Source organism: Heterodontus francisci, chromosome 29 (assembly GCF_036365525.1).
Source record: "Heterodontus francisci isolate sHetFra1 chromosome 29, sHetFra1.hap1, whole genome shotgun sequence".
Lineage (NCBI taxonomy): Eukaryota > Metazoa > Chordata > Chondrichthyes > Heterodontiformes > Heterodontidae > Heterodontus > Heterodontus francisci.
In genome coordinates, this window is record NC_090399.1 from 19350451 (window position 1) to 19422539 (window position 72089).

A 72089-nucleotide genomic window follows, 5' to 3' on the forward strand; every position below is an offset into this window, starting at 1 on the left:
TAGAGTTGATGAGGGGGAGCCAGTGGATGTGGTTTATTTGGACTTTCAGAAGGCTTTTAACAAAGTCCCACATAAGAGATTAGCATGTAAAATTAAAGCGCATGGGATTGGGGGTAGTGTATTGCGATGGATTGAAACTTGGTTGGCAGACAGGAAACAAAGAGCAGGGATAAATGGGTCCTTTTCTGAATGGCAGGCAGTGACTAGTGGGGTACCGCAGGGATCGGTGCTAGGACCCCAGCTATTCACAATATATATTAATGATTTAGATGAGGGAACTAAATGTAATATCTCCACATTTGCAGATGACACAAAACTGGGTGGGAGGGTGAGTTGTGAGGAGGATGCAGAGAGGCTTCAGGGTGACTTGGACAAGTTGAGTGAGTGGGCTAATGCATGGCAGATGCAGTATAATGTGGATAAATGTGAGGTTATCCACTTTGGTAGCAAAAACAGGAAGGCAGATTATCTGAATGGCTATAAACTGAGAGGGGAATATGCAGCGAGACCTGGGTGTTCTCGTACACCAGTCGCTGAAGCTAAGCATGCAGGTGCAACAGGCGGTAAAAAAGGCAAATGGTATGTTGGCCTTCATAGCAAGAGGATTAGAGTTCAGGAGCAGGGATGTCTTGCTGCAATTATACAGGGCCTTGGTGAGGCCACACCTGGAATATTGTGTGCAGTTTTGGTCTCCTTATCTGAGGAAGGATGTTCTTGCTATAGAGGGAGTGCAGTGAAGGTTTGCCAGACTGATTCCTGGGATGGTGGGACTGATGTATGAGGAGAGATTGAGTCGGTTAGGATTATATTCGCTGGAGTTCAGAAGAGTGAGGGGGGATCTCATAGAAACCTATAAAATTCTAATAGGACTTGACAGGGTAGATGCAGGAAAGATGTTCCTGATGGTGGGGGAGTCCAGAACCAGGGGTCATAGTCTAAGGATACGGGGTAAACCTTTCAGGACTGAGATGAGGAGAAATGTCTTCACCCAGAGAGTGGTGAGCCTGTGGAATTCGCTACCACAGAAAGCAGTTGAGGCCAAAACTTTGTATGTTTTCAAAAAGGAGTTAGATATAGCTGTTGGGTCTAAAGGGATCAAAGGGTATGGGGCCAAAGCGGGAACAGGTTACTGAGTTGGATGATCAGCCATGATCACAATGAATGGCGGAGCAGGCTCAAAGGGCCGAATGGCCTACTCCTGATCCTATTTTCTATGTTTCTTGCCCCTGAAAGAAATTATTTCTGGCATTTCTTTTTTAAAAAAAAACATTTATTGTAAATTTCCACATCAAAAAAGACAAAACCCATTCTCCATAAAACATGGAGACAAATTGCAGTTATGAACAATGCTTCACGAACCTTTAGAATATTTAGCACCAATATATAACAGTCCGGCGCAGTGAACTCAGCTCCACGTCTCCCAAAGAGATTTAAAAATATAAAAGACACATCAACTCCAGCAAAAAAAAAAGAGAATCCCCAGCAAGTGTTCTTTAAAGAAGAATATTGTGCACAAATTGCTCACAAATTTATCACATCATTTGCACAAGAGGAAAATGATGTTGCAGACTTCCTGGCAACACTCCATCACCTTCCTCAGAATGTCTTGTTTTGAAAATGGCACTGGCCCTTTAAGAATGGCATCTTCCCCCATTACTCTCCTCTGTGGGGGGGTAGAAAGATAATGAGCACACACAACTATCATTCCTTTGATTGCTATCATGGCTTTTAAAAAAAATATTGTGTCTCCTTTTTGGTTTATTTGAACATTTAATGCTGATCCCACCACGCAGGTATTTAATATTTGGGAGCATGGTGGGGACAGCATGTGCTGGAAGGAGTTACTTGACCAGAGATCATAGAGTTAGTGAGAGGGATATTTATTAACTCAGATTCCCAGCTCCTCTGGTCTGTAGCTCGGATTGGAAAAAAAAACATTCGCAGAGTTTACACTTGTTTAAAATAGTCAGTTTAAATACTGGGCCAAAAGGGGAAGATGACATTTCTCCACATTGCCAAATAATTTTTTATTTTTTATATAAACATTTTAAAAATTGCTATCTTGCCCTTTGACCTCTTCCTCCAGGATAGGAGCCTGAACTCAAAGCATTTAGCCTCAAGATGGCTTCTCACCATTTAAAAAAAAACAGGCCTAAAAAAAAAAAATAGGCCTATGGTTGGCATGTCTTCAAAAAAAAAAAGACAAGGGAAGTGGGCAGGTTAGGAATGGCAGCTTGCACAATCAGGCCAAGTACATTTCTTATTTGCGAACAGGGGTCTAGTCCGGGCTAAGTAACTCCCTTCTGTAGAAGAGTCTCATTGCCCCAGCCTCCAGCAAACTCCACCGTATTCGAAAAACATTGGAGATGGAACGGGAAAAAGCAGCCGAGTTCGAGGCAGCCAGGATACATATGAGCAGAATTGGCAATGCCAAACCTAAATGTGGTTAAAAGAGGTTGATCATTCCTTAAGTTTATGAAACTGGGTCAGATCCCTCACTTCACACCCCCGTGTGTAAAACTCACTCCTGCTATAACATCCGAATGGGGTTGAGGTAGCTGAGTCATGCCCATCCCCCCCCTCCCCCCATTGGTCGTATCAGAGGATGGAATCCCAAAAACAAGATGGCTGCTCCCAGGACAAATCCCAACTCTTTAGGGAGTTGCCAACAGTCCAGGATTGCCCCGGAATCTCCAGGACTCTTCCGCAACCAACATCCTGGAGAAAAGTCATGGGGGGGGGGGGGGGTGCATGAAAAATTAAAACATTTTTCTCCCGCCCCTCATTTTCTTTAAAAATGAACATTCATTCTAAAAATATTGCAGGTGGGATTTTAAAAGGAAAAGCCTGTCGGACAGTCAAGCATCGTCCAGTCGGATGATTAGGAGTCATTTCGCTTTCCAATTGGCCACAGGAAGGCGGGGTTATCACCAAGAAGGACACGCGAGGTGACCAATGGCAGGAGGGGGGAAGGGAAGGACATGTGATAACCTTCAGGAATATGGCCAACCAGACTTGACAACCCTAGCAGTCTTAAAGCCTAAAATGTCATCACGGTTTTAAGGGGAGAGGGAGAGAGAGAGAGAGAGAGAGAGGAGGCTGCACAACATGACGGACACCAGTATCCAGACAGCCATCCTCCTCTCCACCCTTCAGGAATTTCACAACAATTCCCTACTTCATGAACAAACAGCCCAAGCAAAATGAGAGGTCAATAAATATATTCAAAATAATTCCCTCGTGTCAGAAGCACAGATCCCGTCAGTCCACATCCCAGACGCCACGGACTGGATTAAATAGTACACAGTAGGTCTCATTAAAACATATTAAAAAAAAATAGGATAGAAGGGAATAATTAACGGTTAGCGAGCTAAAGAGCTGAACCTGTGCAAATCTCTGGAGAACAGCAGGTGCCATTTATTAATACATACATCACGAGTGAGAGAGTCAGTCCCCAGGCTGGATCCCGATACACAATTCCGGGCTCCCAACTCTTCCTCTACCCCACTGCAACGGAGGCCTTGAAGCATTTTCACCCAAAGCCAGGGATTGCAGGGAATCCGATCGGATCGTTCACCAGAAAAGATGGATGCCGTCTCTCTCTCTCTTCCAATAATTCCTCTCAACGCGAAATTTAAAAAAAAAAGAGACACTGATCTTGTTCCCCAGTGAGAAATGTTCATTCATGTTTAGTGCCAGCCAAGAATTCCAGAAAGTCTTGAATGTTCCGTTCTCCAAGAGCATCGGGAAAATGTCAATTTGAAACTGGCTTAATGGCTGTCGATAACAACCGGTTTGTAGTCACACCACCTGAGAGAGAGAGAGAGAGAGAGAGAAAGGTGAGAGAGAGAAAAAAAAAAGACAGACACAGAAACAGAGCAGGAAAGCTCGAGACTGTGGAAACACACATTACGTTATCCAATGGCAAACTCTCAGCCAGCTCCGTCTTACCCAGGTATTGCTAGCTCAGACTCTGTTATTGAGAATTCCCAAAAAGGCCTCTGTTGGTAAGTAGGACCTGTTTGGGTGGGGCAGGGCGGAGTGGAGGTAATGTGTAAATGTGGCCCACTATTTTGGGCTGGGAGTGTGTGTGTGTGTGTGTGTGTGTGTGTGTGTGTGTGTGTGTGTGTGTGTAGCAGCCCACCACCACCCCTCTGACCAGCAGGGCAGGTGCATCTGCCAGCATCGGTCGGGACGTCAGCGAGTGGCCTGGCCGTTAGAAACTTGGCCCAGCCTGCCCGCCGTGGCTGCTTCAGGTGGACTCCCACTCAGGAATAGAAAAAAAAAAATGGATGCTGCACATGGGAATCATTTTTATACCTAGCAATCCCCATTAGTTATTCTTCATTCTTGCATTTGTATCTACTCTTTCATGACCTCATGATAACCCAAAACACTTTTCAGCGTTTATTCTTAAGTGTACCCATTGTTGTAATGTAGGAAACCGCGGCAGCCAATTTGCACGCAGCAAGCTCCCACAAACAATATCACCACCATGTTGGGTGAGGGATAAATATTGGCCGGGACACCGCGGGAGAACTCCCCTGCTCTTCTTTAAAATAGTTCTACGACATCTTTTACATCCAGCCGAGGAGGCAGACGGGGCTGTAGGGTTTTAATTGATCTGCCTGTCCATTGATCTGTGTTCACTGTGTTTGATTGCTTAAGCCAATGTGCGGAGCTTAAGAGTTAAAACTGAAACTAAGAGATAGAACTAGAATCTTCTACAGAAAACACACTGATTACTCTGAGAGAACATTGTACTGAGATCTTTCAAGAACTGATATTTTAAAGTGCTTTAAATGCAAGTCTGATATCTGCATTGCTCTGAAATAAATCAGATATACATACTATATCCAGCAACCTGGCATAAACATACCGGGGGGCCTTGGTTTAATTTCCCATCCGAGAGACGGCACCTCCAACAGTGCAGCATTCTCAGAGTGGGTTCAGGTCTCTGGAGCGGGACGTGAACCCACAACTTTCAGAATCAAGAGGGCCCACTGAGACACGACTGACACTCTTTACGGCCACAGCCTCCCTTCCTCTTTACCTGTTATCAGTCTGCAGGCCACCCAGTCTGATTGTCCCATCACGTCCCACAAAGAGTTGCAGCCCACTGTCTGAAACGCACAAAGAAAACAGAGGGGATCAATCTTCAGGCCTGGATGATGAGACGATCGGTTCAATTACAACAACAACTTGCACTTACAGAACACCTTTCACGCAGTAAATGTCCCAAGGTGCTTCGTACAAAGTTTGACACAGACGCATATAAAAGGGATATTTGGACAGACGACCAAAAGCTTGGTCAAAGAGGCAGGTTTTAGGGGGTGCGTTAAAAAGGAAGGGGGGGGGGGGGGCGTGGTGGGGGGAGAGACTGGCAGAGGAGGCGGAAGGTGTAGGGAGGGAATTCCAATGCTTAAGGCCTCGTCAACTGAAGGCACAGCCACCAACAGTGCAATGAAACTTGGAATACTGTGAACAATTTTAGTCTGCATGTTGGAAAAAAAAAGACACACACTGGAGGTGGTGCAAAAACAATTTACAAATGATACTGGAATGGAGTAGAAAGACTGATCAGATTAAGCCTGGGGCTCTTTTCCTCAGAGAAAAAAAAAGTCTTTAAAAGATAATGAAAGCATTTGGTAGGACAGAAAGAAAATGTTTCCACTTTTGAGGCAAGGCTAGAACTACGGGCCATAAAATCGATGAGAGTCCCTAATAAATCTAAAGAATTCAGGAGAAACCTCTTTACTCAATGGAGTGGTGAGAAAGTGGAGTGCTTGAGGTGAATAGTGTTGATGCATTCAAGGGGAGGCTGGACAAGCACATGCGGGAGAAAGGAACAGAAGGATGTGCTGATAGGGTGGGAGGAGTCTCGAACACCGACCTGGACCAGAAGGGCTGAATGGCCTGTCTTTGTAAAACCAGCATTGTGTCACGAGCCCGTTTCCTGACGGTTAGGTTAAAAATTGACCCCATTGGTTTGATGATGTAATTGGAGAGGGAGGGAGATGGGCGGATACATACGAACATATGAATTAGGAGCAGACGTAGGCCATTCGGCCCCTCGAACCTGCTCCGCCATTCAATAAGATCATGGCTGATCTGTTTGTGTCTCAAATTCCACAACCCCATGTACCCGCCCCCCCAATAGGCCAAGAATCTATCTACCTCCGCCTTAAAATACTCGGTGACCCCGCCTTCTGAGGTGGAGTGTTCCAAAAATTGTACAACCCTCAAAAAATTTCTCCTAGTTTGTCCTAAAAGGGTGACCCCTAATTTTAAAACAGCGCCCCCCCTAGTTCTGGACTCACCCACAAGAGGAAACATCCTTTCCACATCCACCTTGTCAAGACCATTCAGGATCTTATAAACTTCAATCAAGTCTCCCCTCACTCTTCTAAACTCCAGTGAAAACAAGCCCAGTCTGTCCAACCTTTCCTCATAAGACAACCCACTCATTCCAGGTATCAGTCTAGCATCAATCAGGGGGTGGGTGTGAAACAATGACTTCTCTGGTACACTGGGAGGGTATATTTCACCAGGTTTGCTGTACCGGTCTGATTATCTTCTGACCATTAAAATGAAATGGGTGAAACCCACACAGACTCCGAGGGAGCAATTCCAGTTGTGGCACACACTCCGAGCTGGATCTATTCGTCCCCCTTTGAAAGGCCCGGGAGGTCCGTGCTGCAAAATCCCACGTCATCCGACAGCAAAAAAAAAGTCAGGAAGTTATTGGGGGATTGGTGGGCAAGGTATCCCAGACACTGCACTGGAAGGACAGAGATTTCAGATCACACAGAGCCCGACGAGAAGCCCAAAGCACAACAAAGCTTACACAATTCGCATGCGCCTTCAAGGAGAGTGCTGAGTGTGTGGGCATACAAGAGGTGAAAGTTCAAAAAGGTCAGAGTTCAGGACACTGGCAAGGTAAGTCATAGTACTGGGCAAAGCCAGTACTGGGAATGTCAAAGGCCTGTCGACCATCAGAGGAAGGAAGGAGGCAGAGGGAGGTTGGGTTTAAACGGAATAAAGCAGGGAAAAAAAAAGTGCATTTCCAATGCACCCGAGGACATCCCAAAGTGCCTCGCAGCCTATCAATCTGCGCACAGCAAGATCCCACAGGCAGCATAGTGATAATGACCAGATCATGTTTTATGGGCTGAGGGATGAATATTGGAGCTGGGCAGGGGGAGGAATTCTGCTCTTAATCAGAATCGGAGACACGGAGAGGATGAACGGTTTTATCACAATAAAGTATACAGGGAGTGAAATTAGCCAGAAGGGACAGGGCATTGAGTTTCAGAGGAGAGACACAGCAAGGTTGACAAGCAGCATGAGCAGAGTGCTATTGAAAAGCTACTGAAACACAAGCCAAGGGGCCCATTCACGTCACTGTCAAGAGTTCTCAAACCCACTATTATATTTACACCCCACCTGATGGCTTTTGTACGGCATGGATGGGGGGGCGGGGGGGCGCCCACATAACTGCACCTGGCTCACCTCCCTCCACCTCCCCTCCCTCGGTGCCTCACCCTCAGTGTTGCTGGACTGGCTGAAGTCCTGACTCCGGATAATTTCCTCCACAATGTCATCTGCGTCCACCCTGGTATCGTCCACCTGCGTGGGTCTGCTCTCAGCCGCTTCTTTCTTCCGCCTAAAAGTAGCAGGAGTAAGAGTCAACATAAAACAAACAAACTCGCCACCTCTCCCCCTCAAAATCGACATTTCAGGAGGCAGGTTCACCCATATCTGAGCAGCTAGACAAATGCCTTTAACTGTCTTCCGGCCAATGAATTCCTCTCGGAATGGAGTCACGTCATAATTTACAAAACACAGGATTCGGCACAGCAGTGGGTCAGACACTGTCCTTTCCCCCTCCGCACTGACCCTCCCTCCGTTCTCCACTGCAGTGTCCTCAGATGTTTGTGCTTGAGGCCCTCGAGTGTAATTTGAGCCCACAAGCTTCTCGCTCAAAAAAGGCGGGAGCGCCGCCAACTGGCCCACAATGGAGACGTTATTGGCGAACCCCGACCGGAGAATCCCAAAGCAGCGGAGAGGCTTGGGATATTCCCGTCCAAACCACTCCAGCCTACCTTGACGATCGGTCCGAGCGCATCACGGGCCGGAAGGGCGGGCTGAGATCCTTGCCCCCTTCCCGGACGTCGGCCATGCTCCCGATCCCAGAGGACAAGCCGCTGCTGCTGCCGGATCCTTCCCGCCGGTGGGTCAGTTCGAAGCCGGAGATGGAGGGGGAGCACTCGGAGCTGTAGCCTGAGGGAGCAACAGGTAGAGTCGGGGGTTAGAGACAACACATCCTGCTCGAGCGGCACCCGCAGCTGGGGTGGGGGGAGGGGTGGGGGGAGGGTAGCCCTGACTCTACCTCCCCCTAATTTCACTCTCCATTAAGTCAGGGGTGGAAAACTGCCCAGTTAATTTAGTTTAAAATTAAACCCCTGCTACCTCACCCCCATGATCACACCCCCTCCCCACCAGGGGCTCAGTGGGAAAATGCACTTGCTGGTGTCAAAACGGGTTCGGAATGAGGAACGGAAGGAGGCCATTCAGCCCCTCCAGCCTGTTCCAGCTGATCTGGAGATCTAACTAACTCCATATACCAGTCTTTGCCCCATAACTCTTCATACCTTCAGTTAACAAAAGTCCATCAATCCCAGATTTAAAAATGAACAACTGATTTAGCATCAATGGGCACTTGCAGAAGACAGTTCCAAACTAACACCGCCTTTTGCGTTAGGAAACATTTCCACACTTCACTCCTGAAAGATCTGGCTCGAGTCCTACACTCCCCAACCTGCCAAAATAAATAGTTTCTCCCAAACTACCCCGTCAGATCCCGTCAAAATCTCAACAACTTTGATCAAAATCACCCTGATCCTTCTAAATCCCAGGGAACGCAACCCCAGTTTGTGTAATATCGCCTCGTAATTTAACCCTCAGAGTCCAGCTATCATTCTGGCAATTCTACGCTACACTCTCTCCAAGGCCAGTATAACCTTCCCAAGGCGTGGTGCCCAGAAGCTGTTGGAGCTCTAGCTGTGGTCTAACTGAATCATGAAGTGAGATGGTACAGCACGGGGCAAGTTCAATTCCCCTGTCTGCCCAGAGTTGGCCAATTCCAGTCTGTGCATTAACTAAGCAGCTGCACTGGCCTCAGCACCTTGGGTTTCTGGGCAGAGTTTGCCAGTTTAGAACATCAAGGATCCCATTCCTGATCACGATCCAATCACACTCCTGGAAGGCAGGTTTGTGGATACCAGGTGAAATCAGAATTTGAGGGGTGGGGAGCCGCCTCAGGCGCGATTCCCCACACAGTCCAACAGCCCACCTGATGTCCACTGTCTGGACTAGCTGAGGAACTCGGTGGAGGGGGGGGGGGGGGGGTGGCGTCTAGCACTAAGGTCTCTTTCCCGTAAGGCTAGGGAGCAAGCCTCCCCTCTAAACCACGGGGGTCTCTGTTCCCATAGAAACACTCAGTCACCTGAGATCTTTGACATCTGGCTGGAAGCACTGGAATTCCGGGAATGTCTTTTCCGGATTCGCTCCTCCTGAGTGGACAGCGTGTGGTCAGAGTCCTCGGATATCCCTGCCAGAAAGAACAACAAGCCCACAGGAAAAATAAAGATACATCACGATGGAAATGTTCCGAAGGAATAATTGTCCGAGCCAGCCTATTTTTAAAGGGCAGCCCTTCATATAAGTGTTTAGTGCAAGGGGATTGGAGTACAAGAATAAAACATCTTGCTGTAGTTGTTACAGGGTTTTGGTGAGACCACATCTGGAATACAGTGTGCAGTTTTGGTCTCCGTATCCAAGGAAGGACATAGCTGTACTGCCTCCAGTGCAAGTAAGGTTCATTAGATTGGTCCCTGGGATGAGAGGGCCGGCCTATGAGGAGAGACTGAGGGCGGCGCAGTGGTTAGCACCGCAGCCTCACAGCTCCAGCGACCTGGGTTCAATTCTGGGTACTGCCTGTATGGAGTTTGCAAGTTCTCCCTGTGTCTGCGTGGGTTTCCTCCGGGTGCTCCGGTTTCCTCCCACATGCCAAAAGACTTGCAGGTTGGTAGGTAAATTGGCCATTATAAATTGCCCCTAGTATAGGTAGGTGGTAGGGAAATATAGGGACAGGTGGGGATGTGGTAGGAATATGGGATCAGTGTAGGATTAGTATAAATGGGTGGTTAATGGTCGGCACAGACTCGGTGGGCTGAAGGGCCTGTTTCAGTGCTGTATCTCAATCATAAATCAAATCAAATCGGGCCTGTATACTCTGGAGTTCAGAGGAGAGATGATCTCATTGAAACTTACAAGATTCTGAAGGGGCTTGACAGGGTAGACACTGAGTTTGTTACCCTGGGCTGGGGAAACAAACACGGGGACAGAGTCTCAGGATAAAAAAAGGGGCTGATCATTTAGGACTGAGACGAGGAGAAATTAGTTCACTCAAATCCTGGGAATTCTCTACCCCAGAGGGTTGTGGATGCTCCATCGTTGAATAGATTTAAGGCTGAGATAGATTTTTGGTCTCGAACCGAATCAAGGGATGGCGAGCAGGCGGGAAAGTGGACTTGGAGCCCAAGATCAGCCACGATCGTACTGGATGGCAGAGCAGGCTTGAGGGGCCGAATGGTCACCTGCTCCTATCTCCGATCGAAAATGTGGCAGCCAAATTGTGCCCAGCACGTTCTCACAAATCAGCAAGGTGGTAATGACCAGGTAATATTTAAGTGGTGTTGGTTGTGAAATAATTATTTGCCCTAGTCCTTCGTCAAAAATAGTGGCCGTGGGATCTTTTGCATCCACTAGAGGGGATAGACGAGGCCTTGGTTTAATGTCTCGCCTCCAACAGTGCAGCACTCCCCTTGGTACCACACTGGCGTGTCAGCTGGGATTATATGCTCAAGTCTCTGCAGTGGGGTTTGAACCCATGACACCTGGTTCATGTGTCAGGGCACCATCTAACCTTATCCCGAATCAGGACTCGGAAAGGATTTCGTTGTGCGAAGGGTCTCTTGAGGGGTACCGGAAAGGGGATGGGACAGAGAGAGTGTGTTTCCCTTTACGGTTCATACCTGCAGACAGGAAGGACCTGCATCTCGACAGCCTGGAAACGCTGGGCCTGCTGCACTCTGACGTGGGGCTTCCCTTCCCATCATCCCCTTTGCAATCCAGCGCCAGCGAATTCTGACAGCCCAAGACCTCGATTGGCTTCGCTGTGGACGGTGGCCTGCGACGAGCAAGAAGAACGGGTTGAAAACATCCGCCAGCAAGTCAAAAAAGGCAACCAAATGGCCTCGCGCCAACATTAGGCCAGGAAAACAAGATGGCCGCCACATTTCAGGTAGTACCGCCTGGTCCTGGATTCCCATTATAAACTGAATAGTACAATTGAAAGAGGCTGTGCAGGAATAGAGACACCGGAGGGCTTGCACACACGAAGGCCATTTAAAAAAAAAACAAGATGGAATCCTTTGCTTTATCAATAGAAGCAGAATACAAAAGCAAGGAAGTTATGCTAATCCTTTATAAAACACTGTTTAGACTCCATGCAGCTGCAGTACAAAGTTCAACTGTGGGGAAGGCAGACACAAAACGAAAGGCCAGATGGAACATAGGAACAGGAGGAGGCGGCGGCCATTCAGCCCGTCTACTTGGACGGTGGCTGGTCCGAGGGGCTCCCTGGGGAAGGGAGGGAGGTAGAACAATCCAGCCAGGGGAAAACGTAACCCACACCGTCAGGGAGGGGCCGGGGAGGTGGGTTTGCTGTAATCCAATAAATCTAGTCCGGAGCCACTGCTCCCTGGCTATTTGATCAGAGATTGTAAGTGGGGGGAGGGGGGTGTGGGGGGGGGAAGCTAACATTGCTGCTTTTAAACCCACTGTAAAGCCATGCATCAGATTGTTCTGGAATGAATGACAAAAGGTGGGAAACGTGGGAAAAAAAACACTGCCGATTAGCAACGAGGGTTACAGCAGACGTGTTCAAATCAACAGGAACCTCGGACATTCTGAGGCAGCATCTCATGACGTGACCGACACCAGACACCCATTCAGGACTCCAGTAGCCATTTAACTGGGGACAGGGGAGGGGGGTGGGGGGCGCGTTGAGAAAAAGAGACACCTTGGAGGGCTCAGTTGGTAAAGGGAACCAGACACTGTGAATGAGCCTGGAACAAATAGGATCCATTTGGGGCCTGTGCAGAGTTGGTGGTTAGGGAAGGGGGAGATGGATCTCCTGGGATAGAGGGTGGGAAATTCCAGCTGGTGGAAATCACACTCTGTAGCATTGCCTCCTGACCCCCGTTGCAAGCGTCTGTTTCTGTCTGACTCATCCCAAAAGGTTGGCGCAATTAATAGTCACTTGGAGAGAGACGCCACAGCACAATCAACTCGGAGAGACACACACAGACACCGACAGGGAAGAAAAACAGCCGACATTCCCAAGGCCTTTACTCACGTCTTGAAGCAGGGATCGCCAGACAGAAGCTGCATACTGATGGATACCTGCGAGAGAGAGAGAGAGGGGGGGGGAAAGACAGAGAGAATCATCAGTGCATGGTCCAGGCCTGGCCAGTTTGGCAGCAGCCAGAAACTCCCTGCTGGTGGGAAACACAGGGATTCTGCTCAGCAGAATTTCAAAGAAGGGCTGAGGGAAACCTGCACTTGGGGACATTGCAATGTTCTGGTGAGCCTACTGGTTTAGCTGGAACACAGGAGCAGTAGACCACACGGCCCAATTGAGCCTGCTCCGCCATTCACCACAATCATGGCCGATCTTAGCATTCAACTCCACTTTCCCGCCCGATTCCCCTCCCTTCATGCTGGCCCCTCAATACTCATTACTTCACCCTCCACCCTCTTGGCCTTTCAGTGAGGCCTTTGCTGTCCAGTAAAAGGACAGAACCAGGATCATCCCGAGGAGCCACAAAGCTGGGGATTGTAAATAAACTAATCGGACAGAACCACTGTCCCAATACACGTTTCCTCTCTGGAAGGAAGGGAGGGACGCACAAGCCGACAGGGAGTTTCCCCTGGCGGAGGGAATACAGAACAGGGGGACGTGACTGTACAATTAGAGCTCGGCCACTCAGGGGTGATGTTGGGCAGCACAGAGGCAGAACACGTCACTATGTTCCCACACTGCACCCCGCCCCCTCCCCCACACAGCGAGTCCAGATTCGAGACAGGCTTGTTTGGCTGGACCACTGGTGTGGTCGTGAGCCAGCCCGGTTCCTTACCGCAGAGCCACGGCCTTATATTTTACCAGACAATAATCCGACAACCCTCTGTGGCTCAGTGGGGGAGGGGGTGCAGGAGGGGAGAGGGGGAAAAGAGGAGCTCTCTCACTTCACCGCAGAGTCGGAAGGTTGAGTTCAAGCTCCACTACAGGTCTGAGCAAAAAAACTCCTGCTGCAGTGCAGAGGGAGCCAGACCCCGGGGGAACTCCCCCCATCCCCCTCCAGGGAGCCAGACCCCGGGAGAACTCCCCTGTTCGCGGTCAAAAAAAGTCACAGGATCTTTTACAACCAGCTGCGAGCAGACATAGCCTCAGTCTAACATCTCATCAGAAACACTGCCCCTCCGACAGTGCGGCCCTCCCCCGGCGCCCCCTCGACAGCGTGGCCCTCCCCCGACACCCACTGGCAGCGTCAGCCTAGGCGGCGTGTCGGGAGTGGGATTTGAACCCACAGCCTCCTGCCTTTGAGGCAGAACGGCTACCCACAAATCTCATGGTCGACCAGGGGAGCGGAACGTCACGACGGTTCTCCTTTCCCCACTACGTACCTTCAGAATGGAGTTGTCCTGCCGGGTGTGCTTGGTGTCGTAGCCCTCCAGCAGGCAGCACCGAGTGGTGGAACCGGCCCCGGCAAACTCTGCCAGGTTCAGCTCAACGAAACCCAGCTGCAGGAGAGAAAGGTGACAGAAGACGGTTGAGCAACAAGCAATGTAATAGGGGCATGTGCACGGGAGCTGCACTGTCAGAGGCAGCCGTCCTGTTACAGGTGAGGAACGAATGCGATGGGGAGGATGGGGCATTAATCATGTAAAGTACAAGACTTGGAGTTGGGCAAGACAAACAAACAAAAAAGGCCAGCGGCTCTACCAAACCTGCCACCACCCCCCCTCTCCCCAAACAGGACATATGCACATGAGAAATAGGAGCAGGACAAGTCCATTCGGCCCCTTGAGCCTGCTCCATCATTCAATAAGATCATGGCTGATCTTCTACCTCAAACCTCTCTTCCCGTACTATCCCCCATATCCCTTAATACCCAAAATTCTATCGACCTCTGTCTTGAATCTGCTCAACGACTGTGCATTCACAACCCTCTGGGGTAGAGAATTCCAAAGATTCACAACCCTCAGAAGAAATTGCTCCTCATCTCAGTCCTAATGATCAACCCCGTACCCGGAGACTGTGCTCCTGCATTTTCGATTCCCCAGCCACGGGAAACAATCACAGGATTGTTACAGTGCAGAAGGCGGCCATTCGGCCCATCGTGTCTGCACCGGCTCTCCGAAAGAGCAATTCCCTCAGTTCCATTCCCCTGCCTTCTCCCCGTAACGCTGCACATTCTTCCTTTTCATATAACAGTCCAATTCCCTTTTGAATGCTTCAATTGAACCTGCCTCCACCACACACTCAGGCAGCGCATTCCAGACCTTAACCACTCGCTGCGCGAAATTTCTTCATCATTTTTGCTTCTTTTATCCATTACTTTACATCTGTGCCCTCTTGTTCTCGATCCTTTCACAAGTGGGAACAGCTCTCTCAGACCCCTCACGATTTTGAATCCCCTCTATCAAGTGTCTCAGTAGCTACACTATTGAGCCCTTAAAGAACTGTATGTTTCTATGAGATCACTGCTCAAATCATTCCAAACACCAGGAAATATAGGTCTAGTCTACTCAATCTCTCTTCATCGGACAATCCCCTCATCCCAGGAACCAGTCCAGTGAACCTTTGTTGCACTCCCTCTAGGAAAAGTAAATCCTGCCTTAAGTAAGGCGACCCGAAATTGCACACAGTGCCCCGGGTGTGGCCTCACCAATACCCAGTATCATGACTAGATACTTCCAACCCCTCCCCCTGCCAGCAGCGGAAAAAATAACTCGGAAAAGAAAACAAGGGCAGAAGAAATCGTGGAAGATTCCCCTCAGGCAAACTGGAACAAGTCCCGGAGATCACTCGGACCGTGCTGGTTGCTAAAGAAGCGCAAGAGTTCAAATGTTTCCACTGCACAGAGAGAGAGAGGAGAGCTGCCCGCGACTCTCAGTTAACCAAATCTGAAAGACGGCTCCTCTGACAGTGCAGCATTCCCTCACTACTGCACTAATCAGGAGGGGCAGACATTGGAAGCTCTGTTGGAGCAATGGGCAGGTTTTAAGTGCTGGGCATCACCGAGCCCACTGGCACGGATTTGCGTGGTGACAACCACTGGGATTCAATGTTAGGAAGCACTTGACACAAAGGATAGTGGAAATCTGGAACTCTCAGTTGTGTGAATGGGCGTCAAGTGAAAATTTCTAAATGGAGATTGATAGATTTTTTGCTACACCAGGGTATTAGGGAACCAAGATGGGTAGGCGGAGTTAAGATACAGATCAGCTGCGAGCTCATTTTTCTCTTATTCTTTCATGAGATGTGGGTGTCACTGGCAAGGCCAGCATTTGTTGCCCATCCCTAATTGCCCTGAACAACTGAATGATTTGCTACATGTTTTCAGGAGGGCAGTTAACAGTCAACCACGTTGCTGTGGGTCTGGAGTCACACGTAGGCCAGACCAAGTAAGGGTGGCAGATTTCCGTCCCTAAAGGGCATTAGTGAACCAGATGGGGGTTTTTTTTACAACAAATCGATGACAGTAATGTTGCCGTGAAACTGAGACGGGCTTTCAATCCCAGATTTTTATGTATTGAATTTATGAATTGAATTTAAATCCGTCCAGCTGCCAAGAGCCTGGGCCTCTGGATTACTAGTTCAGTGACCGTTACCATTACGCCACTGTCTCCCCTATCCAATTGAAAGATGGCACAGGATTGAGGGGCTGAATATCCTCCTCCTAAAAAAAAAACTCACCTCAAAGTCACTGGTTGAACACGCATGTGTGTTACAAATGAGGAACTCAGACAGGGACACTACAGGTGCCTGCAGGGCTCAGTCTGCAGATGCAGGCCAACATACCTCAACCTGGAAAACCAGTAAGCCTGACACAACCCCTCCATAATGTGCGCTGCAGGAATGGCCTCAATCACATCTGATAGATGACTGTTTTGGAATTAGGCTGTAGTTACGAACAATCCTTTGCTAATATTAAAATTTTAAAAATCACCAAGTACAAGAAAGCCTGAAGGACAAATTCAAAGGCTGAAAACACAATATTGGCAGTCCAATTCTAGCGAGAGGTTTTAAAAAAAAAGTGATTTTATACTTCACTATTGTTAGATTTTTTTTATTGAAAATAAATGGTACTTGGATTTTCAATAGACCAACCAGGCTGTTTATTCTTCCAATATTAACCCAATACGCACCAGGTCTTCTCGGTTTACACAGAGACTGTACCTCATCCAACTCCCCCAACCCTTTGAAAGAGACACTCTCCTCTTACTAGCACTCTTCCTCCATTCAAAACCAACAGTTCCCATACCCCTGCCAGACACCTTGTCCTTCTCCTCCACCATTCCCAGGTACTGGTATTCTCCCTTCCCAATTCCCCTCAGCTAATGAGGGAAAGCGCACTCCTCCCCACCCAGCCCAAAAGCACCACCACCTTCTTCCCTCCTTCTCCACTTGGGGTAGGAACCACCCCCTTTTCCCAACCACCTCTGGTCACGTCATGACCGACCACCACCCTCGGTGCCACCAACACCCGTGCAGGATCAGTGCGGGTCCCGACTAACTGACCCTGATGGGACCACCTGCCTGGAATCCCACAACTGGACAGCAACTCAGACCATGTCGGAAAAACCTCACTCACCTTCACAAATGTCTTCCCACCCTTCAGCTCCTAAAAAAAAAAAGAGAAAGCAGAAGGCAACAGGTCAGTGCTCAATCTCAGACTGTTAGGGGTGTCAAAGGTTAGCGTTCTGAAAGTGCTTCAGTGTTTGTTAAATATAATTTTGAGGAATTCATAGTGAAACTGAAGAGATTTTGCACGAGTTTCCACCCCCACCTCAAGAGGGACATTAAGACACAAAAGGACTTGTTTGACAACATTTACGGGTTGTCACATGATTCAAGTTAAAAATAGAACAGAAACTCTGGTAACAGGGGAAGATGTGCACAGTGAAGTGACAGGTCAGAAGGTGGACTGTGTGTCCGGCTTTACTTTTGAATAGGTTGGAGTTTAAAACAAAAAAATAAAACCGAAGGACAGAACCCCAGCTCAGTCCAGCCTGAGCCACCTCTTTAAAAAGAGAAAAAAAAAACACAAGGAAGAGAACTTCCAAGGAGAGAAGAGAATTCCCAACGAAGACGACCACAACCCAGCTCAGCTTTCCAGCACCTCTCTCAAAAGACTGTGTGTTGGTGGCTAAGTGATAACTTTGTTGTTCATGAAAGAAACCTGGTTAGTGTGTTTTATTCTGGGAAAAAGGGTACATGATTGACCATATCAGTAAGTTTAAATAAAGGTTTAAATTTAAATATATGTTGTAACCAGTGGAGAAGTGGAACGAGGACAATGCACTCCCCCCACCTCGGTTGTAACTTTAGCCATTTAAGCCCAGCTGAGTTGTGGATTCTCTACCTACAGAAGTCAGTGTAAGAGTTTCATTATCCGATCCCAGTGGCTGATCATTACAGATTCCAGTCAGCTCATCCTGGATCTGACTGGCTGTGTTTCTTAAATGAGATTGCACACAAAGCACAAAAGATATAGACGGACACACATTAATATAGCACCTGTCACCACCTCAGAACATCCCACACTGCTTTACAGTCAGTGCACCAGTTGTAATGTAAAAAAACAAAGAATTTGTGCACAGCAAGCTCCCAAACAGCAATGTAACAACAACCAGATAACCTGCTTTTTGTGGTGTTGCTTGAAAGATAAATATCGACCAAGGTATCGGGGAGAACTCCCCTTCATAATAGCGGCTGTGAGGTCTTTAACATGCACCGAGGGGGGCAGACAGAGCCTTGGCTTAATGTCTCACCCAACAGCACAGCACTCCTTCAGTACCGCACAGGCCGGGCATCAGTCCCGATTTCTGTGAAATCCCTGGAGTGGGATTTGAACCCAGAACCTTCTTGATTCAGAGGCGAGGTCTGTGCTACCCACCAAGTCACAGCTGATACCAGGAACACTGATTGCTACTGGGGTGGGGGGTGGGAGAGAAAACAGACAACCTGTAAACAAGGAGGAGGAAAAGAACCCCCACAAGCAACAACAACATGTAAAACAATGGTTCTCAAACTGAGCTCTGTGGACCCTGGGGATTCATATAAACTTTTCAGAAATCCACAACACAGGGCCAGCCTTACAGATGGACAACTGCCCAGGCCACCATGGTCAAGAATAAGTGAATGAGCAGAAGCTGGAAGCACACTCTGCTCCGTGCGACACCCCCACTCCATCATGTTCCCCCCCCACCCCAGGTGCTCTCTCCAGGTTCCTGACTGGAATAGACACAGGCGCTGCATGCTGATATCCATACATAACTACCCATTTTCTTCAAAGCAGAATGAAAACATTCTTTATGTGCAGCACTTTGATATTATAATTTAGATGGGGAGGGCGGCACTGGTTGTTAACCCATTTGCAAGAGGGCCCTTCAACAAAAAAAGGCTCACGAATCACCAGACGATAATAACATTGGAGAGCACTCAACAGGGACCAGGGAGGAGAGAGGGAGAGAGAGAACAAAAAAAAAAGAGAGGTGGAGATGCAAGAGGAAAATTAAAGCAGGGTGGAGGGGGTGGGGCAAACAAAAAGCACAGACAAAAAAAAGGAGACATGGGATGGATGAAGGGAAGGAGAGGGGAAGCCAGGTGAAGTGATTTTTGGGAGAGGGGCAGAGACACTGAAATGAATCACAATTCGCCAGGACAGAGATTTAAAAAAAAAGAAGAACTCGCAAACCTTGCGGACAGATACTCGGCAGACGCTGGGGTCAAGGACCCCCGTCACTGTGCTGGCAGTCATCTTGCACATGAACCGTGACTCCTTCCACCACTGCACGCAGTTTTCCTGCACCTCTTCCCTGGGGATGGTAAGGGAAAATTTAAAAAAATATTAGAAAGAGCACACTTAGAGGAAGGCAAGCGAGTTTCCCTGCATTACAACAGCGACGGTTGACGCCAAATAAAGGAAAGTTCATTCAAAGACTTTTCCTCCCAAACGTGCTGTGTCCTGGTGCCAGAGGTAAGTCTCAAAAAGAGAGAGAAAAAAAAAAATCATTTAAATGAGTAAGGCAGGGCGGGTTCCTCACCCTTCAGGCTCCCAGGAGGGTAGATCAAAGAAATCAGCAGCTCAAAACTCACCAGCCATGCTGATTCACCCGCTGTTCCTGGCCCAATACCAACAGTTACACAGGCACCACCTTCATTCTAACACATCAATGAGAAAAATACACAGATACATTTCTCGTTACATACAAATTCTTTGTGGGGAGACGATGGCATCGTGGTAACGTCACTGAGCAAGTAATTGAGGCCCAGGCTAACACCCTGTGGACAGGTTCAAACCCTACCACGGCTGCTGGCAGAGTTTAAATTCAATTCATTGATAGATTCAATTGATTAATAAAAAAAATTCTGGAATTGAAAGCATCTCTCAGTTTCACGGCACCACTACTATCATCGATTGTTGTAAAACCCCCATCTGGTTCACTAATGCCCTTTAGGGAAGGAAATCTGCCATCCTTACCTGGTCTGGCCTACACGTGACTCTTAACTGCCCTCTGAAATGGCCAGGCAAGACACTCAGTTCAAGGGCAATTCAGGGATGGGCAACAAATGCTGGCGTTGCCAGCGACACCCACATCCCACTAAAAAACTCAGTCGTTCAATGAAAGTCTTACAATCGCACACTCAATCTCGAAATGCACCATCCAGAACCCGAGGTTTGAATCCCAATCTATACTTTGCTCACTTGTCTCAGACGAGGGGGGGGGGGGGTAGATTTGGGGTTCAAACAGTGCCCCTGGCATCTCTGGGGGTGGGGGATTACATGTGGGCGAAGGAAAAGGAGAACGAACGTTGGCCAAGGAGTCAACTCTTGACCTCCCCCCATCCCAGTGAGTTCAGCTGGAAATTTTGAAAGCTCCCTCTTCCAGTCTGTCCAGGTTGCCTCAGCCCCAAGTTTTCCACACAGTGGGAGTGGAGGCTTCTCACTACTCCCAGAACTTTATCTCGGGGTCCCAGACTTGAACTCGTGTCCAGAGGCGAGCTCACAGCGGTCAATAAAAGGGGCTTGCACTCCACTAGCTCGACCTGGATTTATGGACCCTGGTTGCAGTTTCTCAAAAGGAGGTTTTTCCCAGGCTCCTGCCTCCTTTGTCTTCAACTGACTTGGAGGAACAGCTGAAAACTACTACTGTCTTTGAAGGTGGGGTGGGTTGGCAGAGTGGGTTCTGCCAGTCTCCCACCATAATGTCAGGGCCTCAATGCTGAAGAATGGGACCCTTGACGAAGGAGAGGGGCAACATCGATAAAATCAAGCATCATTCACCAAGAGGAATGAAAACACTAGTCTGTCCCCAGCTGTACGAGTGTTCAAATCCGGGCACCGCCCTTTAGGAAGGCCGCAAAGGCTTTGGAGATGGTACTGAAGGCATAACTGGGATGAAGGGCTCAGTGACATGGGGAGACTAGGGGTTGTTCTCCTTAGAGCAGAGAGAGAAGGTGAAGGAGAGGTTTGTTGGAAGGTGTTGAAAATCATGAAGGGTTTAGACCAATTCTCTTTATTGAACCAATTTCCAATGGCTGAAGGAATTGATAACCAAAAGGATACAGATTTAAGGTGATAGGAAAAAGAATCAAAGGTGACATGGAGAATTTTTTTTAACGTATTGCATTAGAATTTATATTGCACCCACTGTAGGGCAGTGGATACAGATTCAATAGTGGACCTCAAAAAAGGGAAATGGATAAATAAACGAAAGAGAAATAAAATTGCACGGGTATGGGGAAAAAAAAAAAAGAGGAGAGAGTGGACTACGTGGATTGCCCTTCCAAAGAGGCAGCACAGACACAATGGCCCAAATGGCCTCCTCCTGTGCTGTACTCATCTCGGATTCTATGAACAGAACATCTAAAAAGGATGAAGTTACATTTCAAATAGTGACCGCTGTCCCCATGACATCAAATATAAAACACCTGCCCAAATCCCACAGGAATCCGATCAATAGACACTCGCTGATTAAATGATGTACAATTAGAGAGAAAAAAAAGGGAGGCACAGACACACAGAATGTTTGGCTCACAAGAAAGGAATTTGTAACAAAATTAGCCGGAAGCTTCCGGAACCATTGCCAAGTGATGGAATTCAACCTTTCGGTTCGCGAGGTCTCAGTATGAAGGGAATGTGAAATGGGAAGAGGAGGAAAACAAACCAGTCAGTCAAACAAGACGAGGGCAATTTGAAGGAAAGATTTGGAAGAGTTTGGTAGCACAAAGAATTGGGAGCAGAGAGCAGGGATAGCCAGGGAATGACATACCCACCAACCCCCTTTCTCCCCCCACACCTCCAACATGAGCCATGTCACATCAGGAGGTTTCATCTTCAGGCTCCAACAAGGGGGAGGAGCAAAGTTGGGAGTTCAAAGGTCTAAAGCAACAGTCAACCTTTAGAAAGTTCATGGCACGATAGGTGGCCTTCTACACTAACAGTTAGTCTGGTCGCCATGTATGTCCAACTCCTCAGCTTCTTTCCAGTCAAATGTGGTGGTGGGGGAATGGGGGCAGGAATGTGGTTTGGGAAGGAGACAAAAATTCCCGTAAAAATGAAATTGATAAACCATAAACTCCAAGGAACATCACTCCCTGGAAAAGCACAATGCCTCATAATGTCTGACCCACTGCCTAAGCCAGTCCCAGAATGGGAAAAGACGACAGCGTCTGACCCATTGCCCCGCCCAGTCCCAGAGGGGGAAAGAGGACAGCTTAGGAATCAGTTTAGCTCCAAACCCCACTGTTCTGCTGATGGAGTGATATCATTGCAGTGAGAGAGAACAGAAACAAGATATTTAATCCCTCTCCCTGGCCACCGTCTCAGGCTGAACCAGACATCACTTGGCATCCGACCTGACCCCCTCACCCTACAGCTTTCAATCTCAGATCCTCTCCATCTACAGACTACCCTTAGCATAGCCCATCTCCTCCCTGCCTGAGCTCATCTGCTGCTGAAACCCTCATCCAACTCTTCATTAACCTCCAGGTTCATCTATGCCAATGCTCTCCTGACTGGCCTCGCAACCTCCATCCTTATAAACTCATCTAAAACTCGGTTGTCCTGTCCTAACTCACACCAAGTCCTGTTCACCCATCACCGATCTACTCACTGAACTAGGCCCCAAGTACCTCCATTAGGTTTCTCATCCTCCTGTTCAAATCCCTCCATGGCCTAGCCCCCTCCCAAATCACTCTAATCTCCCCAAGCCCTACAATCCTCAGCGATCACTGCATTCAACCAATTCTGGCCCCTAGCTCATCCCCAGATTCTTCCACCCTGGCACTGGCAGTCATGCCATCAGCTGCCTGGACTCTAACTCTGGAATTTAGTTTAGATACAGCACTGAAACAGGCCCTTCGGCCCACCGAGTCTGTGCTGACCATCAACCACCCATTTATACTAATCCTACACTAATCCCATATTCCTACCACATCCTCACCTGTCCCTATATTTCCCTACCACCTACCTACACTCGGGGCAATTTATAATGGCCAATTTACCTACCAACCTGCAAGTCTTTTGGCTTGTGGGAGGAAACCGGAGCACCCGGAGAAAACCCACGCAAACACAGGGAGAACTTGCAAACTCCACACAGGCAGTACCCAGAATTGAACCCGGGTCGCTGGAGCCGAGAGGCTGCGGTGCTAACCACTGCGCCACCCTTATTTATTCCCTAATCCTCTCTGCCCTTCTCTCCTTCGAGCCCACCTGGCCCACTACCTCCTGCTTTGCCTCAGTGTTAATGTCTGAAGCACCCCGAGTTGACGCCATTATATAAAATATAGGCTGCTTGAACGATTAAATACAGCCAGATTCCACAGATTTACATCACAACAGCTCACAACGTGAGCTGCTCACCTCCAAAGGTCACAAGACACCGCTGCTGCTCCTCAGGCAGTCGCTGAAACACTCTCACTGGGTCGAGCGAGTAACAGGGCCCGGAGCGCCCTCAACCTGTGCAAATTCTTCACAAGTTAATACTGTTTGCACAGCCCTCCCTTTGCTCTGCCTCTCCCAATGCTCAGCAATTTGCAGCATTCAGACAGACGTCACGCTGGCAGCAAATCAACTGCCCTGCAGACTCCTCCGGTGCCATTACAGCTCACTCAGGTCATCTGCATCAGTGTTGAAACAAAATACACCAAAGGAGGCAAGATTCAACCCTTATGTTTTCAGCTGCTTCAAGTGGAGAGACTGAGACACCCCACCTCTGACATCCCAAGGTGCTTTACAGTCAGTGAAATGCAGTCACTGTTGTAATGTAGCCAATCTGCACACAGCAAGCTCCCACAATGTGATAATCTAATTTTAGCAATAAAACCAAATAGGAAAAAGACACAGCAATGAATTCAACCTCAATGAAAATGCAGCTAAAAATCCAAATCAGAGACAGACAGACAGACCATTGAAACCATTTCCCCCAAACCCCAACGGTCACCCATTCTTCTCCCATCCCCCTCTTTAAATCTTTCTACGATGGCAGCTCCATCTCCTTGGGCCTCTTCTGTGAAGACAATGGGAGTGGTCGACGTGCAAAGTTCATGTCTGCGTTGCCACTAATCTCCATTTTTCGTACCAGTTTGATTTAGTATTGATCTACTGGGGAGACAAGGCTGCTAAAAACAATCCTGAACAAACCTCCACAGTGATAACATTCAAAAAAGGAACAATCAACGCCCCCCCCACACCCCAGAGAAAAAAAATTGGAACACCTCAGCTCCATTTTAAATCTTTCTCTCTCACCTCATGAGGAAAATAAACAACACGTTGGGGCCAAATCTTGCTGGGAAATTCATGGCAACTTCTTGCCATTATTAATGTGCAAATTGTCCAGTGAGGTCAGAGGGTGGAGAGATACGCAGCGAGTTACATATCTCCCAAACTTGGTCAATTTACACAGAACTGCTGCTTCCTCTGCGTGAAGAGTGTCTTGTGCTCGACCGTATTTTAAGAATTGCTGGAACCTAGAATACCAACTGTGACCGCACAACCTGGAACTCGCTGCCAACGAAGGTGGTGGAATGGGAGATGATCAATGATTTCAAAAAGGATAGTGAATGGGCACTTGAGGGAAATAAACTTGCAGTACCAAGGGGATAGAGCAGGGGACTGGGGCTGACTGGACCTGATGGGCCAAATGGCCTCTTTCTGTACCATAAGTGACTATGACTCTATAAATCGTAAAGGCATCTGCAACACTCAGTGGGTTAGAGACTCTAGCAAGCAGAAAGTACTGGGCAATGAAAGCCCTTTTATAATCACTAAAACTTCACTCTCAAGGGTTACCACTTTGTAATTGGGTAAGGGGTATCACTGTGGGAAATGGAGGCATCAAGAACTCTAGGACAGGTAGACAGAGGTTAGATACAGAGTAAAGCTCACTCCACGTTATCCCAAACACTCCCAGAACAAATATAACATGAGTCAGATACAGAGCAGGGAGCGAGCCTGACTTTTCAAATCCCATCACTTCATCCTTGTAATCTCTGAATAACTTGTTTATTCTCAGACCCAGAGGGGGGGGGGGGGGGGGAGAAAAGGAGTGTCTGACTCACTGCATCTCACACTCTCTACTCCCCAACAACCTCACCCTCCGTCAGGGCTGTACAACATCAGGGACCACCACCTCCCCCTTTTCCTTCTCACTGTCTAACTGATCATTTACGGTCATGAACCCAGGCACTCCTGTTTAACAAGAAATTTGTTAACAGATTGCCAAGGCGACATTCCGCAGAATCTTGTCTGTACAGATCACAGCTGGGCCTGTTTCCTCTCTATCAGGAATCATTTGCTTGTGACGACATCATTTGTGGTTTGAGGTCACGTTGCCAAGGTAAACATTTGGAAATTATGGGCTGCAACACCATGAAGTCCGAAGGCTGCACACTGGGAGCAAACCTATCAGCAGCTTTAGAGGGGGTGGTGCGAAAGAGGTGGACAGTTTGTCTTAAACATCTACAGTTTGTGGCCCTACCAACTTATTGAATTGACCCAGTGAATACTGTGACCTCACAGACTGGAGTCAGGACAAATCCAACCCAGCCTATTACCACCCCATCAGTCTACACTCGATCATGAGCAAAGTGATGGAAGGGGTTGGCGACAGTGCCATCAAGTGGTACTTGCTCAGCAGGTTCCATCAGGGCCACTCAGCTGCTGACCTCATTACAGCCTTGGTCCAAACGTGGACAAAAGAGCTGAACTCCAGGAGGTGAGGTGAGTGACTGCCCTTGACATCAAGGCATCATTTGACAGAGTATGGCATCAAGGAGCCCTAGCAAAACTGGAGTCAATGGGAATCAGGGGGAAACTCTCCGCTGGTTGGAAACATACTGAACACAAAGGAAGATGGTTGTGGTTGTTGGAAGTCAATCATCTCAGCTCCAGGACATCACTGCAGGAGTTCCTCAGGGTAGTGTTTTAGGCCCAACCATCTTCAGCTGCATCAATGACCTTCCTTCAATCATAATGTCAGAAGTGGGGATATTCATTGATGATTGCACAATGTTCAGCACCATTCACGACTCCTCAGATACTGAAGCAATCCGTGTAGATATGCAGCAAGACCTGGACAATATCCAGGCTTGGGCTGATAAGTGGCAAGTAACATTCGTGCCACACAAGTGTCAGGCAATGACCATCTCAAATAAGAGAATCGAACCATCTCCCCTCGACATTCAATGACATTACCATCACTGAATCCCCCACTATCAACATCCTGAGGATTACCATTGATCAGAAACTGAACTGGAGTAGCCATACAAACACTGTGGCTACAAGAGCAGGTCAGAGGCTGGGAATTCTGCAACAAGTAACTCACCTCCTGACTCCCCAAAGCCTGTCCACCATCTACAAGGCACAAGTCAGGAGTGTGATGGAATACTCTCCACTTGCCTGGATGGGTGCAGCTCCAACAACACTCAAGAAGCTCGACACCATCCAGGACAAAGCAGCCCACTTGATTGGCACCCCATCAACCACCTTAAATATTCACTCCTTTCATCACTAGCACAGTAGCAGCAGTGTCTACAAGACATCTACAAGATGCACTGCAACAATGCACCAAGGCTCCTTCGACAGCACCTTCCAAACCCATGACCTCTACCAACTTAGAGGGACAAGGGCAGCAGACGCATGGGAACACCACCACCTGCAAGTTCCCCTCCAAGTCACACACCATCCTGACTTGGAACTATATCGCCGTTCCTTCACTGTCACTGGGTCAAAATCCTGGAACTCCCTTCCTAACAGCACTGTGGGTATACCTACATCCCAAGGACTGCAGCAGTTCAAGGCAGCAGCTCACCACCACCTTCTCAAGGGCATTTAGGGATGGGCAATAAATGCTGGCCTGGCCAGTGATGCCCATAATCCCATGAGAAAAATAAAAAAAACTGAGGGAACAACTGCCAATTGCAGGCTGATCAAAATGGGGCAAGTGCTCAGAATTGGAGGAGCACAGAGATCTTGGAGGGTTCTACATCATCGTTCATAGAATCAGACACTTACAGCACAAAAGGCTGCCATTCAGCCCATCATGCCTGTGCTAGCTCTTTGAAAGTCCATAACCCGGTCAGTTTCTTATCCTCAAGAGCCTGTGCAATTCCCCTCTAAAACTGCTGACGGAATCACACTTCCACCACCTTGTCAGGTCAAATGTTCCAAATTACACAAGACTCAGTACTGGGTCAAACTTCCCGACCCAACATGGTGCGAGAGACACAGAAAAAAAAAAAGACTCACGGTCAAGAAAGAAAAAGAAACTGATGTGCATTTAAACAGAAATGTTCACGTCCTCAGGACGTTGATTTACTGTGAAGCAATTAACAGCAGTGACTGCACTTCAAAAGCTGTGAGGAATCACCACGGCCAATTTACACACAGCAAGATCCCACGAACAGAAAATGAGATAATAGCCAGTCTGGTGGTATCAATTGGCACAAGATCTTATCGCACAGACAAGGTCTCAGTCTAACACCTCAGTCCAGCACTGCAGTGTCAGTCTAAAACAGGTTGGCAAGTCCTGGAATGGGATTTGAACCTGTGCACTTCTGTCTCAGAGGCACTTGTGCCATCACCAAAAGAACTTAAAGGATTGGGGCAGGGGAGAGGGTTGTGTGATGGTTGGGAATAGAGCACAACTTTGTAAACATCAGAGTCATTTCTTTCAGCACAAGGAGAATCCTTCAAACACGACATGGATTCAAGTATGGAACAGATTTCAGAGCACAGTAAATAGAAGCAATTAACCTTCAATTGCTTGAGAGCTTTATACAACAATAACTTACATTTATATAGCACCTTTAATGTAATAAAATACCCCAAGGCGTATCACAGGAGAATTGTGTAGCAAAACCTGACATCAAGCCACAGAAGGAGATAAGAGAAGCAAAGAGACAGCATGAGAGGAGACTGGCAGCTAGCATTAAAAGAAATCCCAAAGTTACTATTTATATGCCTATAGGAAAAAAAAAAGGGTGGTAAAAGGAGGAGTGGGGCCAATTAGGGATCAGAAAGGAGATCACAAGGAGGCAGAGGGCATAGCTGAGGTATTAGATGAATACTTTGCATCTGTCTTTATCAAGGAAGATGCAGCAACCCAGGCAATGTTGAAAGAGGAGGTAACTCAGATGTTAGAGGGGCTTAAAATTGATTAAGAGGAAGTATTAGATAGGCTGTCTGTACTTAAAGTGGATAAAGAGCCAGGGCCGGATGAGATACATCGAAGAATACGGAGGGAATTTTTCAGTCTTCCTTAGACTCAGGATGGTGCCCAAGGACTGGAGAATTGCAATCGTTACACCCTTGTTCAAAAGGATGAATGAGAATGGGCAGAGACTGCTTGAGTTGTGTACCTATCATAACCTCTGCATCACCAACTCGTTCTTTCACACTAAACCCTGTCACCAGGTTTCATGGAGGCACCCAAGATCACGTCGTTGGCACCAGCTAGACCTCATTGTCACAAGGCGAGCCTCCTTAAACAGTGTTCAAATCACACGCAGCTTCCACAGTGCGGACTGCGACATCGACCACTCCCTGGTGTGCAGCAAGGTTAGACTCAGACCAAAGAAGTTGCATCATTCCAAGAAGAAGGGCCACCCGCGCATCAACACGAGCAGAATTTCTTATCCACAGCTGTTACAAAAATTTCTAAATTTACTTGTAACAGCCCTTCAAAACACTCCCACAGGGGATGCTGAGACCAAGTGGGCCCACATCAGAGACGTCATCTATGAGTCAGCTTTGACCACCTACGGCAAAAGTGCGAAGAGAAATGCAGACTGGTTTCAAACTCAATGAAAAGCTGGAACCTGTCATAGCCGCTAAGCGCATTGCACTGCTGAACTACAAGAAAGCCCCCAGCGATTTAACATCTGCAGCACTTAAAGCAGCCAGAAGCACTGCACAAAGAACAGCCAGGCGCTGCGCAAACGACTCCTGGCAACACCTATGCAGTCATATTCAGCTGGCCTCAGACACCGGAAACATCAGAGGAATGTATGATGGCATGAAGAGAGCTCCTGGGCCAACCATCAAGAAGATCGCCCCCCTCAAATCTAAATCAGGGGACATAATCACTGACCAACGCAAACAAATGGACCGCTGGGTTGAGCACTACCTAGAACTGTACTCCAGGGAGAATGTTGTCACTGAGACCGCCCTCAATGCAGCCCAGCCTCTACCAGTCATGGATGAGCTGGACGAACAGCCAACAAAATCGGAACTCAGTGATGCCATTGATTCTCTAGCCAATGGAAAAGCCCCTGGGAAGGACAGCATTACCCCTGAAATAATCAAGAGTGCCAAGCCTGCTGTACTCTCAGCACTACATGAATTGCTTTGCCTGTGCTGGGACAAGGGAGCAGTACCACAGGACATGCGCGATGCCAATATCATCACCCTCTATAAAAACAAGGGTGACCGCGGTGACTGCAACAACTACCGTGGAATCTCCCTGCTCAGCATAGTGGGGAAAGTCTTTGCTCGAGTCGCACTGAACAGGCTCCAGAAGCTGGCCGAGCGTGTCTACCCTGAGGCACAGAGTGACTTTCGTGCAGAGAGATCGACCATTGACATGCTGTTCTCCCTTCGTCAGATACAGGAGAAATGCCATGAACAACAGATGCCCCTCCACATTGCTTTCATTGATCTCACCAAAGGCTTTGACCTCGTCAGCAGACGTGGTCTCTTCGGACTACTAGAAAAGATCGGATGTCCACCAAAGCTACTAAGTATCATCACCTCATTCCATGACAATATGAAAGGCACAATTCAACATGGTGGCTCCTCATCAGAGCCCTTTCCTATCCTGAGTGGCGTGAAATAGGGCTGTGTTCTCGCACCCACACTTTTTGGGATTTTCTTCTCCCTGCTGCTTTCGCATGCGTTCAAATCCTCTGAAGAAGGAATTTTCCTCCACACAAGATCAGGGGGCAGGTTGTTCAAACTTACCCGTCTAAGAGCGAAGTCCAAAGTACGGAAAGTCCTCATCAGGGAACTCCTCTTTGCTGACGATGCTGCTTTAACATCTCACACTGAAGAGTGCCTGCAGAGTCTCATCGACAGGCTGCCTGCAATGAATTTGGCCTAACCATCAGCCTCAAGAAAATGAACATCATGGGGCAGGACGTCAGAAATGCTCCATCCATCAATATTGGCGACCACGCTCTGGAAGTGGTTCAAGAGTTCACCTACCTAGGCTCAACTATCACCAGTAACCGGTCTCTAGATGCAGAAATCAACAAGCACGTGGGTAAGGCTTCCACTGCTATGTCCAGACTGGCCAAGAGAGTGTGGGAAAATGGCGCACTGACACGGAACACAAAAGTCCGAGTGTATCAGGCCTGTGTCCTCAGTACCTTGCTCTACGGCAGCGAGGCCTGGACAACGTATGCCAGCCAAGAGCGACGTCTCAATTCATTCCATCTTCGCTGCCTCCGGAGAATACTTGGCATCAGGTGGCAGGACCGTATCTCCAACACAGAAGTCCTCGAGGTGGCCAACATCCCCAGCTTGTACACACTACTGAGTCAGCGGCGCTTGAGATGGCTTGGCCATGTGAGCCGCATGGAAGATGGCAGGATCCCCAAGACACATTGTACAGCGAGCTCACCACTGGTATCAGACCCACCGGCCGTCCACGTCTCCGCTTTAAAGACGTCTGCAAACGCGACATGAAATCCTGTGACATTGATCACAAGTCGTGGGAGTCAGTTGCCAGTGATCGCCAGAGCTGGCGGGCAACCATAAAGACGGGGCTAAAGCATGGCGAGTCAAAGAGACCTAGTAGTTGGCAGGAAAAAAGACAGAGGTGCAAGGGGAGAGCCAACTGCGCAACAGCCCCGACAAACAAATTTCTCTGCAGCACCTGTGGAAGAGTCTGTCACTCTAGAATTGGCCTTTATAGCCACTCCAGGCGCTGCTTCACAAACCACTGACCACCTCCAGGCGCGTATCCATTGTCTCTCGAGATAAGGAGGCCCAAAAGAACACCCTTGTTCAAAATAGGGTTTAAAGATAAGCCCAGCAATTACAGGCCAGTCAGTTTAACTTCAGTGGTGGGAAAACTTCCTGAAAAAAATTATTTGGGACAAAATCAATAGTCACATGGACAATGAGTTAATTAAGGAAACCCAGCATGAATTTAAGGAAAAATCAAGTTTAACTAACTTGGAGTTTTTTTGAGGTGGTAACAGAGAGGGTTGATGAAGGCAATGCAATGGATGTGCTGTACTTGGGCTTTTCAAAAGGCATTTGATACAGTGCCACACAACAGACTTGTGAGCAAACCTGTAGCTCATTGAATAAAAGGGACGGTAGCAACATGGATACAAAATTGGCTGAGACAGGAAACAAAGAGTAGTGGTTAATGGACATTCTTCAGGCTGGAGGAAGGTTTGTCGTGGAGTTCCCCAGGAATCGGTGTTGAGACAGACAGATATATTAATGACAGACCTTGGTGTACAGGGCACAATTTCAAAATTTGCAGATAATACAAAACTTGGAAGCATTGTGAACTGTGAGGAGGATAGTGTAGAACTTTAAAAAGGACATGGACATGTTGCAGCAGACAGATGCAGTTCATTGCAGAGAAATATGCGGCGATTCATTTTGGTAGGAAGAACATGGAGAGACAATGTAAAATGAAGGTAACAATTCTAAAGGGGGTGCAGGAGCAGAAGTCATTAAAGGTGGCAGGACAGGTTGAGAGAGTGGTTAATAAAGCATACAGTATCCTGGGCTTTATTAATAGGGCATAGAGTAAGGAAGTTATGCTCAACTTGTACAAGACACTAGTTTGTCCTCAGCTGGAGCACTGTGTCCAGTTCTGGGTGCCACACTTGAAGAAAGACGCGAGGACATTGGAGAGAGTACAGAAAAGATTCACGAGAATGGTTCCAGGGATGAGGAATTTCAGTTATGAAGATAGATTGGAGAAGTTAGGACTGTTTTCCTTGGAGAAGAGAAGGCTGAGGGGTGATTTGATAGAGGTATTCAAAATCATGAGGGGTCTGGACAGAGTAGATAGAGAGAAACTGTTCCCACTTGTGAAAGAATCGAGCGCGAGGGGGCACAGATTTACAGTATTTGGTAAGAGAAGCAAAAGTGACATGAGGAAAGGCTTTGTCACGCAGCGAGTGGTTAAGGTCTGGAATGCGCTGCCTGAGAACGTGGTGGAAACAGGTACAATTGAAGCATTCAAAAGGAAATTAGACAGTTATATGAAAAGGAAGAATGTGCAGGGTTACGGGGAGAAGGCAGGGGAATGGGACTGAAGAAATTGCTCTTTCAGAGAGCCAGTGCGGACACGATGGGCCGAATGGCTTTCTGATGCGCTGTAACGATTGTGATATTAGGTCAGATGATCAAAAGCTTAGGCTGCAGGGCAGGTTGTAAGGAGCGTCTGAAAGGAGGACATGAGGTGGAGAGGTAGAGAGAGAGAGCATTCTAGAGTTGTGGAAAAAGAGACTCTGGGTGCCTCACTCATGCCTGACCTTTCTCACAAGTATCAAACATGTGATTGTACCTTCCAATTAAAGATAAAAAAATATTTTGATAATATTTAAGATTATTGGCAGGGGGGGGGGGGGTGGTGAAGAAGAGTGGGCAAGAGATGTGGAGAATTTTTTTCTGGACTCGGTGAGCTGTTGCAATCTGGAATCAGCTGCCTGAAAGAGCGGTGGAAGCAGATTCAACAGTAACTTTCAGAAGGGAATTAGATTTTTAAAAAGCTGGGGAAAAAAAAGGGAAACATTTGCCAAGGGAATGAGGAAGGAGCAGGAGCAAGAGTGGGGCTAATTGGAAAGCTCTTTGAAAGGAGCTAGCACGGGCACAATGGGCAGACTGGCCTCTTTCTGTGTTGTATCAAACTATGAACCAGGGAATAAAATTATGGAAAAGACACAGGAGCAGAGTTGGGGTGCGGGAATGGCCGAAAGATGAGGGAGGGAATGTGACTGAAAGGTGGGGGAGTCGTGGCGGGGCGGGGGTGCGGTGGTGAGAAGAGGCTGAATGATGGGCTAGCTGGGGGCTGGGGAAAAGGGAGCAACATTCTCCGGGGGGGCGGGTGGAGGCCAGGGCTGGTGCCTTGCTGAGTTACTCACCGGGAGGACAGCTCGGTGAAGGTTCCCCCGTGGAGGAGACGGATCTTACAGAAGAGAATCCCATTAACGAAGGGCACGGCTGAGAGATTCATCACAGTCAGGGTGACCAGGAACTTAAACTTCTTCCTTTTCAGCAAGAAAGCCATTGAGAAACCAACAGTTCGGGAGACAAATCTGGGTAACAAAATTACAAACAATAAATACACATATAGCCAGGAAAAAATACCAAGCCTGAATATCAGAAGTTAGCAAAAGAAAGTTAACTTTCATTTTTTAAGTATCGCTTAAAATATCCGGGGGGGGGGGGGGGGGAATCCATGTAACCATTACCTGGTGGAGGGGAGTTGTCCTTTGAAAATAATGAATTTAATGATTTTAAATGTAGTCCCGATAAGTTCCGGAGATGTTGAGGCAAAGTTGTCTCAAGTTTTTTTCTCTCCAGTGAAGGGGATTCCTTCTGGTCAGTTTCAGCCAGTGAAATTGATATCAGATGTGAAACACCAACATTTCAGCAGAAGGAAAAGTCCCAGCAATGAGTTGGATGTTTTTTTTTCTCGCCCAGCCTGATGTCTTCTGCTTTTCTCCCGTGACCCAGAGACTCACCCAGTTCCGACCTGCTGACTTTAAGCTGTAGAAAGTCCTGCCTCTCGCTGACAAAGCAGCAATCTCACTTGACTCCTGCACTCAAATACTCTTAAAAGACTGTCCCGATCTCCGTGTTGCTGCTGAAATTCAGCTCTCACTGGCCAGGTGTCAGTCATGTGAATTGTTTAGCCAGCTCATTATCAGCCCAGGCAGTATAGGTAGGGAGGGAGGGGGTCACTATGAGATTGTCCCTTCCTTTAAAGGGGTCTCAATCACCTAAGTTTTTTTTTGGTGGGGAGCGGGGTGATCAGAGAGAAAGTTCCCACAGTATATACTTTTCCCCCCTTATTGGACTTTTTCTGCCATTCTCAGGAGATTGCACGACTGTGGGGGTGGAGTTAAAGGAATGTTAAGCACTGAGGTTCCAGCCTTCACGAGTGCCTTGATGAACCCGCTGGGCTTTTTTTTTTCTTGCCTGTCTAGTTCCTATGTTGCGTTAAATACTGCAGATACTGGAAATCTGAAATAAAAACAGAAAGTTCTGGAAATACTCAGCAGATTAGGCAGCATCTGTGGAGAGAGAAGCAGAGTTAACGTTTCAGGTTGGGAGGGGAAGGGTGTGGGGTTGGTTGGTTGGGAAGAGAAGAAAAGGGAAGGTGTATAATAGGGCAGAGAGCAGGAGAGATTAAATAACAAAGCTGTCCTGGGACGAAGGCAAAGGGAGTGTTAATGCTTGTGGTGAAAGACAAAGCATTAGCCCAGAGAGAGTGTTAATAGCAGAGTAATGAACATCTCTGTCCAAAAGCATAAACATGAAAACAGGCACATGGTTAAAAAAATTAAAATAAAATAATAAAAAAGGAAAATATTTTTTTTTAAAAAGGCCAGTCATGCTCTGAAATGATTGAACTCAAGGTTGAGTCCGCAAGGTTGTAGAGTGCCGAATCGAAAGAGCAGGCGCCGCTCCTCGAGCTTGCGTAGATGTGAACTGGAATCCCATGTTGGATTGTTCCTTTCTAACAATGGGCTAACAAATCAGTTATGGTGTTCCTAATCCTAAGTAGGGATATAGCTATAACTTTGCCTGACCTCCAAGAGCATTAACTGGAAAATTGGAGAGTGCGTAAGCCGCCAATTGTTGATGCAGTCTGTCCCTGGGGGTTCTGGAAAAGTGCAAAGTTCATCTTGGGGACCCGAGGGTGATGGGTGCCCTAGTCTCTCAGTCCTCTCAGCAAAGTCCCAATGCAGGTTAAAGCTTCTGGCACATAACAGTTCAAACATTTCTACTTCAAAATTTTCCCTCGAGCTGCACAACAATAACAACTTGCATTTATATAGCGCTTTTAACACGGTAAAACGTCCCAAGGACGTGCTACCAAATAAAATTTGACACTGAACCACGTGAAGAGAGATCAGGACAGGTGATCAAAAAGGTCGGTCAAAGAGATAGGTTTTAAGAAGCATCTTAAGGAAGGAAAGAGAGAGGCGGAGAGGTTGAGGGAGGGAATTCTGATGCTTCAGGCCTGGGCAGCTGAAGGCACGGCCACCAATGGTGAAGTGTTTAAAATCAGGGATGCACAAGAGACTGGAATTGGAGAAACACAGAGATCTTGGAGGGTTGTGGGGTTGGAGGAGATTTCAGAGATAGGAAGGGGGTGAGGCCATGGAGGGGGTTTGGAAACAAGGATGAGAATTTTAAAACTGGACTACAGTGTAGTGCATCAGATGAGATATTAAACACTGATTCAAGAGGAGACAAGGTTGAAACAAGAGACTCAATTCGTATGTGTAGGATTGTCTACAGAGTGGGTGCAGCACCGAGCCACCAGAATGATACCAGGGCTGCAAGGGTTAAACTATGAGGAGAAGTTGCATAAACTTGTAAGAAGCAAAATTCTGCGGATGCTGGAAATACTCAGCAGGTCTGGCAGCATCTGCGCAGAGAGAAGCAGAGTTAATGTTTCAGGTCAATGACCTTTCATCGGAACTGGAAAAGAGGTAACAGGTTTTAAGTACATGCAGAGGCAGGGAAAGGGGGCGGGTGGGTGGGAGGTGGGTGAAAGAACAACAGGGAAGGTCTGTGATAGGGTGGAGGGCAGGAGAGATAAGATGAGAAAAGGTTTCGTGGTGCAGGGCCAAAGGGAGTGGTAACAGGACAAGTAAAGAAACAAAAGATGTGTCGAGAGGAGGTGAGAATCAGATTGGCAGAATCATCACCAACATCTGCCATCTGAAAACAGGGGGGGGCAGAGTTTAGGACCTGAAATTGTTGAATTCAATGTTGAGTCCAGAAGGCTGTAAAGTGCCTAATCAAAAGTTGAGCTGCTGTTCCTCGAGCTTGTGTTGAGCTTCTTTGAAACACTGCAGGAAGTCGAGGGCAGAGTGGGAAGAAGGTGGGGAATTAAAATGACAGGCGACAAGAAACTCAGGGTCGTGCTTGCGGACTGAGTGGAGCTGTTCCTCAAAGCGGTCACCCAATCTGGGTTTGGTCTCCCCAGTGTAGCCTGCATTGTGAATGGCGGTTACAGTATAGTAAGTTGAAAGAAGCCCACGTAAATCACTGCTTGACCCGGAAGGAGTGTTTGGGGCCCTGGACAAGGGGAGGAGATCAGAGGTTGGACGTTGCATCTCCTGAGCTTGCATGGAAAGGTTTTGTGGGAAGGGGAAGAGGGTGTTGGGGGTGATTGAAGAGTGGACCAGGATGTCACAGAGGGAACAGTCCCTTTGGAATGCTGACAGGGGAGGGGAAGATGCGTTTGGTTGTGGCATCACGCTGGAGGTGGCGGAAATTGCGGGGGATGATCTATTGAATACAAAGGCTGGTGGGGTGGAAGGTGAGGATAAGGGGAGGCCTATCATGGTTCTAGGAGAGCGGGGAACGGGTAAGAGGAGAATTGCAGAAAGGGGCCAGGCACGTTCAAAGGTCCTGTCAACTACGGTGGCTGGGAATCCTCAGTTGAAGAAAGGGAAGACATATCAGAAGCGTTTTTGTTGCATTATTGGAACAGATCCACCAGAGAGAGAGAGAAATGGGGAGAATAGAATGGAGTCCTTACCTGAAGCAGGGTGTGAGGAACTGTAGTTCAGGTAGCTGTGGGAGTCCATGAGGTTATAGCCAATATTTGTTGATAACCTATCCCCAGAAATGGTGACAGAGAAGTCGAGGAAGGGAAGAGTCGGAGATGGACCAGGTGGAGGTGAGGGAAGGGTGGACATTTTTTTTCTATTTGTTCATGGGATGTGGACATTACTGGCAAGGCCAGCATTTTTGCCTATCCCTAATTTCAGAGGGCATTTAAGAGTCAACCACAGTGCTGTGGGTCTGGAGTCACATGTAAGCCAGGCTTGTCCCGAAAGGACATTAGTGAACCAGATGGGTTTTTATGACAATTGATGATAGTTTCATGGCCGAGTCATTACCGAGACTAGCTTTCGATTCCAGATTTTCTTATTTTTATTCCAATTGAATTTAAAATCCACCAGCAGCTATGGTGGGATTTGAACCCACGTCCCCAGGGCATTAGACTGGCCCTCTGGATTACTAGACCAGTGACATTACCACTGCAGCACTGTCTCCCCCCCTTTGAACTGCTGGAGGTCATTGGAAGAGCCACAGATGTAGGTGGGAAGAGACTGGACGAGGGGAGGAAAAAAAAGAGTCAAGATGAGAAGAAATCAGTTCAGTGGGGCAGGAACAGGCTGGAACGATGGGTCTACCAGGACAGTCCTGTTTGTGGATTTTGGGAAGGAGGGAGAAGTGGGCTATGAGGGGTTGGGGGGTCTCTGAGGTTCGAGGCCCTGGAGGGAAGATTCCCAGAGGAGATCAGGTCAGTGACAGTCCTGGATACAGTGGCTTGATTTTGGTGGTGGGATCATGGTCCAGGGGAAGGTAGGAGGAAGCATCAGAGAGTTGGCGGTCAGCCTCTGCTCGGTAGAGGTCAGTATGCCAGAAAGCAACGGTACCATCCTTGTCAGCAGTTTGATGATGATGTTAGAGAACAGAGTGCAGCAAGTTCAGAGGGAGACAGGTTAGAGTGAGTGAGGGGAGCAGAGAAATTGAGACAGCCGATGTCACACCAACAGTTCTCAATGAAAAGATCTAGAGAAGGGAAGAGGCCAGAGGCAGGGGTCCAGGAGGAGGGAGATTATTGGACATGGCTAAAAGGGTACAGAGTGAAGACCCCTGGCCAGAGAAGCGTGTGCGGAGATGAAGGCGACGGAAGAAGAGTTTAGGGTCATGCTGAGTTTGAAATTCATTGAAGTGAGGGTGTATGGGGAGGAGGCTGAGACCTTTGCTGAAGACAGATCGTTCAGGATCAGAGAGGGGAAGGTCAGAGCAGGTCGTGAATACAGGGCAAGGGGTGAGCTTGGGGGATGGGATGGGGTCAGAGGATCGTGAAAGGCAAGAAGGATCCGGAGCAGCGTTGGTACCCGAGAGTCATTGTGGATTGTGATCCTTGACAAAGGAGAGGAAGAAAAAAACATCTCTTGTTAAAGTGTTGGAGGAGGCGTGGGATGAAATGGAAATGAGGACCAGGACAGTCAGTGCTGCTGAAGAGAGGGAGATCGAGAGAGTGCACATGGCTTTGAGCATTTAGCTGCATAAATTTGGCTTGTATTCCCTTTAGTGTAGAATATTGAATGGTGATCTGACTGATGTGTTTAAAATGATCGAACAGTTCGATAGGGTAAGTAAATGGAAACTATTTTCTCTGCTGGTGGAGTCTGGATGCTGGGGGTGAACTGAAATTTTGAAGACTGAAGTCAGTCAGCTGTTTTGTTGTCACATTATCATGGGATATGGATCAAAGACAGATAAATAGATTGGAGATACAGATCAGCATGATCTAACTGAATGGCGGATGGTGCTAAATGGGCTGAATGGCCTCCCTTTGTTTTGAAGTACCACACTGAATGCCCTTATCATTTCTAACACCGCAATTTGATCGCCCCTCAACCTTCTAACCTCAAGCCAAATTTATGCAATGTGTGCCCATAACTTAACCCTTTGAAGTTCGGGTGTAATTCTGGTGAATCTGTGCTGGATCCCAAGGCCATTAGATACTTCCTGAGGTGTGATGCCCAGAACTGACCACGTAGTTCTCCAGCCGGAGTCTGACCAACGCCCTGTACAACTGAAGCGTAACTTCCTCCCCTTCGTATTCCTGTCCTCTTGCGACAAAGTCCAACATTTGATGAGATATTTTGATCAATTCGTGCACACCAACGTTTGGCGTTTGGTGTTCCTGTTTTATTTCACAAGTTTTATTTTCATATACACAGAATAAAATTTGTGCCTCATCCCTTCAATTGAGAGAAGGCGAGTAAGCAAGGTCGCAATGAGGTTATTATTGCCTTAGGGTTGAAAGGTGGCATCTTGGCCATGCTGGATTGCAATGCCCCCCACAGTTGAATAGTCTGTAGCCACTGCCTCTGCAGGCTGAGGTATGAAGGATAGCCACTCAGTTAAGAGGTTCCTGTTGTGCCCAGAAGTGCATTGTAGCAAGGAGACAGGAGGGTAGATTTAGAGTTTTAACTCGAGAAACACAGTGATTGTAATTGAAGGGCAGACCCTGGGCACACAAAGACTAACTTGAAGTTTAAGCAGTTTCATAATCCAGCTTAAGAATTCCCTTTATCATTTCCTCATTACACACACACATGCACACACACACCCTCCACACTCACTGTTTGAACAGGGTGGATTAACCCTTTCACTTGCCTCTGCCCATTCACTTCCCACCTCTCCACTTGCTCACAACCCTTTCTGAAAATGATGCCTGCTTATCGCCCATGGGTGTCACACAGCCTCCAGTGGCTTCAGTCAGGTGGCCATTCCTGCAGCGAGTGCCAGCAGTCTATTCCAAGATGCTCAAAGACTTGGGGAGGGGCCGAAGGAGATTTAACTGGAATGGTACCAGGGATGAGGGAGTTCAATATTATGGAGAGACTAGAGAAGTTGGTGGTATTCTCCTGAGAACAGAGAAGGTTTAGGAGAGATTTAATTGCAGCGTTCAAAATTATCAGGTTGACAGAGTAAACATAGGAACATAAGAGCAGGAGTAGGCCATTCAGTCCGTCGAGACTGCTCCGCCATTCAATTAGATCATTGTTGATCATCCACCTCACTGCCACTTTCCCGCGCTATCCCGTGATGTCATTAATATCCAGATATCTATCAATTTCTGTCTTGAACATATCAATGATTGAGCTTCCACAACCCTCTGGGGTGGGGAATTCCAAAGATTCACCACTCTCTGTGTGAAGAACTTTTAAAAATTTGTTCCTGGGATGTGGGCGTCGCTGGCTAGGCCAGTATTTATTGCCCATCCCTAATTGCCCTTGAGAAGGTGGTGGTGAGCTGCCTTCTTGAACTGCTGCAGTCCATGTGGGGTAGGTAGACCCACAGTGCTGTAAGGAAGGGAGTTCCAGGATTTTGACCCAGCGACAGTGAAGGAACGGCGATATAGTTCCAAGTCAGGATGGTGTGTGACTTGGAGGGGAACTTGCAGGTGGTGGTGTTCCCATCTCATCTTAGTTTTAAATGGCCTAACCCTTATTCTGAGATGATCCCCTGTTTCTCGACTCACCAGCCAGGGGAAATCATCCTATCTACATCCACCCTGTTACGATCTGTAAGAATTTAGTAATTTTCAATGTGACCACCCCTCATTCTCCGAAACTCTAGAGAATGCAGGCCCAGTTTCCTCAATCTCTCTTCATTAGACAATTCTGCCATCCCAGGGATTAGTCTGGTGAACCTTCGTCACACTCCCTCTATGGCAAGTATATCCTTCCTTAGATAAGGAGACCAAAACTGTACACAATACTCCAGATGCGGTCTCACCAAGGCTCTATATAATTGCAGCAAGACTTCTTTACTCCTGTACTCAAAACCCTTTCCAATGAAGGTCAACATACCATTTGCCTTCCTAATTGCTTGCTGCACCTGCATGTTAGCTTTCAATGATTTATGAACAAGGACACCCAGGTCCTTTTGGACGTCAACACTCCCCAATCTCTCACCATTTAAGAAATACTCTTGTCTTTCTGTTTTTTCGACCAAAGTAGATAACTTCACACTTATTCACATCATATTCCATCTGCCATGTTCTTGCCCATTGACTTAGACTGTCCAAGTCCCCTTGAAGCCTCTTTGCATTCTCCTCACAACTCACATTCCCTCCTAGTTTTGTGTCATCAGCAAACCATGGAAATATTACATTTGGTCCCCACATCCAAATCATTGATATAGATTATGAACAGCTGTGGTCCCAGCACTGATCCTTGTGATAACCCACTAGTAACAGCCTACCACCCTGAGAATGACCCGTTTATTCCTACTGTCTGCTTTCTGTCTGTTAACCAATTCTCAATCCATTGCAGTATATTACTCCCAATTCCACGTGCTCTAATTTTGTTTACTAACCTCCTGTGTTTCTCCTTTATCTTTATTGATACTAATTTCTTTCAGTTCCTCATTTTCACAATTCCCTTGGTTCCCTAGTATTTCTGGGAGATTTTCTTCCTCCGTGAAAACAGTAATTGTTTAGTGTCTCCATCATTTTCCTATCCTCCATTATAAATTCTCCTGTCTCCACCTGTAATGAACCTACATTTGTCCTTGCTAATCTTTTCCTTTCCACATACCTAAAGAAGCTTTTACAGTCAGCCTTTATGTTTCTAGTTAGCTTGCATTCATATTCTCTTTTCCCTGTCTTTATCAGTTTCTTTGACATCCTTTGCTGGATTCTAAATTGCTCCCAGTCCTCGGGCTGACCACTTTTTCTGGCAACCTTATAAGTCACTTCCTTTGATCTAATGCAATCTTTAACTTATTTTGTTAGCCACAGTTGATTCATCTTTCATAGAATAGAATCATTGCGAGTTTAAGGCACAGAAAGAGGCCACTTGGCCCATTGTGTCTGCGCCGGCTGAAAAACAATCCACCTATTCTAATCCTACCTTGCAGCATTTGGTCTGTAGCCCTGCAGATTACGATACTTGAGGTGCATATCCAGACTCCTTTTGAATGAGTTGCGGGTTTCTGCTTCAATTACCCTTTCAGGTAGTGAGTTCCGGACCCTCACTACCCTCTGGGTGAAAAAGCTTTTCCTCATCTCTTCTCTAATTTTTCTACATATCACTTTAAATCTATGCCCCCTCGTCACTGACCTCTCTGCTAAGGTGAATAGACCCTTCACCTCCACTCTATCCAGGCCCCTCAAAATTTTGTACATTTCAATCAGATTTCCCCTCAGCCTTCTCTGTTCCAAGGAGAACAACCCCAGCCTATCCAATCTTTCCTCATAGCTGCATTTTTCCAGTCCTGGCAACATCCTCGTAAATCTCCTCTGTACCCTCTCTAGTGCAATTACATCCTTTCTGTAATGAGGTGACCAGAACTGCACACAGTACTCAAGTTGTGGCCTATCCAATGAGTTATACAGTTCCAGCATAACCTCCCTGCTCTTGTATTCTATATCTCGGCTAATAAAGGAAAGGATTCCATATGCCTTCTTAACCACCTTATTGACCTGTCCTGCTACCTGCAGGGTTCTGTGGACATTCACTCCAAGGACCCTCACTTCCTTTACACTTCTCAGTACCTTCCCATCAATCGTGTATTCCTTTGCTTTGTTTGACCTCCCCAAATGCATCACTTCACTCTTCTCCAGGTTGAATTCCATTTGTCACTTTTCTGCCTATCTGACCAGACCATCAACATCTTCCTGCAGCCTACAGCTATCCCCTCACTATCTCCCACATGTCCAATCTTTGTGTCATCTGCAAACTTCTTGATCATGCGCACTACATTTACGTCCAAATCATTAATATATACCACAAAAAGCAGGGGACCCAGGACTGAGTCCTGCACTGGAAACAGCCCTCCAGTCACTAAAACACCCGTCAACAATTACCTTTTGTCTCCTGCCAATGAGCCAATTTTGTATCCACCTTGCTGCATTTCCCTGGATCCCATGGGTTTTTTTCTAACCAGTCTGCCATGTGAGACCTTGTCCAAAAGCCTTGCTAAATCCTGTTGGGTTTTTGTGTCTTAGACGAATGTGTATTTGTTGCAGACCATGTAATCGTTCTTGAAATACTAGCCAGTGCCTGTCTACCATCAAATCTTTTAATGTATTTTCACAATCCACCATAGCCAACTTGCCCCTCATACCTTCACAGTTTCCTTTGTTCAGACTTAAGTCCTTAGTTTCAGAATGAACTATATCACTTTCAAACATAATGTAAAATTCTATCATATTATGGTCACTATTTCCCAAAGCCTACTTTACAGCAAGGTTATTAATTAGGCCTTTCTCATTACATAATACTAAATCTAAAATAGGCCGATCCCTAGTTGGTTCTTCAACGTATTGCTCCAGAAACCCATCTCTTGCATACTCCAGGAATTCATCCTCTACAGCAATTAGTGCTGATTAGGTTTACCCAGTCTATATGTAAAGTGAAGTCACTCGATATTACTGTATTACCCATGTTACATGCACCTCCACTGTCCTGATTTACACTGTGTCCAACATTATCAATACTACTTGATGGCCTATAAACAACTCCCAACAATGTTTGCTGCCCCTTGCTGTTTCTTAGCTCCATCCAAATTGATTCTACATCTGGATCCTTCGATCTAAGATCCTCTCTCACTGATCTTGTCCCTTATTAACAGCGCTATCCCACCTCCTTTTCTTTTTTGCCTATCCTTCCTAAATGATGAATATCCTTGAATATTCAGTTCCCAGTTTTGGTCACCCTGTAACCACATCTCTGTAATGGCAACTAAATCATACCCATTTACCTCTATTTGTGTCTTCGAAGCATCTACCTTGTTGCGAATGCTCTATGCATTCAGATAGAGTGCCCTTAACTTTGTCTTTTTAATCCTATTTGATGCTTGCCTTTGCTTCATCTGTCTTCTAATTTCACTGACTATTTTTCTACTTCCTGTTACTGGTTTTGCTTCCCTCCAATCTTCCCTTCCTGCCACACTCAGATTATCAATTCCGTTATTGCTACATTGCTCTCTTGCCTTCTCCTCTCTCTCTAAATTATCACATTTTCCCTCACTTGATCCCTTGCCCCCACTATTTAGTTTAAAGCCCTCTCTACTGCTCTAGTTACACAACTCACCAGAACACTGGTCCCAGCACAGTTCAGGTGAAGACCATCCCAACGATACAGCTCCCACTTTCCCCAGTACTGGTACCAGTGCCCCATGAATCGAAACCCATTTCTCCCACACCATCTTTAAACCACGAACGTAACTCTCTAATCTTACTTACCCTTTGCCAATTTCCTTGTGCCTCAGGGAAATATCCAAAGATTATTACCTTTGAGGTTCTGCTTTTTAATTTAGCCCCTAGCTGCTCATACTCCCTATGCAGAACCTCTTTCCTAGTCCTAACTGTGTCATTGGCACCCAGGTAGAGACCACAACAACTGGACCCTCCCCCTCCCACTGTAAGTTCCTCTCCAGTCCTAAGCAGATGTCCTGAATCCTGGCACCGGACAGGCAACACATCCTTCTGGACTCTCGCTCTTGGCTGCAGAGAACTGTGTCTATCCCCCCGAACTATACTATCCCCTACTACCACGACATTCCTATTTACTAACCCCCACTTGATTAGCTTCCTGTACCACAGTGTCAGTTGGCTCATCCACCCTGCAGGAGAAATTGTTTCTATTGATAAGAGAACTGGTAACCAGAGGACACAGACTTGAGATAGAACCAGTCAGACGTCGACAATTTTTTTCTATGCAGCGCGTTGCTGTGATCTGGAATGCACTGCCTGAAAGGGTGGTGGAAGCGGATTCAACAGCAACTTTCAAAAGGGACTTGGATAAATATTTGAGGAGGACAAATTTGCAGGGCCCTGGGGGGAACAGCAGGGGCGTGGGACTAATTGGATAGTTCTTTCAAAGAGCTGGCACAGGCACAATGGATCGAATGGCCTCCTTCTGTGCTGTATCATACTATGATTCACAATGTAGAACATTACAGCCATGCCTGATCCTGCCTTCTCCCTCTGTCCAAAGCCTTAACTTTCCGGTAAGGGCTCCGGCCAGGAACAGCAACCCAGCTGATTCCCCCTTTGACCCAGAAATACTCTGATAAACCAAAGTGCCCTTTCCCTCATGTGAGTGAGATCAGTGCAGTCAGGGCCTGGGACTTTTTCAACTGGCAGTGAGTCATTGAATAAGACATTCCGTTGCTAAGAGAAGGAATAAACCCTTTGTCAACTCTCACCGCACTTCATTCAAATAGTTTCCAAATTCCAGTTCCTTTATAGTGTGGTCTGTTTAATCTAAAGATGCCACAGCAGAGGCTTGCTGAACACAAGTTACGGTCACTGGACGCACAGTAACTGCTCACCCAGTAAAACTGTGCTGTGGGTTTCTCGCGGGGTCTCGACGGAGCACAGGCACTACCCAATACCGAGCCAACACAGGCTAGGAAAAAAGACTTGCATTTACATAGAACCTTTCACAGACTCAGGATATCCTTTACAGCCATGAAATGCTTTTGAAATGTAGTCACTGCTGTAATGGGGCAATGTGGCAACGAATTTGTATACAGTCAGGCCACACAAACAACAATGTGATATTCACCAGATCATCTGTTTTATTGTGGTTGAGGGATAAGTGTTGGCCTGGCCATCAGGAGAACTCTTCTGGCTTTTCTTCAAAGTCGTGCCATGGGATCTTTTACGTCCACCTGAGAGGGCAGACGGGGCCTCGGTTTAATGATTCATCTGAAAGACGGAACCTCCGACAGTGCAGCACTCCCTCAACACTCAACTGGAGTGTCAGCCTGGTTTATGTGTACGTGGCTGTGGAGTGGGGCTTGAACCCGTAATCGTTTTGCTCAGATGAGAGTGCGACCCACTCAGCCACGGCTGACACACAGGGCAAAAGGTTTTCTCTCATCATCTCTATTCAGTCACTCCTGCTGGAGGGGGCAGTCACAGCGACGGCAGGCAGAGACAGGATTGGGATTGGCTCTACTGGACTTCCACAGTCGAAATGCCAGAAGGGAAGCTCCCGCATGATGGATAACCGCCTGGACATGGTAACGGAATGCAGCTAGTGCCTGTGAGATCAGCAAGAGTCAACAAAAAGGATTGTACAGTATATTATTGTAGCTCCTGTTAGGAAAGTATGTCAGTGTTTGTTGGCTGCACTCTGTTTAATACTTGTCAGTGGTTCTGGCACATTATCTCTATCAGTTTTCTATAAAGACAAGGCTTTGTGGATACATCTTGCCTTCATCACACTTCAACACTGCGTTTTCCATTTCATGTCGGTTACACTGGGTGTACTGTCTAAGCCCTTCACACTTTTGGGCATTTGAACAGCATATAGATTAACCCCCTCACCCACCTCTCCCCATTCACATTCAGACCCCAGGCATCCTGTACCCAGGAGAGGGGATTAACCCCCTCACCCATCTCCTTATTCACAGAGATCCCAGACAGACTATACACAGTGTGGGGGGGTTTAACCCCCTCATCCATCCCCTCATTCACAATGAGATCCCAGGCAGACTATACACAGTGTGGGGGGGGGGGGGGTTTAACCCCCTCATCCATCTCCTCATTCACAATGAGACCCCAGGCAGACTATACACAGTGCGGGGGGGTTTAACCCCCTCATCCATCTCCTCATTCACAATGAGACCCCAGGCAGACTATACACAGTGCGGGGGGGTTTAACCCCCTCATCCATCTCCTCATTCACAATGAGATCCCAGGCAGACTATACACAGTGCGGGGGGGGTTTAACCCCCTCATCCATCTCCTCATTCACAATGAGACCCCAGGCAGACTATACACAGTGCGGGGGGGTTTAACCCCCTCATCCATCTCCTCATTCACAATGAGACCCCAGGCAGACTATACACAGTGCGGGGGGGTTTAACCCCCTCATCCATCTCCTCATTCACAATGAGACCCCAGGCAGACGATACACAGTGTGGGGGGGTTTAACCCCCTCATCCATCTCCTCATTCACAATGAGACCCCAGGCAGACTATACACAGTGTGGGGGGGGGTTTAACCCGCTCACCCATTTCCGCATTCACAATGAGACCCCAGGCAGACTATACACAGTGTGGGGGGGGGGGGGGAGGTTTAACCCCCTCACCCATCTCCTCATTCACAATTAGACCCCAAACACTTTGCTGTAAGATCCTTTGTAAAAACGGTTTATGTAGTTATCACAGTGTCACTTCTGCCCTCATGGACGCCTCACTCCAGTTTAATTGGTACACTGCTTCTTCCCTCTGCCCCCTTCACTTAGATTCATGCCTCTCTGAACAAAGAACAAAGAACAGTACAGCACAGGAACAGGCCATTCGGCCCTCCAAGCCTGCGTCGATCTTGATGCCTGCCTAAACTAACACCTTCTGCACTTCCGGGGCCCATATCCCTCTATTCCCTTCCTATTCATATATTTGTCAAGATGCCTCTTAAACGTCGCTATCGTATCTGCTCCACCACCTCCCCTGGCAGCAAGTTCCAGGCACTCATCACCCTCTGTGTTAAAGAACTTGCCTCGCACATCCCCTCTAAACTTTGCCCCTCGCACCTTAAACCTATGTCCCCGAGTAACTGACTCTTCCACCCTGGGAAAAAGCTTCTGACTATCCACTCTGTCCATGCCGCTCATAACTTTGTAAACCTCTATCATGTCGCCCCTCCACCTCCGTCATTCCAGTGAAAACATTCCGAGTTTTTCCAACCTCTCCTCATAATAGCTAATGCCCTCCAGACCAGGCAACATCCTGGTAAACCTTCTCTGTACCCTCTCCAAAGCCTCCACGTCCTTCTGGTAGTGTGGCGACCAGAATTGCACGCAATATTCTAAGTGTGGCCCAACTAAGGTTCTGTACAGCTGCAACATGACTTGCCAATTTTTATACTCTATGCCCTGACCGATGAAGGCTAGCATGCCGTATGCCTTCTTGACTACCTTATCCACCTGCGTTGCCACTTTCAGTGACCTGTGGACCTGTACACCCAGATCTGTCTGCCTGTCAATACTCCTAAGGGTTCTGCCATTTACTGTATACCTCCCACCTGCATTAGACCTTCCAAAATGCATTACCTCACATTTGTCCGGATTAAACTCCACCTGCCATTTCTCCGCCCAAGTCTCCAACCGATCTATATCCTGCTGTATCCTCTGACAATCCTCATCATTATCCGCAACTCCCCCAACCTTTGTGTCGTCCGCAAACTTACTAATCAGACCAGCTACATTTTCCTCCAAATCATTTATATATACTACAAACAGCAAAATTCCCAGCACTGATCCCTGCGGAACACCACTAGTCACATCCCTCCATTCAGAAAAACACCCATCCACTGATACCCTCTGTCTTCTATGACCGAGCCAGTTTTGTATCGATCTTGCCAGCTCCTCTCTGATCCCGTGTGACTTCACCTTTTGTACCAGTCTGCCATGCGGGACCTTGTCAAAGGTTTACTAAAGTCCATATAGATAACATCACTGCCCTTCCTTCATCAATCATCTTCGTCACTTCCTCAAAAAACTCAATCAAATTAGTAAGACACGACCTTCCCTTCACAAAACCATGCTGTCTCTCGCTAATAAGTTTGTTTGTTTCCAAATGGGAGTAAATCCCGTCCCGAATAATCCTCTCTAATAGTTTCCCTACCACTGACGTAAGGCTCACCGGCCTATAATTTCCTGGATTATCCTTGCTACCCTTCTTAAACAAAGGCACAACATTGGCTATTCTCCAGTCCTCTGGGACCTCACCTGTAGCCAATGAGGATGCAAAGATTTCTGTCAAGGCCCCAGCAATTTCCTCCCTTGCCTCCCTCAGTATTCTAGGGTAGATCCCATCAGGCCCTGGGGACGTATCTACCTTAATGCTTTGCAAGACACCCAACACCTCCTCCTTTGTGATAATGAGATGACTGAGAATATCTGCACTCCCTTCCCTAGGCTCATCATCCACCAAGTCCTTCTCTTTGGTGAATACTGATGCAAAGTACTCATTTAGCACCTCGCCCATTTCCTCTGGCTCTGATGGTGCTTTATTCCAGGGCTTGGAAATAATGGTATTGGTGAGAAATGTGATCCTGCAAAACCCGCGTGTGAAGTTGCACCTCATTGCCTGCGATAGCATCAAGCTGCAGCCACAAGCAGCACTAATGTTCTTCTGCAGGCACAGGCGATCACTGACCCTTAAAATGTGGCAAGTATGGATCAGACCCTTTGGCTGCCTAAAACCTATGTCGGAGCGGAGGGGAGGGAAAGTTGAAACATTCAGCAAAGGCGGACATAAAAAATTTGAACTCAAACCCAAAAAAAACAAAAATTCATTTTGAACTCCTTTCTCATGCCCTTTTAACAGACAGTGAGTCACACACATTAATTGTAGCATTTGCCAGACTGAACACGCACAGCAGCAACACCAGCAAATTGCACTTATACAGCGCCGTAATGTAGAAAAATGTCCCTGTGGGAGCTTCACAGAGACAACAGAAACATAGAAAGTAGGAGCAGGAGTAGGCCATTCGGCCCTTCGAGCCTGCTCCACCATTCATTATGATCATGGCTGATCATCCAACTCAGTAACCTGTTCCCACTTTCCCCCCATATCCTTAGATCCCTTTCACCCCGAGAGCTATATCTAACTCCTTCTTGAAAACATACAATGTTTTGGCCTCAACTGCTTTCTGTGACAGCGAATTCCACAGGCTCACCACTGTCTGGGTGAAGAAATTTCTCCTCATCTCAGTCCTGAAAGGTTGATCCCGTATCCTGAGAGTATGACGCCTGGTTCTGGGCGCTGAGCCAAAAGAAAAGATATCAGAAGAAATGAGCAAAGTCTTGGCCAAAGAGGCAGGTTTTACATATACATACGAACACATGAATTAGGAGCAGAAGTAGGCCATTTAGCCCCTCGAGCCTGCTCCGCCATTCAATAAGATCATGGCTGATCTGTTTGTGTCTCGAATTTCACACTCCCATTTACCAACCCCCACCCCCCCACCCCCCGATATCCTTTGATTCCCTTGCTTAACCAGGATCTATCTACCTCCGCCTTAAAAATTTTCAATGACCCCGCCTCCACCACCTTCTGAGGCAGAGAGTTCCAAAGTCACACAACCCTCAGAAAAAAATTCCTCCTCATCTCTGTCCTAAAAGGGCGACCCCCTAATTTTAAAATAGTGCCCCTAGTTCTGGAGTCACCCACAAGAGGAAACATCCTTTCCACATCCACCTGTTCAAGACCGTTCACGATCTTGTATACGTCAATCAATTCTCCCCTCACTCTGCTAAACTCCACTGAAAACAAGCCCAGGCTGTCCAACCTTTCCTCATAAGACAACCCACTCATTCCAGGTATCAATCTGTCTCCTCTGAAAAGCCTCCAACACATTTACATCCTTCCTTTGATAAGGAGACCAAAACTGCACACAGAGAAGGCAGAGGGACAAAGTTTAGAAAATCAGTTCCAGAGCATGGGGCCAAGATTCCAGGTTTGCAGACGATATAAATGGCGGGCGGGGTGGGGGGGGGGGGGGGGCGGGTAGGGTAGGGGGCCAAAGTGAGCTGTGAGGAGGATGCAAAGAAGCTCCAATGTGATTTGGACAAGTTGGGTGAGTGGGCAAATGCATGGCAGATGCAGTATAATGTGGATAAATGTGAGGATATCCACTTTGGTTGTAAAAACAGAAAGCTCTGAATGGTGATAGATTGGGAAAGGGGGAGATGCAACGAGACCTGGGTGTCCTTAGGTGTAGCAAGCAGTTAGGAAGGCGAATGGTATGTTGGCCTTCATTGCAAGAGGATTTGAGTACAGGAGCAAGGATGTCTTACTGAAGTTATACAGGGCCTTGGTGAGACCACATCTGGAGTATAGTGTGCAGTTTTGGTCTCCTTATCTTCGGAAGGATGTTCTTGCCATGGAGGGAGTGCAAAGAAGATTTACTAGGCTGATTCCTGGGGTGGCAGGATTGATGTATGAGGAGAGATTGGGTCGACTAGGCCTATATTCACTAGAGTTTGGAAGAATGAGAGGGGATCTCATAGAAACCTATAAAATTCTAACAGGACTAGACAGGCTAGATACAGGGAGGATGGTCCTGATGGCTGGGAAGTCCAGAACCAGGGGTCACACTCTCAGGATATGGGGTGTGCCATTTAGAACCGAGATGAGGAGACATTTCTTCACTCAGAGGGTGGTGAACTTGTGGAATTCTCCACTGCAGAAGGCAGTGCAGGCCAAATCATTAAATATATTCAAAGAGATAGATGTATTTCTTAATGCCAAAGGGATCAAGGGATATGGGGAGAAAGCGGGAACAGGGTACTGAATTAGACGATCATCCATGATCTTTTTTGAATGACGGAGCTGGCCCGAAAGGCCTACTCCTGCTTTATTTTTCTATGTTTCTATTCTGAAAGGCATGTCTACAGAGATAGGGAAGTCATTTATGGCACAGGATGAGGCCATTCAGCCCATCGGGTCCATGCCGGCTCTCCAAAGAGCTATGCAGTCAGTCCCACTCCCCGGCTTGATTCCCGTTGCCCTGCAAGTCTATTTCTCTCAGGTGGTCATCCAAATTCCCATTGAAGTCACTGATCGTCTCCACTTCCACCACCCTTGTGGGCAGCGAGTTGCTGGTTATTACCACCCGCTGTGTAAAAAAAAGTGTTTCCTCACATTCTCCTCCTGCATCTTTTACCAAAACTTTCAATTTGTGTCCTTTAGACCTTGTATCATTGTTAATGGGAACAGCTTTCCTTTGTCTAGAGAGTGAATCATAGAATGGTTTTGCCACAGAAGGAGGCCATTCGGCCCACTATGTCTGTGCCAGCTCTCAGTAAGAGCAATTTAGCTAGAAGTAGCTCTGCAATTTTTTGTGCTTATCCGATTCCCTTTTGAAAGCCACGTGTGAATCTGGCTCCACTACACACTCAGGCAGTGCATTCCAGATCCTAACCACTTACTGCGTGAAAAAGTTTTTTTCTCACGTTGCCTTTGGTTCCTTTGCTAATCTCCGTAAATCTGTGTCAACTGGTTCCCGACCTTTCCACCAATGGGAACAGTTTCTCTCTATCAGCTCTGTCCAGGCCCCTCATGATTTTTAACACCTTGCAGGCATGAAGGGATAGAACCATAGAAAAGTTATGGCACAGAAGGAGGCCATTCAGCCCATCGTGTCTGCGCCAGCTGAAAAAAAAACAGCCGCCCACTCTAATCGCACTTTCCAGCACCTGGTCCATAGCCTTGCAGGTTACAGCACATCAGGTGCAGGTCCAGGTACCTTTTAAATGAGTTGAGGGTTTCTGCCTCCACCATCGACCCAGGCTGTGAATTCCAGACACCCACCACCTGGGTGAAAAAGTTTTTCCTCATGTCCCCGCTAATCCTTCTACCAATCACCTTAAATCTGTGCCCCCTGGTAATTGACCTCTCCGCTAGGGGAAACAGATCCTTCCTGTCTACTCTATCCAGACCCTTCATAATTTTGTACACCTCAATTGAGTCACCCCTCAGCCTCCTCTGTTCTAAGGAAAACAACCCCAGCCGATCCAATCTTTTCCCAAAGCTGCAACTTTCAAGCCCTGGCAACATTCTTGTAAATCTCCTCTGTACTCATATTGAGGATAAGAATTTTAAATTAGAAGCATTGGGGAACGTGGAGCCCATATAGGTCAGCAAGGACAGAATGGATGGGAGAGTAGGAGGACACACGCAGCAGAATTTAGATAAGCTGAAGTTTAGAGAGTGTGGGGGACGAGAGGCTGTCCAGATGTGAATGGGAATAGTGCAGTCTAGCAGCATGGATGAGATTTTCAGTAGCAGATGGCTTGTGGCACGGGGTGGATGCGGCTGATGTGATGGAGAGAATAGCGGATGATCTTCATGATGGAGATTATCTTTACACGGACCTGGGGGCCAGAAGCTCAGCTTGGGTTTGAATTGGAGGCTGGTATTGTGTACAGTCTGATTCAGGGAAGGGCTGGAATCAGTAGAGGGCAAATAGCTTTGGTCTGCTCAGTGCTTAACCGGAAGAAATAAAGGGGCTCATCCAAGACTGAATGTGGGACAAGTAATCTTCCAGAAGAGACAGTGGAGAGCTTCAAAGAAGTGGTAGGGAGCAGTTCTGATGAAAGGTCACTGACCTGAAACGTTAACTCTGCTACTCTCTCCACAGATACTGCCAGACCTGCTGAGTATTTCCAGCACTTTTTCTTTTTATTTCAGATTTTCAGCATCTGCAGTATTTTGCTTTTATTATTATGGTGGAGAGGTAGAGCTGGATTGTTATCAGACAAGTGAAACCTGACCCCATGCTTTTTTTTTTATTCGTTTCTGGGATATGGGTGTCACTGGCCAGGCCAGCATTTATTGCCCACCCCTAATTGCCCTTGAGAAGGTGGTGGTGAGCTGCCTTCTTGAACCACTACAGTGCTTGGGGTGTACACCCACAGTGCTGTGAGGAAGGGAGTTCCAGGATTTTGACCCAGCGACGGTGAAGGAACGGTAATATATTTCCAATTCAGGATGGTGTGTAGCTTGGAGGAGAACTTGCAAGTGGTGGTGTTCCCATGTGCCTGCTGCACTTGTCCTTCTGGGTGGTAGAGGTCGCGGTTTTGGAAGGTGCTGTCAAAGGAACCTTGGTGAGTTGCTGCAGCGATCTTGTACATGGTACACACTGCTGCCACTGTGCTTCGATGATGAAGGGAGTGAATGTTGAAGGTGGTGGATGGGGTGCCAATCAAGTGGGCTGCTTTGTCCTGGATGGTGTCGAGCTTCTTGAGTGTTGTTGGAGCTGCACCCATCCAAGCAAGTGCAGAGTATTTCATCACACCCCTGACTTATACCTTGTAGATGGTAGACAGGCTTTGGGGAGTCAGGAGTTGAGTTACTTGCTGCAGAATTCCCAGCCTCTGACCTGCTCTTGTAGCCACCGTATTCATATGGCTACTCCAGTTCAGTTCCTGGTCAATGGTAACCCCCAGGATGTTGATAGTGGGGGATTCAGCAATGGTAATGTCATTGAATGTCAAGGGGAGATGGTTAGATTCTCTCCTGTTTAAGATGGTCATTGCCTGGCATTTGTGTGGCACGAATGTTACTTGTCACTTATTTACCCAAGTCTGGATATTGTCCAGGTCTTGCTGTATTTCTAAATGGACTGCTTCAGTATCTGAGGAGTCGTGAATGGTGCTGAACATTGTGCAATCATCAGCGAACATCCCCATTTCTCACGTTATGACGGAGGGAAGATCATTGATGAAGCAGCTGAAGATGGTTGGGCCGAGGACACTACCCTGAGGAACTCCTGCAGTGATGTCCTAGGACTGAGATGACTGACCTCCAACAACCACAACCATCTTCCTTTGCGCTAGGTATGACTCCAATCAGTGCAGAGTTTTCCACCATTCTCTTCGACTCCAGTTTTGCTCGGGCTCCTTGATGCCATACTCGGTCAAATGCTGCCTTGATGTCGAGGGCAGTCACTCTCACCTCACCTCTGGAGTTTCAACTCTTTTGTCCATGCTTGAACCAAGGCTATAATGAGGTCAGGAGCTGAGTGGCCCTGGCAGAACCCAAACTGAGTGTCAGTGAGCAGGTTATTGCTGAGCAAGTGCTGCTTGATAGCACTGTCGACGACTCCCTCCATCAAATTACTGATGATTGAGAGTAGACTGATGTGGCGTTAATTGGCCGGGTTGGATTTGTCCTGCTTTTGGTGTACAGGACATAGCTGGGCAATTTTCCACATTGCCGGGTAGATGCCAGTGTTGTAGCTGTACTGGAACAGCTTGGCTAGGAGCGCGGCTAGTTCTGGAGCACAAGTCTTCAGTACTATAGCCGGAATGTTGTCTGGGCCCATAGCCTTTGCAGTATCCAGTGCCTTCAGCCTTTTCTTGATGTCACGTGGAGTGAATTGGATGCTGGGGACCTCAGGAGAAGGCCGGGATGAATCATCCACACCACACTTCTGGCTGAAGATGGATGCAAATGCTTCAGCCTTGTCTTTCGCACTGATATGCTGGGCACCCCCATCATTGAGGATGGTGATATTTGTGGAGTCTCCTCCGCCTGTCAGTTGTTTAATTGTCCACCACCATTAACGACTGTGTGGCAGGACTGCAGAGCTTACATCTGGAGTCACATGTCGGCCAGACCAGGTAAGGGCTGCAGATTACTTTCCCTAAAGGACATTGGTGAACCAGATGAAATTTTACAACAATCGGCAGTGGTTTCAAGGTCATCACTAGACTAGCTTTTAATTCCAGATTTATTAATTAGATTCTAATTCCATTTGAATTCAAATTCCATTTAAATCTGGTCTGGCACTTCACTGGAGCCTGGAAACTAGTCTGGCACTTCACTGGAGCCTGGAATCTAGTCTGGCACTTCACTGGAGCCTGGAATCTAGTCTGGCACTTCACTGGAACACAGAGGGAGTGCTGTGTTGGCAGATGCTGTCTTGCAGATGGGACATGAAACTGAGACACTCTTGATTAACTCCGGTGGCTGTAAACGACCCAACGTCTCGCCTGCTATTCACCCCTTGATCAACACTGCTGTAACAGAGTCAATGCCATTTACCCCAGTTGCTGTCTAAGGGGATCTTGCTGTGGGCAGAAAAGCGGCTGCTGTTTGCTTATATGTTGCAACATTTCAAACAGTAAGTAATTTACTGATGTGAAAGGCACGGTATGCAAACGCAAGTTGTTTATTTCATGCAAATGGAGGTGATATCTATCCAAAAGTTTCATGCAGGATTTAAACTGCACCACAGCTGCCGTGGTGGAATTTGAACTCATGCCCCCACATCATAAGCATGGGGCTCAGGATTACCAGTCTAGTGACATTACTACTATGCCACCACCTCCCCATGTCTTCCAATAATACCACAGAGAAGTAGATGAGGAAGAGGCTAAGGATAGATTGTTGGTGTGATGGTGTGGGGATTCCAGAAGAAACCACGTGGGCCACAGGAAGACAAGCCATTGCTGTGGATGCTCTGACTATGGTTGGATAGGTGACAGTGGAAGCAAGTAAGGGCAGTTCCACTGAGCTGGACAATGGAGGGGAGGTGCTGGGGGAAGATGGTGCAGCCAACTGTGTCATGGGTGGCAGGTAGACATGTTGAGGAGGGTAAACAATCACAGACACATCATAGTATTTTCTTTCCAACATTTGCCACGCTTCCAAAAAAAGTACTTCATTGGCTGTAAAGAGCATGGTGAAAGGCGCTATATAAATGCGATGTCGTCTTCTTCCTTACCCGTCACGGGTCTGCAGCAGCTCGGTCTGCACAGGCTCTGCTTACGATATCCTCGTTGAATCATAATTCATTATGAGCTGGTAACACATGGAAAACTGTATTTAACAGCAGCAGGAGAGTGGATAGCCAGTTATCGGTTGGAATTCAGGTCGCTCAAGACCACTGTGAGAATTCCCACCCACAGTAATTTCCTGACACCCCACCCCACACACACACACCAATGGAGAAGAAAGCAGCATCAGCATTACTTAAGAGCCCGGGGTGGTATTAATTTCCGGCTATCAAATTGGGCAAGCAGACACTGTGTAGTTGGTTGGCCCACAATGTTTATTAACAGGAAATGGTGCAATCAGCCTTGATTTCAACACTGTGGAGATCCATGACGGAGGAGAAGGAAGCAGGGCGTGCACGACAACACGAACCAATAAATCTGGTTAGATAACATCACACTGTATGTTTTAAAAAGGTGACAAAATTTCTGAGGAAGGCGAGAAGAGAACATCAGCAAGCCACCACTTACTGCACTAGGACGTGAACAGGAGGTGCCGTTACAGAACAAAACTGAGCAACACGATTTTGGATACTCATAACAAATATACAGCCACTTTCCCATGGATTTTACAGCACAGAAACAGGCCATTTGACCCGGGCCGTGTTGGCACTTACGCTCCCAGTCGCGCCTCCTCTCGCCCTTCTTCATTTAACACCATCAACATGTCTAACTTTTCCCTTCTTCCCCCATGTGTTTATTGCACTTCTCCTTAAATTGGATCTATGCTAGGATTTATCAGCCTGGTTTGGGGCTAGCTAGGGTTTCTGAATCAAGCATCCGGAAACTCTAAAACCTCACGTTCTGGAGACATTAGTTAAAAAGAGTTACTAAGCCCATAAGTCGAGCAAATATCAGACCTCAGAATTTAAGCCTGCCCTTTGCGATCCTAGAGAGCCAATAAGATGGTAACTCCCCCACCCCAAAACAAGTATTGGCTGTTCCGAAGAAGGGTCACTGACCCGAAACGTTAACTCTGCTTCTCTTTCCACAGATGCTGCCAGACCTGCTGAGTGAATCCAGCATTTCTTGTTTTTGTTTCAGATTTCCAGCATCCGCAGTATTTTGCTTTTATTTTAGTGTTTAATTCACTGCCACTTCTCTTCCAGGAATGCCTACCTTGAAGAAGTTCTGCTCTTCTCTCCGACGGGATTTTCGTTTGTCTCTTTTACCTTGTTCACCTTCATTGCTTTCTATTTCCCTCCTGGTGTTTGATAAGGTATCTACCAAAACTCGTTTTCACAGCCACATCTCCTTCCTCAGTGACTGTCTCCGGCTCCGACTGATTCCACGTGGATTCCAACTGCAGTTTCACCCATCATGCTTTGAAACCACCCAGGATCACAGGTATCTCCGAGAAATACAACGTTCCTCGGACTGCTACTCTCGCCGCATCCTGAGATCTACACTCAGTGCTATGCGCCGCCATATGCACACACTGGACCTCTCTCTCCAGCAGCACCGTCTCACCTTATCTCAAATCTGTTCTACTCCGCAGTTTCATCTCATCTTACGTCTCATCTGACGCATTAACAAAAAACTTTTTTTCTTCCTTTCAGGTGTTAAGGAACGCAAGCTCCAGCAGCTGATGGGGACTAATGCCCCTCCAGATCCTCCTTCCGCTTCACTTCCCTCTGACCCCACCCCTTCTGATCTGACCTCTTGCCGTGTATTCACTATACCCTCTGACCTCCCCCTCTCTGATGCTGAGCGTTCTGTACTCAGCAAAGGTCTCAGTTTTATCCCCTTACGCCCCCACCTCAATGAATTTCGCGCTCGGCATGACGTTGAGCTCTTCTTCCGTCGCCTCCGCCTCCGGGCTCACTTCTTCGACCAGGAGTCCTCCCCCCGACCAGCAGACCCATTCACCCGCCTCCAGCATTCTCCCTCTACCTGGACCCCTCACCCTGGCCTCTTACCCGCTCTTGATCTCTTCATTGAAAACTGTCGGCGAGACATTGGTCGTCTCAATTTCTCTGCTCCCCTCACTCACTCTAACCTGTCCCCCTCTGAACTTGAGGCACTCCGTTCTCTCAGGTCTAACCCCGACATGGTCATCAAACCTGCAGACAAGGGTGGTGCTGTTGTTGTATGGCGTACCGACCTCTACCTTGCAGAAGCTCAACGCCAACTCACAGACACCTCTTCCTACCTCCCTCTGGACCATGACCCCACCACCGAACATCAAGCCACCGTCCAAAGGACTGTCACTGACCTCATCTCCTCTGGAGATCTTCCCTCTACAGCTTCCAACCTCATAGTCCCGCAACCCCGGACAGCCCGCTTCTACCTCCTTCCCAAAATCCACAAACGGGACTGTCCCGGCAGACCCATTGTGTCAGCCTGCTCCTGCCCAACTGAACTTATTTCTTCCTATCTAGACTCTATCTTTTCTCCGCTGGTCCAGTCTCTTCCCACCTACATCCGTGACTCTTCTGACGCCCTACGTCATTTTGACAATTTCCAGTTTCCTGGTCCCAACCGCCTCCTCTTCACTATGGACGTCCAATCGCTCTACACCTCCATCCCCCACCAGGATGGTTTGAGGGCTCTCCGCTTCTTCCTGGAACAGAGGCCCAACCAGTCCCCATCCACCAACACCCTCCTCCGCCTGGCTGAACTTGTTCTGACATTGAACAACTTCTCCTTCAACTCCATGCATTTCCTTCAAGTAAAAGGTGTCGCTATGGGTACCCGCATGGGTCCTAGTTATGCCTGTCTTTTTGTGGGATATGTCGAGCATTCTTTGTTCCAGTCCTACTCAGGCCCCCTCCCCCAACTCTTTTTCCGGTACATTGATGACTGTATCGGTGCCGTTTCCTGCTCCCGCCCCGAACTAGAAAACTTTATCAACTTTGCTTCCAATTTCCACCCTTCTCTCACCTTTACATGGTCCATCTCTGACACTTCCCTTCCCTTCCTCGACTTCTCTGTCTCCATCTCTGGGGATAGGTTGTCTACCAATATCCATTATAAGCCCACTGACTCCCACAGCTACCTCGACTACACTTCTTCACACCCTACCTCCTGTAAGGACTCCATTCCATTCTCCCAGTTTCTCCGTCTCCGACGCATCTGCTCTGATGATGCTACCTTCCATGACGGTGCTTCTGATATGACCTCCTTTTTCCTCAACCGAGGATTTCCCCCCACTGTGGTTGACAGGGCCCTCAACCGTGTCCGACCCATTCCCCGCACCTCTACCCTCACCCCTTCCCCTCCCTCCCAGAACCGTGACAGGGTTCCCCTTGTCCTAACTTTTCATCCCACCAGCCTCCATATCCAAAGGATCATCCTCCGCCATTTTCGCCACCTCCAGCGTGATGCCACTACCAGTCGCATCTTCCCCTCCCTTCCCCTGTCAGCATTCCGAAGGGATCGTTCCCTCCGCGACACCCTGGTCCACTCCTCCATTACCCCCACCACCTCGTCCCCGTCCCAGGGCACCTTCCCTTGCAATCGCAGGAGGTGTAATACCTGCCCATTTACCTCCTCTCTCCTCACTATCCCAGGCCCCAAACACTCCTTTCAGGTGAAGCAGCGATTTACTTGTACTTCTTTCAATGTAGTATACTGTATTCGCTGCTCACAGTGTGGTCTCCTCTACATTGGGGAGACCAAGCGCAGACTGGGTGACCGCTTTGCGGAACATCTCTGCTCAGTCCGCAAGCAGGACCCTGAGCTTCCGGTTGCTTGCCATTTCAACACTCCCCCCTGCTCTCATGCTCACATCTCTGTCCTGGGATTGCTGCAGTGTTCCAGTGAACATCAACGCAAGCTCGAGGAACAGCATCTCATCTACCGATTAGGCACACTGCAGCCTGCCGGACTGAACATTGAGTTCAATAATTTCAGAGCATGACAGCCCCCCACTTTACTTTCATTTTTAGTCATTTTTAGTTATTTTTTCTTCCTTTTTTTTTGCATTCCTTTTTACATTTTTTACAATCTTTTTTTGCATTTATTTCATTTCATCTTAGTTTGTTCAGTTTGCTTACCCACTGTTTTTTTCAGGTTGTTTTTCTTCAGGTTTGCACTTGCTGATGTTCATTATTCAGTATATTCACACCTAATCTGTACTAATGCTTTGTCTTTCAACACACCATTAACATATTGTTTGCCTTTGCTCCGTGACCTTTTGGTCAGCTATGTGGCCTGGTCCAATCTGCACCTTCTCCTTTGTTATCTCTTGCCCAACCCCCACCTCACTTGTTTATAATCTGTGACTTTTCTAATATTTGTCAGTTCCGAAGAAGGGTCACTGACCCGAAACGTTAACTCTGCTTCTCTTTCCACAGATGCTGCCAGACCTGCTGAGTGAATCCAGCATTTCTTGTTTTTGTTTCAGATTTCCAGCATCCGCAGTATTTTGCTTTTATTATATTGGCTGCTCGAGTTTCATTCAGTTGCGTTTATTGGTTCTGAGGTCCATCAGCCATCCTGCTAGAGTGCAGAGATTACATTCCACCTGGAAGAGTGATTTGAGATAAGGCAGCTGAAGGCAAGCACGGCCTGTGCATTGCCGCTTCTCCACACGCTTGACTCGCAATCTCATTTATCTGTCAGTGTTCTCATACAATCAACCAGTCACAGCAAGTCAGTTCTGTGGGAGGAATTACTCTCCACTCCACGGGGAACAATTAACATCTCAGCTGCCAGCCAGGAGCCCAGCGGTGAGATCCAGACACAGTGAGGGTGAGGCTCAGCACCAAATGACATGCTCCTTTGCCTCTTTCTCCTCAGTTGTTCCTCGTGGACTGTCTTTGAGGGCACTGAATGCCCTTCTCACCAACCACCCCGCCCCATTGACAGATCTCAGGGCACTTCTGTGGATACTGACCACCCTCCAGTACCTCTGTTTTATGTGCTTGAGTCTAGACAGTAGATGCAAATGGGAAAGCTGAGAGTTTTTTTTTTAAAGCAGAGTTATGGTCTGGAATGTGCTCCTTGAAAGGGTGGTGTAAGCAGATTCAACAGCATATTTCAAAAGGGAATTGGATAGAAACTTAAAAATGAGGGACGTGCAGGGCTAGGGGAAAGGGCAGGTGAGTGGAACTAATTGGATAACTCTTTCAAAGAGCTGACAGAGGTGCAATAGGCTGAATGGCCTCCTGTATTTTTATCATTTTGAGATTAGCTGCAGTGACAGAGATAATGCTTTTTTCAGCAAGAGCACTGGCAGATAGAGTCATAGAGATACAGCACTGAAACAGGCCCTTCGGCCCACCGAGTCTGTGCCGACCAGCAACCACCCATTTATGCTAATCCTACATTAATCCCATATTCCCTACCACATCCCCACCATTCTCCTACCACCTATCTACGCTAGGGGCAATTTACAATGGCCAATTTACCTAACAACCTGCAAGTCTTTGGGGGAGGAAACCGGAGCACCCGGCGGAAACCCATGCGGTCACAGGGAGAACTTGCAAACTCCGCACAGGCAGTACCCAGAACTGAACCCGGGTCACTGGAGCTGTGAGGCTGCGGTGCTAACCACTGTGCCACCCATGCTGGACTATGGTTAATTAACCTCTCCCCAATTTAGAGGCCCTGAAGTTAATTACTGCAGAACTAATTCAGGACCCATCACAAACCTTTCGCTTTATTCTTTGCTACCGTCCCCACATTTACTTGGCTCTGTACTTGCTGAAAAGCTGTGAATCTCAAATCTGTAAATCTTCCAGTTCTGACGAAAGGTCATTGGCCTGAAATATTAATGGCTTCTCTCTCCACAGTTGCTGCATGAGCCACTGAGTGCTTTCCAGCATTTGCTGTTTATATTTGGGACCTTCCTGGATAAAAACACCCCCATATCAGGGAAGCTCACCTATCACTTTTTTCTTTAAAAAAAAAATGGTTTAAATAGAAAATAAATTAGATGTTTAATCTCAATTTTGCTTATGCATTCAAATTATTCTTTCACGTTCTGATTCTGCCAATCCCAAGAATTCCTACAAGCCGTCTAATTGGTGTTAGCTTGGTTCAGTTGGCAGGTGTTTCACTGCTGAATCTCACACTTGTGGGTTCAAGACTCCACTCCAGGACTGGAGCCTGGAATCTAGTCTGGCACTTCAGCAGAGCAGAGGGAGTGCTGTGTTGGCAGACGCTGTCTTGCAGATGGGACATGAAACTGAGATGCTCTTGATTAACTCCGGTGGCTGTAAAAGACCCAACGTCTCGCCTGCTATTCACCCCTTGACTGTACCCGTCAGGAAGATCTCTGATAGCCTCGCGCTACTCAGGGATACGATCGCCTACGTACGGGACAGGAGGGTGGACACCTGCCTCATCAGCCTGGACCAGGAGAAGGCTTTTGACAGGATATCGCACACCTACATGATGGACATGCTTTCCAAAATGGGGTTTGGGGAGGGAATCTGCAATTGGATCCAACTGCTCTACACAAACATCAGTAGTGCAGTCTCAATCAACGGGTGGGAATCTGAAAGTTTCCCGATCAAATCTGGAGTCAGACAGGACTGTCCTCTTTCCCCGGTCTTGTTTGTTTGCTGTATTGAACCCTTTGCTGAGTCTATTAGGAAGGATGCGAGCATAAGAGGGGTGACAATCCCAGGCAGCGGAGGCACTCAGGTCAAAACCTCCCTGTACATGGATGACGTCGCCGTCTTCTGCTCGGATCCGCTGTCCGTGCGCAGACTGATGAGCATCTGCGACCAGTTCGAACTGGCCTCGGGAGCCAAAGTTAACCACGGCAAGAGCGAGGCCATGTTCTTTGGCAACTGGGCTGACCGATCCTTTGTCCCCTTCACCGTCAGGTCAGATTACCTGAAGGTGCTGGGGATATGGTTCGGAAGTGCCGGGGCGTGCACCAAAACATGGGAGGAGCGAGTAGCCAAGGTACGACAAAAGTTGGGCATGTGGGGGCAGCGATCTCTCTCCATTGTGGGTAAGAACCTGGTCATCAGGTGCGAGGCGCTCACGTTGTTGCTCTACGTGGCGCAGGTCTGGCCCATACCCCACTCCTGCACCGTGGCAGTCACCCGAGCCATTTTCCGCTTCGTCTGGGGATCTAAAATGGACCGGGTCCGGAGGGACACGATGTTCAAATCTCTGGACATGGGCGGGAAAAATGTACCCAACGTGGCCCTCATCCTGACGACCACCTTCGTGTGCGGCTGCATCAAGCTATGTGTAGATCCCCAGTACGCAAACTCCAAGTGTCACTACGTGCTGAGGTTCTATCTGTCCCCGGTGTTGCGAAAGATGGGCCTGGTCACATTTCCGCGGAACGCACCATGCAGTTGGGCGGCGCCGTACCACCTATCCTTCGTGGAGCAGTTTCTGCGGAAACACACCTTTGACCACCGGTCCATCAGGCAGTGGTCTGCACGGAATGTCCTCAAGGCCCTACGGGAAAAGGAAACGGTGGATCCTGTCGGATGGTTCCCCGAGCAGACCGTCAAAGTCATTTGGCAGAATGCCTCATCACCAGAACTTTCAAACAAGCACCAAGACGTAGCTTGGCTGGTGGTGAGAAGGGCCCTCCCCGTCAGATCCTTCATGCACACCCGAAGTCTCGCCCCCTCCGCACAGTGCCCCCGCGTTGGCTGTGGTGGGGAAGAGACGGTCGCCCACCTCCTCCTGGAATGTGCCTTTGCAAAGCAGGTGTGGAAAGAGATGCAGTGGTTTTTGTCAAGGTTCATCCCAAGCAGCTCTGTAACACAGGAGTCTGTGCTCTACGGGCTGTTCCCAGGGACGCACACCGAGACAAACATCAACTGCTGCTGGAGGACGATAAATTCGGTGAAAGACGCCCTTTGGTCTGCCCGGAACTTGCTGGTCTTCCAGCGCAAAGAGTTGTCCACCACCGAATGTTGCAGACTGGCACATTCCAAGGTCCAGGACTACGTGCTGAGGGACGCACTAAAGCTTGGGGCAGCCGCAGCAAAGGCTCAATGGGGAAAGACCACAGTGTAAGGTTCCCCCACCAAGCTAGACTGAGGGGCTGGATCCATGGGAAACCCCTCGAACTGTATCGTTAATATTCTGAATTGCTGTAAATGTAAAACTGTAATTGACATGACAATTGAGAAACGGAAGGGTTGGGAAGAAACTCATGACAGTATTGAAGGAAACTGATCTCCCTTGCAATGTTTGTATTTTTTGGTGCTGTTTGGAAACTGTTTGGCAATGTAATTTTTACAGATTTTTATGAATAAAGTATATTTTGGAAATAAAAAAAAAACACTGCTGTAACAGAGTCAATGCCATTTACCCCAGTTGCTGTCTAAGGGGATCTTGCTGTGGGCAGAAAAGCGGCTGCTGTTTGCTTATATGTTGCAACATTTCAAACAGTAAGTAATTTACTGATGTGAAAGGCACGGTATGCAAACGCAAGTTGTTTATTTCATGCAAATGGAGGTGATATCTATCCAAAAGTTTCATGCAGGATTTAAACTGCACCACAGCTGCCGTGGTGGAATTTGAACTCATGCCCCCACATCATAAGCATGGGGCTCAGGATTACCAGTCTAGTGACATTACTACTATGCCACCACCTCCCCATGTCTTCCAATAATACCACAGAGAAGTAGATGAGGAAGAGGCTAAGGATAGATTGTTGGTGTGATGGTGTGATGGTGTGGGGATTCCAGAAGAAACCACGTGGGCCACAGGAAGACAAGCCATTGCTGTGGATGCTCTGACTGTGGTTGGATAGGTGACAGTGGAAGCAAGTAAGGGCAGTTCCACTGAGCTGGACAATGGAGGGGAGGTGCTGGGGGAAGATGGTGCAGCCAACTGTGTCATGGGTGGCAGGTAGACATGTTGAGGAGGGTAAACAATCACAGACACATCATAGTATTTTCTTTCCAACATTTGCCACGCTTCCAAAAAAAGTACTTCATTGGCTGTAAAGAGCATGGTGAAAGGCGCTATATAAATGCGAGGTCGTCTTCTTCCTTACCCGTCACGGGTCTGCAGCAGCTCGGTCTGCACAGGCTCTGCTTACGATATCCTCGTTGAATCATAATTCATTATGAGTTGGTAACACATGGAAAACTGTATTTAACAGCAGCAGGAGAGTGGATAGCCAGTTATCGGTTGGAATTCAGGTCGCTCAAGACCACTGAGAATTCCCACCCACAGTAATTTCCTGACACCCCACCCCACACACACACACCAATGGAGAAGAAAGCAGCATCAGCATTACTTAAGAGCCCGGGGTGGTATTAATTTCCGGCTATCAAATTGGGCAAGCAGACACTGTGTAGTTGGTTGGCCCACAATGTTTATTAACAGGAAATGGTGCAATCAGCCTTGATTTCAACACTGTGGAGATCCATGACGGAGGAGAAGGAAGCAGGGCGTGCACGACAACACGAACCAATAAATCTGGTTAGATAACATCACACTGTATGTTTTAAAAAGGTGACAAAATTTCTGAGGAAGGCGAGAAGAGAACATCAGCAAGCCACCACTTACTGCACTAGGACGTGAACAGGAGGTGCCGTTACAGAACAAAACTGAGCAACACGATTTTGGATACTCATAACAAATATACAGCCACTTTCCCATGGATTTTACAGCACAGAAACAGGCCATTTGACCCGGGCCGTGTTGGCACTTACGCTCCCAGTCGCGCCTCTTCATTTAACACCATCAACATGTCTAACTTTTCCCTTCTTCCCCCATGTGTTTATTGCACTTCTCCTTAAATTGGATCTATGCTAGGATTTATCAGCCTGGTTTGGGGCTAGCTAGGGTTTCTGAATCAAGCATCCGGAAACTCTAAAACCTCACGTTCTGGAGACATTAGTTAAAAAGAGTTACTAAGCCCATAAATCGAGCAAATATCAGACCTCAGAATTTAAGCCTGCCCTTTGCGATCCTCGAGAGCCAATAAGATGGTAACCTCCCCACCCCAAAACAAGTATTGGCTGCTCGAGTTTCATTCAGTTGCGTTTATTGGTTCTGAGGTCCATCAGCCATCCTGCTAGAGTGCAGAGATTACATTCCACCTGGAAGAGTGATTTGAGATAAGGCAGCTGAAGGCAAGCACGGCCTGTGCATTGCCGCTTCTCCACACGCTTGACTCGCAATCTCATTTATCTGTCAGTGTTCTCATACAATCAATCAGTCACAGCAAGTCAGTTCTGTGGGAGGAATTACTCTCCACTCCACGGGGAACAATTAACATCTCAGCTGCCAGCCAGGAGCCCAGCGGTGAGATCCAGACACAGTGAGGGCGAGGCTCAGCACCAAATGACATGCTCCTTTGCCTCTTTCTCCTCAGTTGTTCCTCGTGGACTGTCTGAGGGCACTGAATGCCCTTCTCACCAACCACCCCGCCCCATTGACAGATCTCAGGGCACTTCTATGGATACTGACCACCCTCCAGTACCTCTGTTTTATGTGCTTGAGTCTAGACAGTAGATGCAAATAGGAAAGCTGAGAGTTTTTTTTTTAAAGCAGAGTTATGGTCTGGAATGTGCTCCCTGAAAAGGTGGTGTAAGCAGATTCAACAGCATATTTCAAAAGGGAATTGGATAGAAACTTAAAAATGAGGGATGTGCAGGGCGAGGGGAAAGGGCAGGTGAGTGGAACTAATTGGATAACTCTTTCAAAGAGCTGACAGAGGTGCAATAGGCTGAATGGCCTCCTGTATTTTTATCATTTTGGGATTAGCTGCAGTGACAGAGATAATGCTTTTTTCAGCAAGAGCACTGGCAGATAGAGTCATAGAGATACAGCACTGAAACAGGCCCTTCGGCCCGAGTCTGTGCCGACCAGCAACCCCCCATTTATGTTAATCCTACATTAATCCCATATTCCCTACCACATCCCCACCATTCTCCTACCACCTATCTACGCTAGGGGCAATTTACAATGGCCAATTTACCTAACAACCTGGAAGTCTTTGGGGGAGGAAACCGGAGCACCCGGCGGAAACCCATGCAGTCACAGGGAGAACTTGCAAACTCCGCACAGGCAGTACCCAGAACTGAACCCGGGTCACTGGTGCTGTGAGGCTGCGGTACTAACCACTGTGCCACCTATGCTGGACTATGGTTAATTAACCTCTCCCCAATTTAGAGGCCCTGAAGTTAATTACTGCAGAACTAATTCAGGACCCATCACAAACCTTTCGCTTTATTCTTTGCTACCGTCCCCACATTTACTTGGCTCTGTACTTGCTGAAAAGCTGTGAATCTCAAATCTGTAAATCTCCCAGTTCTGACGAAAGGTCATTGGCCTGAAATATTAACGGCTTCTCTCTCCACAGTTGCTGCATGAGCCACTGAGTGCTTTCCAGCATTTGCTGTTTATATTTGGCACCTTCCTGGATAAAAACACCATATCAGGGAAGCTCACCTATCACTTTTTTCATTAAAAAAAAATGGTTTAAATAGAAAATAAATTAGATGTTTAATCTCAATTTTGCTTATGCATTCAAATTATTCTTTCACGTTCTGATTCTGCCAATCCCAAGAATTCCTACAAGCCGTCTAATTGGTGTTAGCTTGGTTCAGTTGGCAGGTGTTTCACTGCTGAATCTCACACTTGTGGGTTCAAGACACCACTCCAGGACTGGAGCCTGGAATCTAGTCTGGCACTTCAGCAGAACAGAGGGAGTGCTGTGTTGGCAGACGCTGTCTTGCAGGTGGGACATGAAACTGAGATGCTCTTGATTAACTCCAGTGGCTGTAAAAGACCCAACGTCTCGCCTGCTATTCACCCCTTGATCAACACTGCTGTAACAGAGTCAATGCCATTTACCCCAGTTGCTGTCTAAGGGGATCTTGCTGTGGGCAGAAAAGCGGCTGCTGTTTGCTTATATGTTGCAACATTTCAAACAGTAAGTAATTTACTGATGTGAAAGGCACGGTATGCAAATGCAAGTTGTTTATTTCATGCAAATGGAGGTGATATTTATTCAAAAGTTTGATGCAGGATTTAAATTGCACCACAGACAATGCAGGGGTTAAAATTCCTCTTGGGCGGTTGTGTTAAAAGTGTGATGGCACATTGGCAACCAGTTTTACACTGTTAAACGGGCTGCAGATTCCCTTGACAACTATTCTGCGCCATAATCCCAGGCTTTGAGCTCATTGAGCACGATGGATAAACAGCCTCTATTCACTTAACTAAGGTTGGCATGGTTTGTCGACTACGGGAATTATGACTGCAGCATTAAGTGCCTGTAAGCAAGGCCAGTGGATGCACATGGGAAGCACTCCAGTCTGGAGATGGATTTGGAAGATCAATTTGCATTTACATAGCACCATTCAGGTAGTGAAACATCCCAAGGTGCTTCACAAGAGCGTGCATCAAACAAAATGTGACACAAGCCACATGCGGTGAGATGACTCAAAGACTGGTCAGAGAAGTAGGGTCTAAGGAGTTGTCTTAGAGGAGAGAGATGTAGCGAGCTAGAAGGGGCCCAGAGTTTGGGCCTCAGCAGCTGAAGGCAGGGCCACCCATGGTGGGGCAATTAAAATTGGGGATGTGCAAGAAGCCAGAAGTGGAGAAGTGCATATATGTTGGAGCATTGTAGGGCTGGAGAAGGTTACAGAAGTCGTGGTGGGGTTGAAAAGAAGAATGAGATTTTTAAGAGGCGGTGTTTAACCAGGAGCCAGTACAGGTCAGTGAGCAGAGGGGCGATGGGAGAACAGGACTTGGCCCCTACTCAGCTCTAATGTCCTCCCCCCAGGGTCAAACTAGCTGCTGGCATTCACTGTCAAAGCTTACACAAGAGTGAGCCGTTGGATAAGATCCCAGAGTGTGGGGGTGGGAGCTGGAGGGGAAACCTATGCAAAAATCATTGTTTAAAAGGCTCTGCACTGAGACTGAAAATCGAGGTTGTATCATTCGAGGATAATTCACTGCTTGTACTACTGACACAGATACTGTACTCGGGATCAACAAAACATCACATTCACATGGTACCACAGAATACACGTCATGGCAAGTTTATATATATTAATTTTGTGTTTCGTTCCAGTTATGCTGTACAGTATCGCATACAACATATCAAAACTTGTCAGGAACATGCAGGCAACATTTCAAACAGGAAAACAGCAGAATTTAATTGTGTTCGGGGGAGCCCTATGATAGTGCCACCATACCAACCATGTGCACTTGACCAAATCTGCTTCAATGCAATCAAAACCTTAGCACTCAAGAAGTTCAAAGTCTTGTCAGGAAATGATTTCTCCTCTCTGACTGGACTATGAGGGATGTACAATTAGGATCGAGGATTTGAAAGTCAATTAAATCCAGTGGGAGTTCAGTAAAACACAACCGTAGATTATACAACAAGCTCATAACCGTCTTCACTTGAACTATGGAAGGGAAGAAAAAAACAACTGGATTTAAACTTGGGGGTTCTACTTTTCAAAACCAGGGTGGTGTCTGTCCACAGTATTGTAAGGTGTGTAGCATTAGCCTGAAGCAGTGGCACTGATGGTTGAAGACCTGTCACTGTGGTGGTAGGTGATGATTTAAGAAAATTGCTCATGAAACACAGCATTAAAGCCTAATCTGATAAGATGTGATCCTTCCATAAACGCTGCTGTCAAAATACTAAATAAAACCCAAGTTATGTTGCCAGGAACAGGGGCAGCAACAAAATTCGAGGTTCCACGAAAGGTAAGGTGTTTAACCTCTGATTATAATTTTAACAAAGGATCCTGTACATAACCACTTACAGAACCAGGCCATGGCTCAACTTAGGGTGAATAGAACAACTTCATAAAGGAAAGTTGGACATATCCTTTCTAACAGCCCACCCCTCATTCTAGCATCACAGTGTGGATTTTAGATGGGAAAAGTTCAAATTTACACAGGCAATTTTTCATATTAAATTTTATACTCACGAAGGGCGAGCTGATGATACTGAGGAACGGAGTATTTTTCATTCACACCCCATCTCAGCATCCAGCACAATAGGCTGGCCATGCATAAAAGTTTGGAGAGTAAAACTCACTTTGTACTGCACAAAACTGCCAGAGCACTGACCTCCGAAGACCGCCCCTCCCATTCTACCAAATGTGACATGTACCTGCTCCCCCACCAAAGCCCTTTCCCCTACACCAGTCATCACATGTTGCCTCTCCGAATGAGGCGATAAATTAGAGCTCCATGACTGTTCCAAGCTCACTTCACATCTAGGAGACTCTCATCCGATTAGTGCAGGGTGGATTTGAATCCAGAACCTGAGGTGAGAGAACAGAGTCTTAACCCATTACGCCATTTCGTTCCAGATGTGAAGGGGTGATGTCTGACCCATTGCACTAGCCTTTATCACAAGAAATCTTGGATGGCAGCTTCCTTGCGGCAGTCAAATTTTGTCTGGGCAACTGATAAAACCAGTCACTAAATATACATTTGCTGTTAAATTCAGTTTAACAAAAATATGATCCTGACGACCGGAACAAGAACAAACAAATTCAACCCAAGAAGCCCAACTGTAAAGTTATCTACAGTTAAATAGAAAAAACACACAGGAATTTAGGAAGCAAAAGATGAGCTGGTTGGAGCATACAAGTTTTACTGCATTACAGGGCAAGGAGTGGGTAGATGCAAAACTGAGGCACTACAGTGCCACCATTGGCAAGAGGCTGTAATTTCAGTGTGACGCATTTACATAGGAAATTTCTAATATTATTGTGAACAGAGGAATAGGAATTTATAACGGAAGAAGTTGACGTTCAAACATGGCAAAAATATGCTAACAGGATTTCTAGATGGGAAGTGTGGGCAGAAGTAGATTTTTAATACATTAATAGATATCCCGTTTTCCTTTTATATGTAGACAACGGATTTCACATCAGCTTGTGATAGCGAGATCAGAAAATGTGGGAAGCACACAGATCAAAAATAAAAGTTTGATGCTTAAGGTGCAATCTTTCATGAGAATTGGTTCTGATGAGAGATTTAACCATCAGCAGCAACCTCTCAGATGCTGGCAGACCAGCTGTACATTTTCAGCTTCCAACATTCAGGTTTCCAAACTTATATGACAGGATAACCCACTTAAGGGAATGATCATCACTTTAACCTCCACCTTTGTGCACTTGGGAATGATTTTAACACACCACTGAGACATGCTCAGCTCCTCCTCCTGCCCACAACCGCAGGATGGACTGTCTCCACAGCAGTAGGTTTTCGACCTCCTCCAGCACATGTAGCAACACAGACTTTCCTTATCCATAAATTGAAGGTACAAGTGGATATGTCTGCAGCAGGGGGTAAAAGAATCAAGATACCCCAAAAATTCAACGACTTTTATATTTGGCTCATTAGCCATCAGTATCTGCCAATAAACTGTTTCAAATAAATATGCCCATTTGGAGTCAAATTGGCAAAATGTGAAATGATCAAGACTTGCACACATACACGTAAAATGTCCTTTTAAACAAACTGCAGTAACTCAAAATACTTTCAGACTCGACACTGTAGCTACCAACACAGCACATGCACTCAGGTACCAGCTTATTATTCAAATTATAAAGTTTGCATGAACGCCTTTGATGATTTTTTAAAAAAATGGATTTATTCAAAGGCCTTTCTCTCTGGGGGGGGGGGGGGCCTTGCAGTGAGTTTGGTTTGGAGAGATTCTACCACATCTCCTTTCAACCTGGGAGGCTACATGGATACCCTGCTGTCTGGTTCTATGGCTTTTTCGTTCAAACTCCCTCCCCCACTGGATCTGCCGTGGCTGAGGGGAGACATAGGGAGGATGAGGTGCAGGGGAGGGAAAACACAGGTCTCTTCTGTATGCCTGCACTACCTTTCCTGCATCTGTTACCTAAGTTGTGACAAGCAGATGCTTTGGGAGATAGTTCTGCTGAGTTTCTTTCCACCACTTTGAAAGGTATGTGCGAGTAGAGTGAACGAGTGATCTAGAGAAAGTTTAAGAAAGGGGGGAAAAAAAAAAGGATCTCACCTTCCTTGAGCAAAAAAAAAAAAATTAAAAAGCTTGCTGAGGTTATCAGGCTTCACTGCTGCACTGAGCGGTGGTATTTTATTCAAGAGTGAGAACGAACAATAAAAAAAAGTGCAACACCCGGAACCCGGTGGCGGGAAGGGAATAATTAAACATCGTGGACAATGACTGGATTCTTGATGGGGACCTGCACAACATCTG

At 47.4% G+C, this 72089-nt stretch overlaps 2 protein-coding genes across 7 annotated transcripts in view; both read right to left on the bottom strand.

The window, feature by feature from the left end:
• Positions 1–1248: 1248 nt before the first annotated feature.
• Positions 1249–33780, bottom strand: LOC137346169 (early estrogen-induced gene 1 protein-like). Its single transcript, XM_068009535.1, has 12 exons — positions 33362–33780; positions 33032–33205; positions 19113–19233; positions 17007–17036; positions 13813–13929; positions 12485–12531; positions 11100–11254; positions 9509–9613; positions 8106–8283; positions 7545–7666; positions 5054–5123; positions 1249–3810 (listed from the first exon to the last, which is right to left on the bottom strand). The coding sequence occupies exons 2-12, from the start codon at positions 33175–33177 to the stop codon at positions 3771–3773; spliced, it is 1131 nt and encodes a 376-aa protein (XP_067865636.1). The 5' UTR covers positions 33178–33205; positions 33362–33780; the 3' UTR covers positions 1249–3770.
• Positions 33781–71212: 37432 nt separating this feature from the next.
• LOC137346172 (large proline-rich protein BAG6-like) overlaps positions 71213–72089 on the bottom strand; it is a 106895-nt gene continuing 106018 nt past the window's right edge. For all 6 annotated transcript variants that reach the window (XM_068009547.1, XM_068009552.1, XM_068009550.1 and 3 more), the window contains one exon: positions 71213–72089. This exon is cut by the window's right edge and continues 172 nt beyond it. The gene's annotated coding sequence lies outside the window, so the exon portion shown is untranslated.

Coding starts and splice junctions, on each gene's coding strand:
- LOC137346169 (XM_068009535.1), bottom strand. CDS start 33,177: ATGGCTTTCTTGCTGAAAAGGAAGAAGTTTAAGTTCCTGGTCACCCTG. Junction 17,037..19,112: donor GCCGAGTATCTGTCCGCAAG/GTTTGCGAGTTC, acceptor TTTTTTTTTTAG/GAGCTGAAGGGTGGGAAGAC. Junction 13,930..17,006: donor GTGGGAAGACATTTGTGAAG/GTGAGTGAGGTT, acceptor TCTCTCCTGCAG/CTGGGTTTCGTTGAGCTGAA.